This window comes from Sarcophilus harrisii, chromosome X (assembly GCF_902635505.1).
Source record: "Sarcophilus harrisii chromosome X, mSarHar1.11, whole genome shotgun sequence".
Classification (NCBI taxonomy): domain Eukaryota; kingdom Metazoa; phylum Chordata; class Mammalia; order Dasyuromorphia; family Dasyuridae; genus Sarcophilus; species Sarcophilus harrisii.
The window spans coordinates 13523597-13594921 of record NC_045432.1 but is presented as its reverse complement, the minus strand read 5'-3'; the positions used below and the strand labels follow the sequence as shown (position 1 = coordinate 13594921).

Here is a 71325-nt window from a genome sequence, read left to right as displayed (position 1 = left end):
CCTGATGGGCGGGACATTGTTCCAGGGGCTGGAGATGAGAGTCTCAGGTTTGGGAACGTTCTCCATAAAGCCTGCTCCCCAAAGGAATCTGGATCTGTCCTCAGCCTCTTCAATAGAATCCAGAAACTTCCCACCCTCCATCCCCAACCAGGGTCATACTATATCCACCCAAGGAAAAATCATTGCTTCTCATCAGTGTCCACAGAACCCCAGTGCTCAGCAGGAAAGAAAAAGGGGTGGAGTGGGCAAATGGACCTGGGGAAAGCTTCAAGGTCATGGTTAGGTGGACATGGCTCAGTAGTATTTAGGGAGAACGCAAGGTCAAGGGCAAGCATTCTGAATTTATGAACCCATTCTTCTCAAAGAACAGGGGAGAATTGAACTGGATGGAGCTCCATTCAAACTTTCTGCAAGACCCAGCAGAACTTAAGCACAGAGTTTTCTCTTTTGCTTCAAACTTCCTTTTTTGTTGCTTTGTTGTTGTTTGTTGCTGTTGTCTAGAAAGAAGTGTTTGGGAGCACTGGGAAGGCTTGCAGGCAGCATGTCCTCTCAGACTAGGAGCAGCCCAAGCTTCTCCATTTCGATGGGCTGCCCTGGAAGCTCTTTCCTATGTGAAGCCTTTTAGAAAAAGCATTTTGTTGCCTAGGGTGAAATCTTCTTCCTTTTATTTGTACAGGATAGTGAGGAACCTTGGGGGTGGGCACTTGGGGTGGGTTTCATGTCACTTAGAGAAAGGGACCAGTGCTTCTGTTCCCAGTGCTCTGGCCTCCTGTGGAAGGTTTCCCCTCATCCTGCAGTGGATTGAGCCTCCATCCCCGGCATGATCCTCTTGATTTCCCCCTTAGCTGCTGCCGGCACTCAGTAGACTCGGCCCTATATGGATGGGCTCTAGGGTCCCTGAGGGAAGAGGTTCTGGTGGACAGGTCTTCAGAGTGACCGGGGCTGAGGGATCTCCTTAAGGAAGGGGTAGGGAGCCCTGACACACCCAGAAACATGTTCTTTAGGGCCAGTCACACTCAGCTAGAAGGCAGGAGCTGGCTCCTATGGAGGAGAAAGGGTGACTTTGGCTCTAAGCTGGGCTTTCACAGATCCCAGGCTTTCAGCTCAACCTCTCATCAATCAACCAGCCAATGCACTAAAAAATACGTATATGCGCCTGCCTGCTGTGTGTACTGGGGACACACATATAAAGAATAAGACAATCTCTAGGGTTTGACAGTTTGGACATGATTTAGTCTGTGGACCTTAGGGCCTCCAGGGGTCAGCTAGGAGGCAGGAACTGGCCCTGAAGAGGGGGAAAGAACTCAACCCACAATGGCCTAACTTTCTGATAGAATATTCCACTGGGCCATGTTCCTCTTTTGTAGCCTCTTCTTTTGGGGGATAAACAGACTATTTGGGGGTATTTGTTTTTTAGAAAACATGTTTCTTTGTCCTGTGGCTTCTTTGAACCCTCCCACGTGTGTGTGCCTATTTGTGGGGCGTGGGAGTCTGTATTTGTATTTGTTGGGCATGGGGGTTTGTTGAATTTTGTGGGTTTCAAGTGTAGGAAATCAACCCCTGATTTTTTAAAAATTCACCTCAGAAAAACCTGGAGACGATAAGAAAGTGAACTAACCCCTTAAATGTCCAGAGGAACCCAGAGATTTTCAAGGGGAAATGATTGTGTACGTACACATTATTTTCGTGATTTTTGCTTGGTACAGCAATGACACCGCATTCTATACAAGCACCCAGTCATCCATACGGCTCCCACTCCCACCACTAAACTTTGTGGTGGTTGTTGTTTAGTTGTTTCAGTCATGTCTTTCTCTTTGTGATCCCCCTTTTTTTGGGGGGGGGGACTTTCCTGGCAGAGATGCTGAATGGTTTGCCTTTTTCTTCTTCAGTTTATTTTACAGATAAGGAAACCAAGGCAAACAGGATTAAGTGACTTATCCAGAGTCATATAGCTGAGCCAGCTGAGACAAGGCATTTCTTCTCACACAAACTAGAGGTAGAAAGGAGAGCATCAGTCTCTCACATGTCCCTCACCATCAGCCCCTTTATGAAGTTCTTGGGTGGTCCAGGGAAAGTCCACCAAAGCCTGGGAGATCCCTTCCAGGACTGGTATCACTCTGTGACTATGGGGAGCTTGAGCTAGCTGCCCAAGGATATCAGAGAGACTTGTGAGTGTAGGGAAGAGTAGGAAGAAGCATGTTTATCTTTGTGTATTTAAATGTCCACATTTTGTTATTCTTTTTCTCAGTGATAAAACCAATCCTTGCTTTGTCCCCAACCTCTGACCTAGGCAGTTGCCAATGGAATTGTACAAGTTCAAGAAACTGTCCTTGGAAAAATTATTTTACGGGTTATGAGCTTGTATATTGAGCCACTAGGTGGTGCTGCATTGGATAGAGAACTGTGCTTGGATTCAGGAAGACTCATTTTCATGAGTTCAAATCTGACCTCAGACACTTACTAGCTATATGACTCTGGATAAGTCACTTAATCCTGTTTGCCTTAGTTTCCTTATCTGTAAAATAAACTGAAGAAGAAAAAGGCAAACCATTCAGCATCTCTGCCAGGAAAGTCCCCCCCCCAAAAAAGGGGGATCACAAAGAGAAAGACATGACTGAAACAACTAAACAACAACCACCACAAAGTTTAGTGGTGGGAGTGGGAGCCGTATGGATGACTGGGTGCTTGTATAGAATGCGGTGTCATTGCTGTACCAAGCAATTGGCTTTCCTGGAAACTTGTAAATGAACCATCACCAACAAAATGACATCATGCATTTTTCTTGTATGATTGGTGACATTACAAAGTTATATGGTTTGGGGAAGGAAAACTGGGGTATTTCTTTCCCTAGGAGTTATATAGGACAGTCCACAGAAGAAGAGGCTTGTCCCACATGTTATATCAGAGGGTGGAGAGTATATATTGACAATCAAAGAGGGACAGATGTGAGAGAGGAATTGAAAATAAAAGATAAAACCAAAAGCAAAAAAAAAGTTGTATTAATCAAACAGCATAAGTTCTTCATAGAAAATAATGTAATTGGATTAAACCAATTGCAATTTTTTTAAGTGCATTTAGTGTTTTTGTCTTCTGATAACCCCTCCAATGCTGAATATTCCTATTTTTTGTCTCTTTGAATAAACAAATGAATTAAAAAGTGTTTACTAAGAGCTTTCTATGCACCAAGAACTAAATACTGGGGATAGAAAGAGAAGGGCAAGACAGTTCACTAGATTCAAGGAATTCCCAATCTAATTGGGGGAGATAAAATATATTTTCCCCCAGTGTCCCCTATATTCTCTCTTGGTGACCTATATTCTCTCTTGGTGACCTCATCAGCTCCTATGGATTCAGTTATCATCTTTATGAAGATGGGAACCAGATTCTCTTCTAAATTGTGATATTTCCAACTGCCTTTTGAACATTTCAAAATAAGTTTTCCATTAGGCATCTCAGACTCAAGCAAGTCCAAAATGAAACTCTTTTCCTTCAAACCCATCCCTTCTCCTCATTTCCTTAGCTCTCTCCAAAAACTGAGTCATCTTTTCAATCACCTCAGAGTCATTCTCATCTCTTCATTTTCTAAGTCTGGTTGCCAAGTCTTAAAGATTCTAGTTGCTCAAGTTGCAGGATACAAAATAAATCCACATAAATAATCAGCATTTTTATATATTACCAACAAACTCCAGAAGCAAGAGATACAAAAAGAAATCCCATTCAAAATAACTGTTGATATTATAAAATATTTGGGAATCTATTTTCCAAAGGAAAGTCAGGAACTATATGGACACAATTACAAAACACTTTCCACACAAATAAAGTCAGATTTACTCAGTTGGAAAAATATCAAGTGCTCATGGGTAGGCCGAGAGAATATAATAAAAATGACAACACTACCTAAATTAATCTACTTATTTAGTGCTATATCAATCAAACTCCCAGGAAATTATTTTATATATCGAGAAAAAATAGTAACAAAGTTCATCTGGAAGAACAAAAGGCCAAGAATTTCAAGAGAATTAATGAAAAAAATGCTAATGAAGGTGGTCTAGCTGTGCCAGATCTAAAATTATATTATAAAGCAGCAGTCATCAAAAACATTTGGTACTGGCTAAGAAACAGAGTAGCCGATCATTGGAATAGGTTAGGATCACAGGACAAAATACGCAATAACTATAGCAATCCAAAAACAAATTTGACAAACCCAAAGATCCCAGCTTTTGGGATAAGAACTCACTGTTTGACAAAAACTGCTGGGAAAATCGGAAGATAAGATCTAAATAGGTTCATCATTTAGACATAAAGAGTGATTTTATAAGCAAATTAGAGGAACATAATTAACCTCTCAGATCTATGGAGGAGGAAGGAATTCAAGTCCAAAGAAGAACTGGAACTTATGATTGAATACCAGATAGATAATTTTGATTATATGAAGTTTAAAAGTTTTTGTACAAACAAAACTAATGTAGACAAAGATCAGAAGGGAAGCAATAAATTGGGGAATCATTTTTACATTTTATGGTTCTGATAAAGGCCACATTTCTAAAATATATAGAGAATTGACTCTAAGAAATCAAGCCATTCTCTGATTGATAAATGGTCAAAGGATATGAACAATTTTCAGATGATGAAATTGAAACTATTTCCACTCATATGAAAGAGTGTTCCAAATCATTATTGATCAGGGAAATGCAAATTAAGACAACTCTGTGATACCCACTACACACCTGTCAGATTGGCTAAGATGACAGGAAAAAATAATGACAAATGTTGGAGGGGATGTGGGGAAACTGGGCCACTAATATATTGTTGGTGGAGTTGTGAACGAATCCAACCATTCTGGAGAGCAGTTTGGAACTATGGTGAAACAGTTATCAAACTGTGCATACTCTTTGACCCAGCAGTGTTACTACTGGGCTTATATTCCAAAGAGATCTTAAAGAAGGGAAAGGGACCTGTATATGCAAGAATGTTTGTGGCAGCCCTTTTTGAAGTGGCCAGAAACTGGAAACTGAGTGGATGGAGAATTGCTGAGTAAATTGTGTTCTGTAAGAAATGATCAGTAGGAAGAATTCAGAAAGGCCTGGAGAGACTTGCACGAACTGATGCTGAGTGATATGAGCAGGACCAGGAGATCATTATACACTTCAACAACAATACTATATGATGATCAATTCTGATGGACATGGCTCTCTTAACAATGAGATGATTCAAACCAGTGCAACTTGTTCAGTGATGAAGAGAGCCATCTACACCCAGAGAGGACTGTGGGAGCTGAGTGTTGATCACAACATAGCATTCTCACTCTTTCTGTTGTTGTTTGCTTGCATTCTGTTTTCTTTCTCAGATTTTTTTCCTTTTTGATCCAATTTTTCTTGTGCAGTAAGATAATTATTTTAATATTTTAACATGTTTAACATGTATTGGACTACCTGCCATCTAGGGGAGGGGGGAGAAGGAGGGGATAATTTGTAAGAGAAGGCTTTGGCAAGGATCAGTGTTGAAAAATTACCCATGCATATATTTTGTAAATTAAAAGCTTTAATAAAAAATAAAAAGAAATTATAAAAAAAGAAATGATGGTCAGGCTGATTTCAGAAAAGCCTGAAAAGATTTACATGAACTGATGCTGAATGAAGTGAGCAGAAGAAAGAGAACATTGTACATAATAACAAGATATTGATGATCAACTGTGACGAACTTGGCTCTTAGCAATAAATTGATCCAAGACAATTCCAATAGACTTGGGATGGAAAATACCATTCACATCCAGAGAGAGAACTACAGAAACTGAATGTGAATCCAAGCATAGTGTTTTCACCTTTTTGTTTGTTAGAATTTTTCTCATGTGTTTTCCCTTTTGGTCTGATTTTTCTTGCACAACAGCTCTAATATAGAAATATGTTTAAAATATATAATCTTATGTATAAAGGTGTATAATCTTTACCAGATTATTTGCTATCTCAGGGAGGGGGAAGGGAAGGGAGGGAAGGAGAAAAATCTGGAACACAAAGTCTTACAAAAATGAATGTTGAAAACTGGCTTTACATCTATCTAGAAAAATAAAATACTATTGAGAAAAAAAGCTTTCAGAACCTAGTTTGAACCTACCTTTCCAGACTTATTATATATTTCCCCATCATACACGTCTTTGCACTGGCTGTTCCCAACATTGGAATGCTCTCCCTTTCTACCACTGTCTCTCAGAATCCCAGAATTCTCTAAGTGTCATCTTCTCTGCACATGAGACCTTTCCTGATCCTGTCCCAGCTGCTCTTAACTCTCCTGCCCTCAAATTATCTCATATTTTACTTTGTGATTTATCTGTGTAAATGTTAGTTCCTTCTGGTAATACTGTAAGTTTTAGGGGAAGGGGGAAAGAAGAACTGGCTTTTATTTTGTTCCCCAGAATAAGTGCTTTCTTAATAAGTTTGTTTAGTGATCAAGGGTGAATCCCAAGGCAATGTATAATGGGAGAGAGAAGATAGGAGCCATCTGACCATTTGGTAAAAGTAAGGAATCACAGCTGGACAGATGACCAGATGGAAAGATGGCACATGGATGATACCCAAAAATAAAAAGCTTCTCTTAACATCTCTATAGAAGAATATCACAAGAAAATAGAGCCTGGAAGAGCTAAAATTTGTACTGAGAGAAAGAGAATAAATACCCATATTGCTGAGGTTCCAGATGTCTAGATTCAAATTCTTTTAAAAAAGGATTTAAATGACTTCTCTTTGAACAAAGCCAAGATGTGACGACCAGGCTCGCACCCTGGATACCTTAGAATCAGCCGGAGTCAGGATAAGCAAAAGTCCTTAGGCTTTATTCTTGGTCCTTAGATGCAAGATTGAACAGGATGGAAGCAAAATCTCCATGACCACTTTTTTCCTTGTCTAAGGCCAAAATGTGACTCTGGCCAGTCTTACTCTACCCCCTAGTCCCTCCTACAATCCTCTGTATACACCAATCATTGAGCCAGCACAGAATAGTGGGAAGGGCCATTTTCCCTAGCATATGCCCATAGAGTATTGTCCAATCGGTAGTTAGCCTCAAGTGCTCGGCTGTCCTGACCTCAGTGTATCATCCCTCTACATCAAGATGGCAGGGAAAAGGCAAGAATTCTCTTGAGTTCTTCCTAAAACTCTTCCAAACAACTTTAAATAATGCCTCAAAACAAATTCTGGGGCAGCAGAACCCACAAAAGGATAGAGTGAAAAAATTTTTCAGCTCAAGCTGGAAACTTAGAAGGTTGACAGGAAAAGTCTGTTGCACCAGTGTGAGAATAAAGTGCAATCCAGCACAGGCTGCACCAGCACAGTCCATGCCCCAGTAAACCAACAGAAGGGCAATTGTTGGAGGAGATGAGAGAAAACTGAGACACTGATGCATTGTTGGTGAAGAGCTGACTCGACCATTCTGGAGAGCAATTTGGAAGTAGGCCCAAAGGACTATAAAACCACGCACATAACCTTTGACGCAGCACTACTACGCCTGTATCCCAAATTGGATTTTATGAAATAGGAAACAAATCTATATATACAAAAATATTGCTAGCAGCTCTTTAAGGGATGGCAAAGAATTGCAAACTGAGGAAATGGGCAGCAATTGGGGAATGGCTGAACAAATTGTTGTATATAATTATGATGGAATGCTATTGTATTGAACAGAATGTTTTTAGAAAAGCCTGGAAAGACTCACATGAACTGATGCACAATGAAATGAACAAAACCAGGAGAACAGCTAAACTTCTTTTTTTTAATAGTAACTTTTTATTGACAGAACCCATGCCAGGGTAATTTTTTTACAACATTATCCCTTGCCCTCACTTCTGTTCCGATTTTTCCCTCCCACCCTCCACCGCCTCCCCTCAATGGCAAGCAAACAGCTAAACTTCTTAAACTGTGGTTTGGGACCCCATATGGTGTGACAAAAAGTTTAGCAACAATAAAAGGTTTTACAATGATCAAAAATTATTTCAAAATCAAACTAATGAATCTGAGATGTTCTTGGCAGCACTTGCTTCTGTTGCATCGAACAACTTCACTACACTCTTGGTTCTGAACACACGACATGTGCACTTTGCACTGTGCAAAACATCACGCCACAATACCAACAAACACTGCCAGAAACACCTTAGCTCTTATTTTAGACTATTATATATTAGAAGTTGTAGTGTTTTTGCTGTACATACATAGTTTTCTGCTCTTACAGAAATACCATAGTTTAATTACAAAAAAAAGGCTTTTAATATTTTTCTATCATCATTCCTTAGCATGTAAGTATCAAATTAGTGTATCTTTGGATTGGATTGTTAGAATATTAGAATTTTAAAATTGCTACTATTTCCTTCTTTTACAGAAACATAAGTATTTAATTTCACCAAATAAAGGCAAAAACCCTTTAGTAATATTTCTCCACCATCACTACTGTATGTGTGTGAACATCAGGGTATTTTTTAATTAAGCATAAATATGATTCCATAAACTATAGTGTTTATTTGAGAAATTATTAGAAATATTTTATTGATATTTTAGGATGAAAATATTTTTGTTATGGATACTTATTTAAATTAAATTAAATTTAGACAAAAGAGAAAAAAATATTGATGACAATGGAACAGAGTCTTTGCTACCAGGTTGTACTACACCTGAATTACCAAGAAAAAGAAAATATGCCAAATCACTTTTACAATATGGATTTACTTCTCATAATGAGATAGTGTGGAAAAATCTCTTTGCTTCATTTGTAATGAAGTTTTGGCTGTGGAGAACATTAAACCAGGCAAACTAAAATGATATCTTAATACCAAGTATGCAGTGTACAGTGTATAATAAACCAAAGAAATATTCTGAATGATTTTTTTTAAAACTTTAAAATAAAGAACAACAATGTTCTGAGAAATGTGTTACTGTCAACGAAAAGTCTTTACTTGCCTCTTATGAAGCTTCTTACTTAATTGTGAAAACTAAAATGTCCTATGCAATGAAAGATCTTGTGCTACCATTAGCTATTAAAATGTCAGAAATAGTTCTTGGGGAAAACTACAGGGATAACATTTTAAAAATTCCTTTATCAAATGATATTGAATTTCTGAAATTAGTAATGATCAATTCCAGCAGCTTAATTATCTGATTTAAGGGCAGCCCAAAATCTGCAAATCAGATGAAACAACATGGTACAGTTGTTACTTTCTATAAGATACATTTATGAAGGAAGCATACAGGAGGAATTATTGTTTTGTCATCCCGTGGAAAGATACATAAAAGGGAAAGATATATAAGATGTCTTAAGATCTTAAAGTCAATGAATTTTTCACAAAGGTTTACAGTGGGAAAATTGCATCGGAGTCTGCACAGAAAGTGCTAGATAAAGGATGGAAGAGAATGTTGGATTTGAGGCAAAATTTTAAACTGGTGGCAAAGAACATATCCATTGGGAGGCCCTCATAGCCAAAAAACATATCATCAGAATTAGATGTTGTGCTTGTTAGATCTTGGTACTATCAGAATCATTAACTTGATTAAAAGTCGTGCCTTTAACAATCAATTGTTTTCAAACATCTGGCAAGACATAGACTCTAATTGCAAAAGCTTATTACTACATGCAGAGGTAAGATGGCTCTCAAGAGGGTGAAGTTTAAACAGATTATTGAAATTGAAAAATGGAGTTTTTATATTCTTGACAGAGCAAGACATCCAATTTTGTTAATTTTTTTCATAACGACTTATGAATTTTAAGTGTTATTTGTGAGATATTTTCAAAAACTCAATGGTTTAAATATTGTCACTTCAAGGAAAAGTTATAACATATTTATGTTAAAAGATAAAATTGTAAATTTTACTAAAAAATGTTAACGTGTGGAAGAATATAGCGGAAAATGGCTCTTTACAAATGTTTACAGCTACATATGATTTTATAATTGAAAATAAACTTCTCAAAGATTTAATTGTAGGAGTTTATAATTGATCATCTGAAATTCCCGGAGACACAATTTCAGAAACACTTCCCTTCAAATGTTGATTCTAAAAAACTAAATTAGGTTCATAAGCCATACTCAATTGAAATTTTTAAAATGTCAGTCTTCTTCAATTAAAAGTTCAAGAAGAAGTTGCCAAGTTATAAAGCAACACGGGTTTTAAACGAGTTTTCTAAACAAAACAAAACAAAAAAACTCATTAAATGAATTTTAGCTTGAGACTAGGATGGAATTTCTAACAATTTCTGAAATGGCCCTAAACATACTTCTGTCATTTTTTTTTTTTTAATTTTCGAAGTCGATTTTATTCAGAGAAACAATAAGCAAAAAGAAAAACAAAAACAAAGACAAATACAAAACAAACAAACAAACAAACAAAAACATTATCATATGCCTAGCAGAACATCAGGGAGAATTCAAAATATCTAACAACAAATACCAATTTAAGAAAATAAATATATATATTAGTAGAAGAAATTCTATTCATGAGTGTCTGTCTTTACTTCCTTGTAAATTATTCTTTTGTTCTCTCCTTGCACACCTTATTTACTTTATTCTTTCCCTCCTTCATTTCCCCACCCCCAAACAAGTTTTAATTAAGAAAGGATATATTTATGTGTATATATGTATATGTATATATATATATATATATACACAGACACACGCCTATCTCCTTTCATCTTCCCTCCACTCCCAAGCAAGCTACAGTTAAGGAAAGAAATATTTATCTATAGATATATATATATATAGATACATACATACATACATATACACACTCACATACACCCATATCCCACATACACACGTCTTTTTGCTTATTCATTAAATTCTGTTCCATGAGTTGGCTTACCATTATTTAACCTTCCCCCCACCCAGAAATCCCAATCTTGACTTCTTCCTTCACCCTTTGCTTCCCCATTCACCTATCTCTCCCCCCTTATTTCTTTATAGATTTTGGAGGGTGCTATACCCTTCATGGTATGTATACAGTTCAATAGCTGTTTATTGAACCCATTCCCGATGTGAGTAGGTTTTCAGAACTACACGCTCTCTTCCAGAGTGTAATGCCTCTATGTCTATTCTTCCTTTGCACCTCATTTATATAACATGATTACTATTTTTACCTTTACTCTGCCAGTCTTTCTTTTGAGCTTACCCTATTATTGATGTAAATCTTAAACATATAGTATATATCTCCCATGTAAAAAAATAAACAATTTGTCCATGTTTAAACAGTTTGTCCATGTTGAGTTCCTTAAAACTGTTCTTTGATATTGACTCTTATATGTTAAATTTTCTGTTAAATTCAGGTTTGGTTGATAGAAAGTCCTGAAAATCTGCAAGTTTGTTAAATGTATACTTTTTCTCATTGAAAATGACAGATAATTTTGCTGGATATGATGATATTTTTGGCTGCAGGTCTACTTCTTTTGCTTGTCTATAGATATGATTCTGAATCTTTTATTGTAGCTGCTGCTAAGTCTTGTACAATTCTAATTGTAGCTCCAGTATATTTGATTTGTTTTTTCTTGTTTCTTGCAAAATTTTCTTTTTGATCTGGGAGTTTTGAAATTTGGCAATAATATTCCTATGTGTTTTCCACAAAAGATCGCTTTGAAGTGGCAATTAGGGGGTTTTTTCTATTTCTACTTTCCCCTCATGTTCTATAACTCCAGGACAATTTTCTAGCATTATTTCCTGCATTATCGTGTCAAGGTTCTCTTTTTGGTCACAGGTTTTCAGATAGTCAAATTATTCTTATATTTTCTCTTCTTGACCTGTTCTCCAGATCTGTTGTTTTTCTCATGAGATGTTTCACATTCTGTTCTATTTTCTCATTCTTTATATTGTTTTATTTCTTGGTCTCATAGCTTCACTGGGTTCCCCTTGTCCGATTCTAACTTTCAGAGTAATTTTCATCTTTGAGACTGTACCTCTTTTTCTAATTGGTTAACTTTTTTTCATAATCTTGTTTCTCTTGGATGGTTTTATTTTTTTTTTTTAGTTTTTTCCTCAATGTCTCTCATTTGATTTTTTAATTCTTTTTTGAGTTCTTCTATAATTCTCTCTGGACAGAGCCACTTAATATTACTCTTTTGAGTAGGAGAAGCTTTTTAGTTCAGTGTCCTCCTCTGAAGATGAATCTGTCTTCTCTGTTCCCATAATATGTTTCAATAGTGAGGTTATTTCTTCTCTGCCAGTTCATTTTTAATAAGAGGAATTAGTGTAAGCACCTCTAATAGTGGGGTGAGAAATGAGCTCCACCAAGAGCTCCACGCCCCTGCCAGTCCCCACATCCAGCAGCATCCCCACACCACTGCTTCTGTACTCACCAGGTGCTAGTTCCTTCTCCCTCAGGAGCTTGTCTCAGCAGAATACCTGGGCCTGGTGTTCCCAATCAGCTGAGGTTCGCTCTGTCTTGCAGGACTCATACCCCGACTCGACAGACCATCAGGGAGAAGAGACTATCTGTGGCTCCTGCCGAGACTCCAGCTACAACCAGATAGCTAGAGAGATCCCCACTTGATGTTTCTGGGGAGCTAGCCTGGAGGTGTTCGCCCTTCAGACAGATTAATCCCTCCCAGAGTCGATCTTGTCAAATTGTTTCAGGAGGACCCCTGTGCTGCCCCATCTTCTTGTTTTTTCACCAGTCTATATTCACCCTGAGGTGCAAATTTGTTCTATTTGTGGGGAAAGCGGGAAAGCTTGAAATTTACCGACCTACTCTACCATCTTTCCAGAATGCTCTCTGCCGTTTTTGTAATACATAATTATGCAAAGCTGCCTTCTCAGCATTGACGATTATAAAATCAAAATATCACTCAACTCTGATAAACACTGAAGATGCTCTATGTCCCGAAGTAGCAAATATTCTGCCAACATTTAATTCTTTATGTAAAAATAAGTAAGCACATCCATCTTGATAAAAATGCAAATTTGCTTTCATCTTTAATAAGTGGTAAGATTATATGTATACTAAAATTGTTGTAAAATAAATTTCTTTATTATTTATTATCAGTAAACGTTTGACTTGTATACTTATTTTATATACCTATATACTAGGGGTCATGTAAAAATTTCTTAGGCAAAAAGCGGGAAAAGTTTAAGAAGCCCTGGTGTACAGCAACAACGATATCGTATGACGATCAACTGTGAATGACGACTGTTCACGCAAAGCGATGATCCAAGACAATTATAAAGGACTTGTAATGAAAACTACCGTCCATCTCCAGAGAAAGAATTAATGGAGTCTGCATGAATATCGGAGAATACTTTTTTCTTTAATTCCTTTATTTTTCTTGGATTTTTTGCCTGTGTTTTCTTTCACAACATGACTAGCTTAGAAATATGTTCTGCATGACTGCACAGTATATAACCGATATCAAATTGCTTGCCTCCTCAGTGGGAGGGAAGGGAAGAGAGGGATGGAAAGAGAGAATTTGGAATTCAAAAACTTTTCAGAAGAATGTTGAAAATGTTTTGAAATGGAATTGGGGGGGAAACAAAATATTAAATTTAATAAAATTTTAAAAATAATAAATGACTTCTCATTTCCCAGGGGCAGGGAGGAATGAATATCTCTGAGGCCTCATCTGGAAATAGAATTAATAGGAACAAGGAAATTTCTTGACTCCTCCTCCAAAGCAAGGTAATAATAATAGTTGGCCTTTCCCTAGCACACAATATGATATATGTGTGTGTGTATTTATGATGTGTATATATGTATAAAAGTACATATATACACATGCCGATATGTGTGAATGAGTATGCATGTGTATATATATATAAATACATTCAAATATATGTATGTGTCTGATATTGATCTTTACCACAACCCTAGGAGAAAGGATCATAAGATCAACAAGTTAGAGAAAGAAGAAATCTTTCAGCAAAGGAAACTGAGTCCCAGAGAGGTGAAGTCACTTGTCCAGGATCCCTCAGCTGAAATTCCTGAGATATTATACAAGTCCAGATCTTCCTAACTCTAAGTCCAGCACTATCTATTCTACTTCTGCTGTCTCTTCCTATTTTTTCCATTTTGGAGATGAGGAAATTGAGGTTGAGAAACTGCAAGTCACTTGCCCATAGACACATAGCTAGTAAGTGTTAAAGCAAGATTCAAACTCAGGTCTTTCCTGACTCTGAGGCCATCTCGTTAGCCATTCTGCCATCTTGATACTTCAGATGAATGAAATCTTTCTCATTACAGGAACCTTTGCTTCAAGATAACTTTTAATATAACATGTGCCATATTTTATTTTTCCCTAATTACACATAAAGACAATTTTTGACATTCATTTTTTAAAATTCTGTGTTCAAAATTCTCTCTCTCCCTCCCCTCCCCTTCCTTGAGAAGAAAAGCAATTGGATACGTTATACATGTGCAGTCTCTATTTCCATCTTAGTCATCTGGTGAAAGAAAACAAAACCAAAAAGAAAAAGAAAAAAACAAGACAAGGTTTTAAAAAGTGCACCTCAATCTCCATCAGTTCTTTCTCCAGAGATGAATAGTATTTTTCATCATAAGTCCTTCCATCACTATCCTTAGATCACTGTATCGCTGACGATAGCTGTCACTCGTAGTCAAATGACATACTATATACTGTTACTATGTACAATATTCTCTTAGCTCTGCTCATTTCTCTATGCATCAATGCATATAAATCTTTCCAAGGTTTTCTGAGAACATCCTGCTCATCATTTCTTATAGTACAATAGTATTCCACCACAATCATACACCACAGTTTGTTCAGCCATTTCCCAATTGACAGGCAGCCTCTCGATTTCCAATTTTTTACCACCACTAAAAGAACTGCTGTAAATTTGGAACTATGCCCAAAGGGTTATCAAACTGTGCGTACCCGTTGATCCAAAAGCGTTTCTACTGGGCTTATATCCCAAAGAAATCTTAAAGGAGGGAAAGGGATCCACATGTGCAAAAATGTTTGTGGCAGCCCTTTCTGTAGTGACAAGAAACAAAACTAAATGGATGCCCGTCAGCTGGAGAGTGGCTGAATAAGTTATGGTATATGAATGTTATGGAATATAAATTGATAAAATGAATTGTTCTATGAGAAACGATCAGCAGGATGATTTCAGAGAGGCCTGGAGAGACTTACTGAAATGAGTAGAACCAAGAGAACATTGCACACAGCAACAAGATTATGTGGTGATCAACTGTGATGGATGTGGCTCTTTTCAACAATGAGACGATTCAGGCCAATTCCAATAGCCTTGTGAAGGAGAGAGCCATCTGCATTTAGAGATCGGACTGTGGGAACTGAATGTGGACCACAACATCGTATTTTCACTTTTGTTGTTGTTTGCTTGGGAGGGAGGAAAAAAATTGGAACACAAGGTTTTGCAAGGGCGAATGTTGAAAATTATCATTGCATGTATTTTGAAAAATAAAAAGCTATTATTATAAAAAATGTTTTGAGTTCTACCTTTCCCTGCCTTCCTGCCCCTCCACAGATAGTAAAGAATCAGATATAGGTTATACATGTGTAATCATGTAAAACATTTTTTAACCAGTTTCAAAAAGAGTAAGGTTTAAGTGCTTCTCTCTACCTCCCCTATTTTCTTTTCCACTGTAAAAGCTCATTGATACCTCTTTTATGAGATAATTTACCCTATTCTACCTCTCCCTTTCTCCTTCTTCTAGTGCATTCCTTTTTCACTTTTTCATTTTATTTTTTTCTATAATTACCCCATCATATTCAACTCGCACTGATGTCCTCTGTCTATATATATTCCTTCTAACTAGCATGCTTCTAGCATGCTAGAATGCTTTTAAAGGCATTCTCTTCAGTGTATTTTGTGCCTCTTTTACCATTTGGTTTGTTCTGTTTTTTAAAGTACTATTTTCTTCAGTATTTTTTGCATCTCCTTTACCAAGTTAACTTCTTTTTCATGCTTTCTTTGTATCATTCTCATTTCTCTTCTCAATTTTTCCTCTACCTCTCTGATTTTTTTTTGCTGAGGCAACTGAGCTTAAGTGACTTGCCCAGGGTCACACAGCTAGGAAGTATTAAGTGTTTGAGACCAGATTTGAACTCAGGTCCTTCTGATTTCATGGCTGGTGTGCTATCCACTGTACCAATTAGCTGCTTTCTCTTATTTGATTTTTAAAATTCTTTTTGAGCTTTTTCCAGGAATTCTTATGTGGTCTGAGACCAATTTGCATTTTTCTTTGAGGCTTTGGATATAGTATTTTTGACTTTGTCGTCTTCGAGTTTTTGCTTTGATCTTCCCTGTTAGCATAGTGATTTTCTAAGATCAAATTCTTTTTTTCTTCTTGTTTGCTCAGATTATTTCCTGATTTTTAAGTCTGCATTAAAGTTGTACTCTGCTGGAGTAGAGGGGATGCTGTTTCAAGCTTCAGACCTTTCTTGGTTTTGTTCTCAGAGATAATTTTGGGGACTTGTAAGTTTTCTGAGATGGTATGATCTTTACTACTCTTCTGGCCTATGCTCTGGTCTGTGAATGATCACCAGCATTCTTTTTTGCCCTTGAACTGGGATCGGGGTTCCTGCTCCCCTGCAGCTTCAAACTCTGGTGTGCTGTTGCTTTTCTTTGCTCTGGGACTGTGATTCAGGACTGTGACCCAGATCTGAGGAGGAGCAATGCCACGGCATCTGGTACCCAGTGCCAACAAGGGGACCCTTGTGATCTCCTTCTGACATGTGTGGGCTGAGAACTCGGGAAGCTGCTGCTACCTTTTCAGTTACTCCAAGGCCTGCTGCTGGTTTCCTATAGTGCAATTTGTGCTAGTTCGACCTGCGCTGGACTGGGCTCCACTCTCACCCCGGAACAATAGACCTTTCCTGCTGACCTTCCGAGTTGTCTTGGGCTAGAAAAATGGTTTCACTTCATCCTTTTGTTCTATTGCTTGAGAATTCATTTTGAGACATCATTTCAAGCTATTTGAAGGGGAATTTGGGAGAGCTCAGGCAAATCCCTGCCTTTCTCTGCTGTCTTGGCTCTGCTCCTCATTTCAGGAAAACTTGATGTGAAGAACAGGACTTTACAGTCACATATAAATTAAGGGCTGATGACTTGCTTTCCAAAACGATTGTCCATTTCACAGAAGTCCCCTGTGTTTTCAAAGGATGCAACAGGGTATGGTAGGAAAAGCCTTGGTCTGAGAGGCAAAAAATCTGGGCTTTGGTCCTGGCTCTGCCCTCTTCTATGTGATCTTAAGCAAGTCACTTCCTGGATCTCAGTGCCCCCATCTGTAAAATGGGGACAAAAAAATCATGAACTGCCTTTTTCCCAGGTCTGTCACGAAGGTCGTGTGAGATGCTTTGGACTTTGTACACCCTCTTGAAATGCCCAGGGTGTAGAAAGGAAGATGGTGTGGTCATATGGTAAGAGTAAAGGCTATCTAATGGACGGCTCCAACCCTGAAGATACAAATCCCAAAGCCAGAAAGGTTCTAACTTCTGGGAGTCATATTGTAGTGGAAGAGACAACTCAGACTAGGGAATCGTGGACAGGAAGGTGCTAGAGGCTGGATTGGCCCCTCCCTGATTGTTATTCCTCCAAGCATTTATTTCTCATGTCCTCTTATGTACCAGACGCTGTGCATCCTGGGAACAAAAAGACGAAAACAAAACCCTTAGAAGCCGGATCAATTAGTTGAACCTTCTTCCCCTGTTTTATAGAGAAGGAAATGGAAGTCCAGAGAAGGTAAAGGACGAATTGATTCAAGGTTACGCAGAAAGTTGGTCTTCCCTTCAGGACTAGGACTTAGGCCTCCTGCGTCTGGGCCAAGGCTCCTTCCCCTTCCCTGCCATGCTTTTCTTATTTACTGGAAAAACCTCTCAGACTCGCCCTTTCCCCAACTCTCGGCCTCCCCCCAGGGCCGCTGGCGCTAGCAGGAGCTTTAAGCAAAAACAGTGGGGCAGAGCCCCACTAATATTAAAGGATTAATGTTGGCCTCTCTCCTTTCCCACAGCCAAAGTCCACAAAGACTCCTCCCTAACTCTGGGGGAATATGGGGGAGGAGCAGACTCTCCCTGGGCACCCTGAAGCCCATGGAGTTCTGTTTTGCAGTTTCCTGTGCACTGGGATGGGGTGGGGTGGGCCAGGTGGGAGGAGGGGCTCCAAGACTCATGGGAGACTCTTTCCCTCTCCCCCTCCCCAGGAGCTGCTGGGGGATACAGACTTAAAAGAGAAAGGAGAGAACATCAGAAAGGTCACATGTTCCCAACAGATAAGGGAGGGACCTAGAGGTGGGGAGGAGAGAACAGTGAGCCCCTCATTTCTCCCCCCAGGAGAGCTCTAGGCCTTGGGAGAGAGCCCTGGGCCTGGGGACTTATGTGGGACGGGCTGGAAAGTCCTAGAACTATGGCGGTCCGTGAGAACAGAAAGGCACGGGAGACCTGGGCCAGGGGCTGTGTCTGCACACGGCCCCTGAAACCTCGGCCTCTCTCCTCCTTGGCAGGGAGGGGGCATAGGTTGCTGGAAAAGGACTGGCCCAGATCTGAGCTTGTTAGAGAACCCCAGGAGTGGCCCACAGACCTCACCCCCTTCCCAGAGCTAATAGGAACCAGATGTGTGGCTATTTAGTCAGTTCCCAGGGAAGAAGGAAAAGGTTTTGGGGGGCAGAATTCCAGAATTCATTTCACTGATTGGAGGGGGATGGAGGAGGCCTGCAATCCTTGCCCCGGACCCAAATCATTCCTCCCGCCCCTAGTCCCCGGTCCCGACCCCTGACCTCTCACAACTCCAATTCCTGCTCCTGCTATGGTAGAGAGCTAGGAGGCAGGAGCCACGGCTTCCTACTCACCTCTCATTAGCTACATAACCTTAGAGAAATCCCTTCTCATCTCAGGGTCTCGGTTTCCTTATCTATGAAATTTCTATCAGCACCATTACTATCTTATCCTCCCCCTTGCTAAGGGTTGTCAGAATTCTTTAAAAAAAAGAGAGAGAGAGAAAGGGAAAAGAGGAAGGAGGAAAAGGGAGGGGGAAGGGAAGGAAGGGGGAAGGAAGGAAGGAAGGAAGGAAGGAAGGAAGGAAGGAAAAGGAAAAGAAGGAAAAGGGGAAGGAAGGAAGGAAGGGAAGGGGAAAAGGAAGGAGGGAAGGGAAGGGAAGGAGGGAGGAAGGAGGGGAAGGGGAGGAAGGAGGGAAGGAAGGAGGGAAGGAAGGAAGGAAGGGGAAAGGAGGAAGGAAGGGGAAGGAAGAGGGGGAAAGGGAAGAAGGAATGAAAGGGAAGGAAGGAAGGAAGAAGGAAGGAAGGGGAAGGGGAAGGAAGGAAGGGGAAGGGGAAGGGGGGAGGGAAGGGAAGGAAGGAAGGAGGGAAGGAGGAAGGAAGGGGAAGGAAGGAAGGAAGGAGGGAAGGAAGGGAAGGAAAAGGGGAAGGAAGGAAGGAAGAAGGAAGGGGGAAGGAAGGAGGGAAGGAAGGAGGAAGGAAGGGGAAGGAGGGAAGGAGGGAAGGAGGGAAGGAAGGAAGGAAGGAAGGAAGGAAAGGGGAAGGAAGGGAAGGAAGGAAGGAGGGAAGGAGGGAAGGAGGGAAGGAAGGAAGGAAGGAGGAAGGAGGAAGGAAGGAAGGAAGGAAGGAAGGAAGGAAAGGGAAAGGGAAGAAAGGGAAGGAGGGAAGGGGAAGAGGGAAGGGGGGAAGGGAAGGAGGGAAGGAGGGAAGGAAGGAGGGAAGGAAGGAGGGAAGAGGGAAGAGGGAAGAAGGAGGGAAGGAGGAAGGGGGAAGGGGGAAAGGAAGGAGGGAAGGAGGGGGAAGGAGGAAGGAAGGGAGGGAAGGAGGGAAGGAAAATGAGGGGAAGGGAAGGGAGGAAGGAAAGGAAGGAGGAAGAAAGGAAGGAGGGGAAGGAGGGAAGAAGAGGGGAAGAGGAAGGGAAGGAAGGGAAGGAAGGGAGGGAAGGAGGAAGGAGGAAGAAGGAAGGAAGGAGGAAGGAGGGAAGGAAGAGGAAGGAAGGAGGAAGGAAGGAGGGAAGAAAGGGAAGGAGGGAAGGAAGGAAGGAAAGGGGAGGGACAGGAAGGAAAAAGGAAGGAAGGAAAGGAAGGAAAGGAAGGGAAGGAAAGGAAGGAGGGAAGGGAAGGAAGGGAAGGAAAGGAAGGGAAGGAAAAGGGAAAAAAGAAAGGGAAGGGAAAGGAAGAAGGAGGGAAGGAGGGAAGGGAAGGAAGGGAAGGAGGGGAAAGGAAGGAGGGAAGAAGGAGGGAGGGAAGGAAGGGAGGGAAGGGAGGGAAGGAAGGAAAGGGAAGAGGAAGGAGGGAAGGAAGGAAGGGAAGGAAGGAAAAGGGGAAGGAAGGAAAGGAGGAAGGAAGGAAGGAAAGAGGGGAAGGAAGGGGAAAGGGGAAGGAAGGGGAAGGAAGGAGGGAAGGGAAGGAAGGAAGGGGAAGGAAGGAGGGGAAGGGAAGGAAGGAAGGAAGGAAAGGAAGGAAGGGGAAGGGAAGGAAGGAGGGAAGGAAGGAAGGAAGGAAAGAAGGAAAAAAGGGGAAGGAAAAGGGAAATGGGAAAAGGGAAAATGATAAGAGGAAGGAAAAAGAGGGAAGAGGAAGAAAAGGGAAAAGAAGAAATGAAGGAAAAGGGAAGGGAAAGAAGGAAGAAGAAGGAAGGAGGAAGGAAAGGAGGGAAGGAAAAAGGAAAGGGAAGGAATGGGAAAAAAAAGGAAGAAGAAGGAAGGAAGGGAAGGAAGGAAGGGAAGAAGGAAGGAGGGGAAAAAGGGAAGGAAGGAAAGGGAAAAGGGAAGGAGGGGAAGGAAGGAAGGAAGGAGGAAGGAGGAAGGAGGGAAGGAAGGAAGGAAGGGGAAGGAAGGAGGGAAGGAAGGGAAGGGAAGGAAGGAAGGAAGGAGGGAAGAAGGAAGGAAGGAAAGGGAAGGAGGGAAGGAAGGAAGGAGGAAGGGAAGGAGGGAAGGAAGGGGGAAGGAGGGAAGGAAGGAGGGGGAAGGAAGGAGGGAAGGGGGAAGGGAAGGAAGGGGGAAGGAAGGAAGGGAAGGAAGGAAGGAAGGAAGGAGGGAAGGAAGGGGGAAGGAGGGGAGGAAGGAAGGAAGGAAGGGAAGGAAAAGGGAAGGAAGGAAGGAAGGAAGGGGAGAGGAGGAAGGGAGGAAGGGAGGGAGGAGGGAAGAAGGTAGAAATGAGGGACACTGAAAGAATATTTTTATTTGGAGATAGGTAGATGCAATTCTGATCCCTATTTTACAGTTGAGGAAATGGAGGCAATGGCCCAGGGTCAACACGAGAATCTTACTAAAGTGTTAAAATTTTAAAAGTGTTAAAGACATTGGAGCATTAACTTAGAGTTATTTGGGCCAGAACTTGAAACAAGATACGTAGAACTGATTGAACAATGCTTGTTTCACACCCTTTAACCAGGTATCTGACCAATGGAGTTCACAGGAGAACTAGGGCTGGCTTATCTGAACCACACCCCCTTGAAATTTTAGGACCAGAGAGCACCTGGGAGAAACCCAAACCCTCCTCGAGAAGGGAGGAGTTAACCTTGGGAATATAATATGGAGGAAGCTCTTGAGCCAGGGGAAGAATTTCTCCAGAACATCAACAGGGCCTGAGACAGAAACACCTGGAAGAAAAGACACCACAGACTGGAGATTAAGCCAATGAGTCGGAGCTGGCTGGAGGCTGAAGAAAGAAGGGGAAAGCCAAGGAAAAAGCCAAGATCTCTTGGAGCCAGGCAAGAGAAGGGCCCCAACCAACGGGCAATTTTAAAGGAAAAAAGCTTGCATTTTACCCTGGCCGATTTGAGAAATTTATTTAACTGAGACGCTGGAAGGAAAACCACCACAACACAGCTAGCAAAAGTCTGAGACAATATTTGAACTCAAGTCTCCCCGACTCTGGGTTGGGTGGAAGGAAGCAACATGAACTCAGGTCCACATCTCCTCTTTATCTTGAGCATATGTGGTAGGTGGAGGGCTGGAGAGAGGGCTGGAGGGAGGGCTGTTCCTTCCTGGATTGGCAGGTTCATCAATTTAGGGCTGAAAAAGGACTTTGAGGCCATTGAACCCAATACTCTCATTTTATAGGAGGCCCAGAGCAGGGCAATTGCTTTGGGTTCCCTAAGTGGGGTTTGGGGAAAGCAGCTGATCCCAAGGAATGAGGAGGCCTTGTGCTTCTGGGAATGAGCTCCACGAAGTTTGGAACCCTCCCAGATGCCACCGTCCCCCGGCAACTTCTAAAGACTCAGCCTCTACACACACAGAGACGCACTGATGCGGGCTGCACATCGCTGTGTTCGCACGTGTGTCTGAGGCTATGTGGGCATGTGGCTTCACTGGCATCTCTTTCCACATGTCTCCACGTGTGTGTAAGTCCATACACCTGTGGGGAATACAGACATGTTTGTGTGTGGCTCTCTAAGCACACGTGTCTGGGCGAGCTTGACTCCCTGGGCCTGTCTGGGATTGGGTGTGTCCACTCTGGAGAGGTTTCCCTCTACAGGATAAAGTCCTGAGCCCTTGCCAGACACTAGAACCCTCAGTCTCAGCAAGAGAACGGTGACAGAAAGACAAACAGTCCAGGGCCCCTCCGTCATCCCCTGCCGCCAGCCACCAGCAGCCTGTGCAAAAGGGTTTGGTTTGGTGCAAAGAGCGGAGCCAGGACAAAACTGGAGAGAGGCCAAAGTGGACCCAATGGAGAGACAAAGAGAGGCAGACAGAGACAAAAGGACAGAGAGACAGAGAGACAAAAACAGAGAAGACAGAGAGAAAGAGACAGAGATAAGGAAATACAGAGAGAGAGAGACAGAGAGAGAGAGACAGAAAGACAGAGACAGAGACAGAAAGACAGAGAGAGACAGAGAGAGAGAGAGAGAGACAGAGAGACAGAGACAGTGAGAGAGAGAGGGAGAGAGAGAGAGAAAAAGAGAGAGAGAGAGGAGAGAGAGAGAAGAGACAGAGAAACAGAGGCAGACAGACAGGGAAATCCACAGAAAGAGAGAGAAATACAGAGAAACAGAGGCAGATAGAGAGGGAAATATACAGAAAGAGAGAGAGAAGGAGAAACAGAGGCAGACAGACAGAGACAGAGAAAGATTGGGGAGTGGGATGGGATGGGGGTGACGATCCCTCATTTGAGACCCAAATTGTCCCTGAGAAGCTGGAGAAGATGAGGTACAGAGACGCTCCAATGCCATCCTCTTGTCCCTGCTTAGCTCCTGCTTCTCCCCTGCCCCCCAGTTCTTTCTTTTGTTGAAGAGGAGGACCCAGCCCCAAGCGGGCCCCTCCCGTTTGCCTTTGAAGGCCCCAGTTGGTCCCGGGGTGGCTCTCCCTGGCCTCCTTCTTTTTCTCCCCTTGGGGTGCATTTTTCCTCCCCTTTGTTTCTCCCCTTTCCTTCCCCTTTTTCCCCCATTTATCCCAGTCCAAGACCCTGTGTTCCCTTTGGACTTCCCAAGTCCCCCCCCCCCGCTTCCCCCAATTCCCTTTTTTTTTTCTCCAAACGGTTGGAAAAGGCAAGCCCCTGCTGCCTCCTCTCCCTCCTCCTTCCCTATCCCAAATTTCAGGAACCCAGGGACCCACCCCCCCCCGCCCTCCCCTTTTAAACCCAAGGAGGGAAAGGGCGCCCCCGGCGACCCTCCGGAGTCTTTTAAGTTTCTCCCTCCCTCCTCCCCAAACAGCAGAAAGGGCATTCTCCCAGCCAACAACCCCTGAGGCTTTGGGTTCTTTCAGCCCCGGCAAATTAAGGATCCTTCCCCCCTTTGCCTTGGGAGCCCAGGGTTTGGGACTCTTCCCGCCCCACCAAGGGGAATTAACCCGAACCCACCAAAAACCTGGGAAAGGGGAAAGGGAGATGAGTGAGGGGACGGGAGGCCACACCAGGAGAATTAAGCAGTCCAGCCTTCTCGCCATTTGTTAGGCTGCTGAGCGCTCCTCAGGACCCTGCTCCAGATGGGAAACTAGGGGCAGATTCAGCTGGTCCATGGTGGATGTTGAGGATGTTGGGAAAGGAGGGAGAGGGAGAAGAGGGATTTTGGGGGGTTGCCAAAAGGCAAGGTACTGGGGATGTCATTTTGGTTCCAGAAACTGGGTCTGGGGGTAGTGAAGGGAAAGGCATGGCTTGAATCCTTCCCATTTGGCTTGGCCTGTTAAATGGCACTGTGGGTAAAGATGGGACAGGGATTCTCTAGAAAAATTGCCGAACCTAGAAAGATTGATCAATGAGTAGGTTTGGGGGGGAAACTTGGTATGTCCAGGAGAAAAAGCCCGGGGGGAGAGGGGTGTCTCCCTGCAGTGGGTAAGAGAGCCATGCATAAATGTTAATCAAATCTGATTCCTTGGAATGCATCTAATTGGACTTTTTGAAGCCAATTGGTGGAAAGAGTGTCATAGAGGTTGGGGGTACAGAGGAACCTAAGGTATGGGGTGTGTGTGAAAGAGAGAGAGACAGAGAGACACAGAGACACAGAGAGAGAGAGACAGAGAAAGACAGAGACAGAGACAGAGAGACAGAGAGACGGACAGGGAGACAGAGACAAAGACAAACAGACAAACAGACAGAGAGAGCTAACCTGTTTCTACAGGAAAGGGGGGCTGGGGAAGGCCCTAGACTAACACAAAAGCCCCTTCCCCACATACAGACCTAGTCTCCCCCTGCCCCTGCCAATCACATTACAATGTTGTTGTCTGTCCTTTGTTCTGGAAGAAGACCATGACATCTGGGAGGTGATATTGCATGGTCTGCAAGTGAACTGTCTTTAAATGAGGGAGGGCCGTGCAAGGTCACCTGCCTCCCTTTCCCCCATCCCAGAGCCACCCGGGGCCAGGGGCCAGTAGAGATCATAGTGACCACACAAGGGAAGGTCTTAGGCCACCCCAGCAACCCTCTCTTCAGTACTTACTCGGCGCCCTCATCTACTGAGCAGTCCCTGAACCCACTCACTGAAACCTGAGCCACTAGGCCCTACCTGGTACCCCTTAAAAACCAGAAAAAGTCCAGGATAATCAATTACTTCCCCTACTGCCTATCCCAGATACACAGCCATTGATCTCCCAGCAGGGTAAGCAGAGAAAACCGGCTCCTTTCACCAAAATACACCCCAGCCAGATCGGCCCCCAACTGTGGAGCGTGGCTGAGATGTGCACTTAACCAGCAGCTTGGCACACGGTGAGAATTACTACCGCCATCCTCGGGAGCGGTGATGCCAGCTGCAGGCTCGGGCCTCCTTAGGAAGCAGGAGGACAAGAGGGAAGTGAGCACTTCGTTGCTGTTCAGTCGTTTCAGCCGGGTCCAGCTCTCTGTGATCCCGTTGGGTGGGTTGGGGTTTCTATTTGTGCCTGTTTGTGTTCGGTTTGTTTGTTTTGACAAAGACACTAGGGTGAATTGCTCTTTCCTTCTCCGGATTATTTCACAGATGAGGAGCTGAGGTGAACTGGGCGAAGTCTCTTGCCCGGGATCCCAGAGCTATTCAATGTCCAAGCTCCAATGTAAACTCAGGTCTTAATTACTCCAGCTCCTTATCCCCTGCAGGGCCACCTCGCCGCCCAAACCAATTGTAATGGTATTGTAATATAGCCGGCTTTCTATGGATTTCATGTGTTCTAAAACCATTCTGAGAAGAGGTCCCTAAGCTTCAACAGACTGGCAAAGGAACCCCCAAAAGACTCAGGACCCCTGGCCTGGCTGCTCCCTTGGTCTGTGTCCTAGGAAGCCAGGATCTGAGTGTTCTATTCACTCCTAGGTACCACATCAGAACAGTGGCAAGCCAAAGAGGCCACCAGGATGGTGAGGGAACTATAGGAAGATGCTGTCTAAGAGGAGCAGTTAAAGCAACTGGGAATATTTAGCCTGGAGAAGAAAAGACTTGGCTGTCTGCTAGTAAATGGAAGGCCACGCTGCAGGATTGGGAATAGCTTTGTTCTTCTTAGCCCTGGAAGACAGAACCGAGAGCAGTGTCTGCCTCGGAGTAGATTGCCTTGCGCCCTTTCTTGATTCTGTGCTGGTGCGGATGCTGCTTCTGTGTATGGAGCAAAGGCCGCAGCAAAGGCCCACAACAGGAGATTTTTCCCTTGGAAACTTGACTTATTGGAGGATGCATTTCTGTATCCCACCCAGGGATGAATAAGGCACAACTCTTAACCTTGGGAAGCTCCAATCTCTGTGTGTGTATGTCTCTCTCTGTTTCTCTCTTTCTGTCTGTCTGTCTCTGTCTCTGTCAATCTCTCCTGAGTCAGCTAGCTCTGTCAGCCATAATAGGTAACTAAGAGCACATTGTATTTGGGCAGGCAGACCTGGGATTAGTCTTGGGGGGGGGGGTGGCTGGCAGTCTTGAGCCCTAGGTGAATGGGGCTCTCCTCAATACTGAGGCTCATAGATGCTGAGACAGAGACCTCATTCATTGGGGGGGAGAAGGCCTCAGGGCCTAACCACTGGGAACCTTCCATTCCCCTTCCTAGCCAGTGGATTAGGAAAAGAGGATGGTGGGTAGGGGATTGGTTCAGGGCCAGGGGTAAATAAACTCAGGTCTGGTTTTTTAATGCTTTAAAAGGGAAAAACTTAGGTCCTAAAGAAATCAATCTCTCTTTCTTCTCCAGTGGAAAAAGGCAAGGTTTGGGGCAAGGCAGGTGATGGGTGTTTGTTTAGAATAGGCCGTGAGAGAGGCGGGTTGATTGGGGGGAAGGGGAGGAGGAAGCCCGGGCATAACGGAGCTCCCCCAGTCAGCAGCAGAGCTGTGGCTTCTTTCTGACTGGCTCCTTTTTGGCGGAGGTCACTGAGCAAAGCAGCTAGAAGGAAGGTGTGGGGAGGAGGGGACCATGGAGCTGCTCGTCCTCACTGGGTTGGCTTTTTGTCTGGTGGGCCCTTCTGGGGAGGCCAGGCTGCCCACGAGGCAGCCGACTAAGGAAGAGCCAGGAGGGAGTGAGCCAACAAAAGACCCATCCTTGTTTGCGTCCAAGAGGCCTGACTCGGCCTCCCCTGAAGGTGAGCAGAGGGGATGCTCAGGATTCCGGAGCTCTGGGGCACGGGGCTGAAGCACGTGTGGGGGATCTCTGGGGAAAGGAGCACCGAAAGTGCCGGTCGTGACGACGTTCACTTGAGAACTCTGAGCTGGTCACTGGCCAGCCCTTCATTTTGCAAGGCCGGGGCTCCCAGACTAGTAGAGTGTGGAGGGGGACAGGACAGAAATAGAAACATCAGTACATGTGGAATGGAGCATCAGAGGGCCGCAGGGGCTCAGAGGAGAGCAAGCCCCCTAAGGAGCAGAGGTCACTGGGCAGGGAAGACTTCTGGGAGGTGGCAGGACCACAGCTGGGCATCAGTGTCATGGGACTAGGCAGGAACAGGAAGAGAAGAGGGCCTTCCACCCAGAAGTCTGGAGAGAGGAAGAAGAGTGGGGCATGAGGGGACTGCCCTGGCTGGAGCAGGGAGTGTCCATGTGGACGGAAGGAAGCCAGTCCAAGAGGCACAAAGGAGCCAGATTACAGAAGGCCTTAAAGGCCAACCAGCCACCACAGTCCCAGGAAATGGCTGACCTCGCCGTTGGCCAGGGAGATGCCAGTGGCCACTGTGACCAGTAGAGGCTGTCGCTGGCCACCTCCAGAGGTTCCTCAGTGTGATCAAAGTGTGACACAGCACAGTTGAGTTCAAGTCACATTCCACGAAACGGAGCCATCGAGGTGGACATGGCTGTGCTCCCCTAGGCTTTCAGTGACAGCCCGACTATTAGGGTAAACTCCATCATACACATCTCCTACCTCCCCAGCTTCTATGGTTTCATTGTCTGGCTGCCTCTTTGTGTTAGAATGATAGGGTGTAGTAATAGAGAGTGATGGACTTAAGGTCGTGAAGTCCTGGGTTCAAATCCCGCCTCAGATACACAAATAGCCATGTGACCCTGGGACAAGTTGAATCACCTCCCTATGCCTCAGTTTCCTTATCTGTAAAATGGCACTGATAATAGCACCTACATTTCAATTGCTTTACAAACCTAAAGCACTCCTAGAAATGAGAGCTGTGCTCTCTCCCTTCCACATCCCCCATGTTTCCCATTCATGTTTAAAGAGGATTTATTTAAAATACCAACGAGAATGCCCTCTTACAGACACTGCAGTCTCGGCTTTATTTTGCAACGACTCTATGGGGAATGTGGGTCCCTAACTTGCAGATGGAGAAAATGAAGTTTGGGAGGATAAGTCACCCCCTCCAAATGGATGCTAAGGATCCAAAGTCACTAGGGCAGGGAAAAGGAAAAGAGAGGGTTTCCTCCACCACTTTGCCCCTCATCATATCCATGGAGCCTTTGGATTGTATGCACCAGGAGGAGGGATGACTACGCCACACAGTCTTGCCCTTCCTTGAACATGCTGGTCTCAGGGTGGGTGACTGGGAAATGAGAGAGGAGGAGGAAGGAAGGAGGGGAGGAAGCTGTCTTCTCCTACTTCCTTCCCCTTTGGCAGGGCAGCTGCAGCCTATCATAGGCTCTCCGTTTGGGTGACTTTTGTTCCCAAAGCTGGTGTGCAAGGGCTGCTGGTCAGAGCTTGCCCTCCTTGACTGCGAGCCACACCCAGCTCTCCCCAAGACCATTCATACTGAGAATGGTGATACGGGGCCTGCAGTGTTTGAAGGGCTGTCCCACCCAGGGAGGCCTTAGACTTGTTCTCTTTGGTCCAGAGGGCAGAGCAGTGGGTAGAAGCCCAAAGAGATCCTTTTAAGTTTACTGTCAATGAGGACTGAACTGATTCAGAGTAGACTAGGCCACCTCCAGAGGAGCGGCTTCCTTCTCCTTGGAGGTCTTCAAGCAGAGATTAGATGGGCACTGGTCATAGCACGGGTTGGACCGGGGACTGCTGAGGGCTCTTCTGACTCTGAAATTCTGCGAAACAGCTGGGACCTTATCCCATTCTCTCTCTCTCTCTGGGACTCAGTTTCCTTTTCTTAAAACGGTGGGACTGAACTTGATGATTTCTAAGATTCCTGCATCTCTAGAGAATGTACACTAGAATAGGGTGGGGGAGGGGTGGGAACAGAAGAAGGGAGGAAGAAAAGCACCATCCCAGGATGCTCTGGGGTCCCACAAAGTAGTAGGTTGGATTTTAGCTTCTGAAATACTGGTTATATGATTCCACCTTATCCCGACCCCCAGTCTCACCCTCTTCAGTCTGATTTTCATTAGAGAATCTCTGGGACAAACCCTGAGATAACGTAGTCCCCCAGCTCGGCTATGTCTATGACACCCAGCCAAAGCCGGTCTTCCTTTTGCAGGGATGTTGAAGCCCATGCTGGAGCACAAGCGCCACGTGAAGGCCGAGGAAGAGGAGAAGGGGCCACCGGGAACAGGCCACCTGAGGACCAGGAAAACCAAAGTGGCAGCTCGCAGCCATTCAGAGCTCAGCCAGGCCTCAAGGCCGCACGGCAAATCACCCACTAGAAGCCACAGGAAGGGGCTCTCGAGGCACAGGAGCCACAGTCGAAAGTTCAGGGAGCAAGAGGGCAAACCAATGTATCTGAAGATTGATGTGGCAAAGAGAAAGGAAGGGAAGGCCGAGTCCTTACCACCGGCTCTTAGCCAATCCAGGAAGAAAAAGACACTGCTGCGAGAGGTGACTGGCTCCAGGGAAGAGAGGAAGAGCAGGAAGCTAGGAGGTGGGGACTCCAAAGTGGTCAAGCTCAGGAAACAAGAGATGAAGAAGACCATCAAAGGTAAGGAGGCAGCAGGACCAAGAGATGGAGGTACACTGGGGAGGAGGGTTCATGGTAGAGGGAAACTCCTTTGCAGGATGACAAAGCCAACAATGAGAAACTCTGTTTCCCCACCCCTGTCCCCGAATACACTGTCAACTCAGAAACTGGAGAGAGAATTGAGGTTTCACAGGGGAAGCAGAGGCCTAGATACTGGGTGGATGACATAGTAGGGAGCACTGGGTGGATGGCATAGTAGGAAGCACTGGGTGGGTGACATAGTAGGGAGCACTGGGTGGATGAGATAGTAGGGAGCCCTGGGTGGATGGCATAGTAGGAAGCACTGGGTGGATGGCATAGTAGGAAGCACTGGGTGGGTGACATTGTAGGGAGCACTGGGTGGGTGACATAGTAGGAAGCACTGGGTGGGTGACATTGTAGGGAGCACTGGGTGGGTGACATAGTAGGAAGCACTGGGTGGGTGACATAGTAGGGAGCACCAGGCAGCCAGACTTGGGTTCCAGGAGACTCAGAGAAGGGACCAGAAAACAGGGGAGGGGAAGGTCCCGCAACTTCTGCCCAGCAGGACAATCTCCTCAATGCTCCGTGGGGAAGAGCAAAGTCAAGAGTGTTGACAACCCCAAGCCTTTCCTGCCTCTCTGAGAGACCGCTGCACCAAAAGAACACAAGTCCAGACCCACAAAGAAATTCAAAGGGAATCTAGAGGGAGTTTGGCAAAAGCTGTAGATGATACACAAAGGCAGCAGATAACAAGGAAAGTTCAGAGTCAGAAATGCATAAAATATATGGTAGGGTATTGTACGATATCAACATATTTGATCTTTCAATTCTTTAATAATTTTAATAATTCAGTCTTCTCTGACACAACATTTTCCGTGGATTTTCCAAACTGCTGGGGCGACCCCCCAACCTCTGAGATGTGAAAGAGATAATTGGACTCTTTCCCCTGTGCCCCCACAGAAACTAGAGCCGGCTCTGGGGCTACCGGCTCACTGGGCGCTCTTGACCGAGGAGGCTTTTCTGTCTCGGCGCCTCATTTGAAGGTCAGGCTTACTGTGCTTCCTCGTTTGTTGCCCTCTGACTCTACCTTCCCCTTCAGCTGTCACCTGGCAACTGCACCAGAAGGCCTTAGACTGGAGCCAGAACACCAGCAACCTGGACGTCTTCCAGAAGGACTTAGGATCTAGCCGAGGCGATGTTCCCTTCTTCCATCAGTCCATCGTCCTTCCGTCTCTGAGGCCCGGGGAAGGCATGGCCTTCCTCCCAGCCACATGCCACTTGTCTGAGGCTACCATCTCCTGTTCCAATGTCAACCTGAAGGCAATTCCACTTCTCAGTGATCGGAACCTGAAAACCCTCTACCTGGCAGGTAAGCATCGAGGGCTCCAGAGTCACCAGAGGCAAAGCCTTTGGCTCTGCGATTCCATTTCCTCCTCTGTAAAGTGACAAAATCTCAGCCCTTCTTACCCATAAAACAGCCTGGGGATCAAAAGAGAGGGGCACTTGTTTGGGGCCCAAATTATTATCCACACACAAGAAGATATTATTACACTATTGTTATCTTTACCATCATTAACAATACTTCCCCTTGACCTATCCTTAGGAGGTCATGAATCTAAAGCTAGATGAGGAAAGGGAGGCCAAGAGAAGTTAGATGACTTAATCGAGCTCACGTGACTGGCAAGCAATGGAGATAAGATCTGAACCCAGAACCTTCGACTCCAAATTTACTGTTCCGGTTCAATAATCCCATCTCAATAACCCCCTTGAACGTTTCTGAAGAGCTTTAAAAATTTAAAAATCACTTTTCAGAGGTTACTTTCCTTGAACTCTACAACTACCCTGTGAGGTAGATAGAATAGGCATTATTAGTCTCATTTTAGTTTCCTCATTGTGGGGAAACCAAGTTCCAGAAAAGACAAGCAATGTGCTCTGAGTCGCACAGCTGAGGCAGGATTTGGACCGGTCTTATTCAATGTGGAGTGGCTCGGCATCAAGCTGACCGTAATATCCTGGGAACCCAAACGCTGGTGCTGGTGAGGGTGATGACTTAGCAGCCTGAGCATCCTTACTAGTACCCAGGTGGCCTGACAACATGGAGCAGAGCTGAGCAGGGGAGAATAAACTAGAGTTCGGAGAAAAACGATGGGGAAATGTGACAGTGCTTTACCTCTTGGCTTTTCCTAGAGAATGAAATTTCCAAAATCCCGGGTGAGACCTTCAATGGCGTGCCCAACCTGGAGTGGCTGGATCTGAGCAAGAACAAACTAGAAACCCAGGGCCTGCATCCTGATACCTTTAAGGCAAGTGACCCCGGTCTTCCCTACTTGGATGGCCAATGGTTGAGGAGCGGGGATGGAGGGAAAGGAGGGAATGACCCAGAAAGAAGGGTCTGAGCTGAGAAGGGACGGTCTTGAATGTTCTGGCACTTCATGAAGGATGGCTATGTGGTCTGATTGAAAGGACTTGGGAGAGAGCCAGGCCTCTTTCACCCAACAGCTCTCCTACCAGCCCACCAGGGGCCTGAGAGGCCACCCATGGAGCAGCATTCTTTGGACTTAAGTCTTATTGTAGGGCTTATCTAAGATTCTAAAGAAACAGAGGCCATTGGGAAGGGGGAGTTTGGGGGTCATAGGAGGCAGCATGGTGAGGGCCTGTCAAGAGTTCTAGAGTCTAGTGTTGGTTTGTTTGTAACTTTGAATAATCCTCCTGCTGCTTCTCCTTCTCCCCTTCCTCCTCCTCCTTCTTCTCTTTCTCCTCCTCCTTCTGCCTTCTTCTTCTTCCTCATCCGTCTTCTCCCCTCTTCTTCCTCTTTCTTCTCCTTCTTCCTTTTCCCTCTTCTTCCTTATTCTTTCTTCTTCTTCTTCAACAGTAAGAAGGTGGGTATGGACTTAATACCCTAACCAATGATTGTCCATTCCCTAAAATATCCGCAATATGCTCTGCTGTTGGCCCTCATGGAGGCTTGCTTCCAGCAATGTGCAATGTTCTGAATAGGTGAGGGAAAGGCCCCTTCATCATTGCACTAACTTCCAGAAACAGGCTCACCAAATCTTCACGGGGCCTGAGCTGACAGGAGCCAAACTTCTGATCATGGAGATCCTCTCGTGCCCACATCTGGACATCTAGTTTCTTCTTGTTCAGAAAAGCAGGAATCGAGGGCTGAAAGGGGCCTCAGAGTTCATCTAGTCCAATCCCCTTCCCAGACGTGAGACTGAGGCAGGGGTGTAGAATCACCTCCTAATGGTTACACAGCTATTGGGAGACAGAGACAGGCTTTGAACCTAGGGCCTCTGACTCCAAAGACAGCATGTTGGTTGGTGGCGAAGGGGCCGTGGTGCTGCTGCATGCATTTCTGCAGAATCGCTAAGTCTCCCCCTTCCTCTCCCGTCCCCCTTTCTAGATCACCCTCCTAAGGTAACACAAAAGTCCCAGATTCACTTCCAGATCTTTACTGTGTTTTCAGCACAAGCATGAGCATCTGCAGAACCCCATTACACACGTTATAATGGCCAACGATAGCTTGGAGTTATACGCAACCCATCCGTTATTCAGATGCTGATATAATTGATGTTGCTGCATCTTATTGGTCACTGAGAGAACTTCCCAAGGGGCAGGCACTGCTCTCATGCTGTCGTAGCCACTCTGGTAGTACATGGTGGAACCTAGGCCTCGCGCTGAGGCTTTCAGCCTCCTGACCCAGCAGGCCTTCCGCTCGGCCGCTCCCAACTCCCAACACTCCCAACACTTCTCTGGCTTTGGCCTCAGAGCGGCCACATCTGTTCCTCCACAGAACCTGACTCGGTTGAAGAGACTAAACTTGGACGGAAATTCTCTTTCGGCTATTCCTGAATTACCAAGCTCTCTCCAAGAACTCAAGATCAATGACAATGTCCTCCAGGGCCTCCAAAGGACCAGTTTCCGAGGTGAGGGAGGAGACTTCAGGGGTCGTTTGACCTTGGGCGTCTGTCCCCACCTCCCCGAGGGATCAGGTGCCCATCCATTCTCCATAAGGGAAGAATCCTCAAGGATTTTTGACAAAGACGGGGAGACTAGAGCCCCCGGCAAGAGGTACAGAGCATGGCTGCTAGCTTTGGATTCAGAGTCAAGTCCCTTCCCTGGGCCTCCGTTTCAGTAAAACAAATTGGGCTTGATGGGCTCTGCTTCATCACAGGATAATCCTCAGCAATGAACAGATCCTAAAGGGGTTCTGGGCCTAGATTTGGCTACCATCTGTTCCTCCCTTTCCCCATCCCTCTCAGAAGCCCCCTCCCCCTATACTGTTCACAGGCCTCATGAGGTTTACTGGGGCTCTTTTCCCCAGGACTCACAAAACTGTTGACTCTGGAAGCCGAGGGAAACCAGCTGCATGATGGGAATGTGTATCCTTTGGCTTTCTATCCTCTGAAGAGCCTGATGTACCTGAGACTGAATGAAAACCACTTCCGGGGCCTCCCCCAGGGCCTGCCTGCTTCCCTGCAGGTAAAGACCAGAGCCCTTCCTGAGCAAAAGTTCCTTAGGAATGCTAGAGCTGGGGTTCAGGAGGAGTAGGCCCAGAGAACAGAAGGGGGGCCACCTCCCCAGCATTGTGTTTTCTCCACAATCCTAGTCTTCCTTACTTCCAGGCCAGTTGGCGCATGCCAATCTAGAGGGATGGCAGGGAAAATAGGGAGCGAGGAGGCCTTTGCAGAAGGACCCCCCAGGAAAATCAGTTCTCCCAAGGTTCCACTGACAAAGCCACGGGCTGTGGGAAAAGTAGATTCGAGGTCAGGGAACCTGGGTTCAAACCCTGAGAACTATATAAGTGATCTCTTGCTATATCACTTCTTCTCCTTGGGCTTCAGTTTCCTCCTCTGTCATATGAGGGGGCTGAGCTTCTAGAACTAAAATGAGGTTCCAGTGGAGCTATCTCCAGTCATCCTGATCTATATCTGGTCACTGGCTCCCAACGGCTCTGGAGAAGAAAGGGAGGCAGGTGAGGATCTGGAGGGAGGACGGTTATTTTTTTAAGACAGCATTACTCCTCCTCTCCCCCTCCCTCACTTTCTCAGGCTTGCCATTACAAATCTGAGCTGGATCAGTTCAAATCCAATCCTCTGATTTTCCATCAACTGAGAAAACTGAGACCTAGAAAAAGAAAGGGACCGAGTGACTTGGATTTGGAACCCAAAGACCGCAATTGAAGCTCTAGCTCCACTCCCTTAATGCCTGAGCCCTCAGTTTCCCCATCTGTAAAATGAAAGGGAATAGACTAGTTGATTCCAGGAACTGAGAACCAAAGCTCAAGGCCCCATTGGCTTCCCGACGGAGGTGATTCTCCCGAGCCAAGAGTTGTGTCCGTTGTACAAAATGGAAGGGATTTCCTTCTATCCAGACTCCTTCAGTGGGAACCCTTCTCCTGGAGCGCTGAAGATGGGGCTTACGTTACAGACATCCAGGCTCCACCCAGTGCTTTTTAGGGACATACACATAGGACAAAGCAACTCCCCCCCTCCTCTGGCCTCAGAGCTACCTGGCTTGGCCAGGGCTTGCTTGTGGGGGGGGGAGCACAGAGGGCATGGGGTCCTGCCCCGCAGTTTGGAAGGAGAAGCTCTGGACTCTCGGGATCTAAGGGACTAGGGAAATGAGACCTCCATCCAATAGCAGCCTGAAATGCCCTGTAAGCCTCTTTTCCAGGAACTTCCCCCTTCCCTCCGCCCCCTCTGTTTGCCTTGGATGGCTTGTGCAGGAGATGTTTTTGGTGGCAGCTATCTCCCTCCCCTGGCACAGGGCTGAGAGAGCCAGATACAGACCACGGTCTGTTCTCCAGGCCAGGCTTTTGGGGATCCTAAACGTGTCTTCTGAATCACGGCATGGTGGAAAGAGGGATAACTTGAGAGGACCAACAGATCTGAGTTGTGATCCCTGTCCTAGCACCAACTTGCTGTGGGTAATTCTCAGTCCCTCTCTGGGCCTGTTTCCCACCATGGTGAAGAACTAGATGACCACTAAAGTCCTTTCTAGCCCAAAATCCTTTCATCTGGAAGTGGGACAGAAGGAGGAAGGGACAGGGGAAGGCCTGATCTGCCGGAGCCAGTATGCAGCTCAGGGCGGGTCTAGGTGCCCCTATGGCTCCTCTCCTTCAGGCAAGACTGCCAGAGAAGAGGGAGGGACCTGAAAAGACCTTGGGACCAAAATAGAGATGCAGAAAATGGGGACATGGGAAAGGATGGCTAGAGGCCGGAGCTCTTATTTCAGAGAGCAGAAAAGTGAGACTTGGTGAGCAGAAGGAATTCTCCCAAGCTCACAATAGGGTCCTAGACCAAGAGCTGAATGGAACCCAGTTTACAGAAGAAGAAACTGAAGCACAGGGAGGTGCATGATTTGTCTATAGTCACGCAGCTAGTTGGGTAGCAGAGTTAGGGCCGAACTAGAAAGAACTGGAAGATAAGCAGTGGGCAGATGGAAGGCATTGCTAAGGGCTGGGCAGACAGCAGCCGTCCCTGGCGAGGGTGTGGCATCCCTGTGGCCAGACAGCGGGGCAGCACACTGGCAGGTGGGTGGCGGGTATTGTCAACACTCGGCCATTAGGTGGTCGGCCGGGGCTGGAGTCTCCCCGCTGGGGAGTGACACTTCTGTTTCCCACTTCTGGGTCCCCTTTCCCTCATCCTCTCAAGTCAGAGCAGAAGCTGCGTCAGTGTAACTTGGCCCCAAGCTGTAGGAAAGGCCATCCATCTATCTCCTGGCCTCACACTCTGCCCTCTTGGGGCTGGGGGGAACTAGGAACTCTACCTTGCCACTAACCACATTGAAGAAGTGACTGACCGTGTACTGAACAAGTGCCAGAGTTTGAGCCTGCTGGTTCTAAGCAACAACCGGATCAAGGAGGACTGCATTGCTCCCCAAGCATGGATCGACCTTCCGTGAGTATGGCTTCCCCAGATTACCCTCATCTCCTTTTAAGAAAAGGAAGGAAACTGAGGTAAGTGGCTCATCCACAGTCACACGACCAGTAAGGATTAGGGGTAGGACTCAAACTCAGGTGGCCACTTTGCTGCAACTCTGTGCTATATTTCATGCCAGGAGCTCTCGGCAGTAACTTGTAGCCCACTCCACGTGGCCCAGGGGCTACACCCAAAGCCCTGCTGCGGCTCCTCCTAGTTTCTCTGGTGGCCGATCCCACCTTCTCCAGGACGGCTGGTCCGGCCAGGGCTTGACCAGTGAGCTAGGACAATGGGCGAGGGCTATTCTGGAGAGCTATAAAGACGACTGTCACACCCAAGAACCAAATCTGGGCCTTATTAGCTGTGGGCCCTGACCTGCCAAATCACCACGTCTTTTCTTGTCTACCCTTGTGGTAGACAACTACTTTCCCCACGGCCCACAGAGCGTCCTACAAGCAAGGGTGTGGCGCTGCATGTTTAACAACCGGGTCTTCTCCCCCAAAATATGCCAGACACACTTTTCAGTTTCCGCTGCATTATTCATCTTCTCTTCCCCACTTTCTTAAGCTCTGTCACCAGAGCACCCTATGAAGCCCTGATCTATAACGTCTGCCAATTGTGTGGCTGAATTTGCACACATTGGGACCCTTCTTCCCTGACTTAAGCTCTTTCTTCCACTCTACGATCACCCTATATCTACGCTTCTCCCCAAACAAATGAGCGGTCACCAGGGCTGACGTGATGACCTCCCATGATTCAATTCTGTGGCTGACCTTGAGTAAAGCAGCAAGTCCGATAGAAAGGACATTGACTCTTCCCACTAAACTTGGAATTCTGGAACCTCAGTTTAAATGGCAGCCATGCAACCTTCCCTGGACCTCCTTGTCCTCTCTCTCATGGGAGTGGTGGACTAGATGCCTCTAAGGTGGCTTCCAGCTCCAAATCTGTGCTCGGAGAGCAAGTACTTAATACATGCTATAGCGAGGACTTAATAAACAAGGACTGATGATACTGTGATACCTTCAAGGCCTCCAGAATTCCCCTGACTCAGAAGGACAATGGCTTTTTGCCCCAATTTCTTCCCTTCCTACCAACCTTGCTGCCCTGAGGTAATTATAAAATCATACCTGGGATTTAGAGCTGCCAAGTGATCTTAACTATCTTTTAGCCTGGCCTCCTCACTTTAAAATGGAAGAAACTGAAGCCTGGGGAGGAAAAAGGCCCAGATCCTCTAAATATTCCCAATTCTGGGGCAGCTAGGTGGTGCTGTAATGGATAGAGCACTGGCTTTGGAGGCAAGGGGACCTGAGTTCAAATCAGACATTGAACACTTCCTAGCTATGTGATCTTAGGCAAGTCACTTATCCCCAATTGCCTCGGAGAAAAGAAAAAAAAAGGAAGAAATAAAAAATAAATATTCCCATTTCTTCTAAGACAAGGCTAAAATCATGTGAGGCTGGAGATTGAGAAACAAGGGCCACACATCTTAGTTTGAACCATGGCCCAATTTTCCCAAAGCTGGACAGCCACCCCATCACAGTCCTGTCCATCTTGCTTCCTTGGCACTTCTGTTCTGCCACAGTTAAGGGTGACAGCTGGCTAGAGGCCGGGGCCAGCAGAGCCAGAGCTAAAGGCACTTATGGTGGGCCAGATGGTAGCTTGGTGTGGTTTGGAAGAAGGCAGATCCTCTCAGAAGTTGGGAATGAATAAGAAGTCAACACATCAAGCTGTACGACGGGGCCGGTTTCTTATCTTGTTCCTCCGGTGAGGTGTCAGTTATGTCTCCCCATGGCCTGAGGCCCTTCTCCCCTTAAGACTGGTGCTGGTTACCAAGTAGCTAGAGACAACACCCCCCTCCCCGTCTCCGTTGAGCTCCGTGATTGCTTCTGGGCTCGAGCCCACTAGCTGGGTCACGATTTCCTGGTACAGACACTGCCTGAGCCCCAATGCCTTGGCCTCCAGGCCCCTAGCCCGAGTCTCCTGCTGCCTGTTGTCCTAACCTTACATGCTGTGACCTTCACTTTATCTAGCCTTAGTAGACCTCCCTAGACTTGACTTTCATTGTTGTTTTTCAGGCCTTCCCCTCATGTCCAACCTTTTATGACCTTGTTTGGGATTTCCTTGGCAAAGATACTGGAATGATTTGTCATTTCTTCCTCCAGCTCATTTTATAGATGAGGAACTGAAGCAAACAGAGGGAAGTGATTTAGCCACTTACAGCTCATCAGTTTCTTAGTTAAGATTTGAACTCGGGTTTGGGGGCTCCAGGGCTGGCACTCTCTCCACTGCAGCACCCCCTGGCTGCCCCAGCCTTGCTTGCAAGCCCTGCGGACAGCATCTGCCTGCCCCCTTTTAACTGGCCCTATGCCTTTCATTTCCAGGCTTTTTATGCCTAAGGAATCTGGGGTGCCAAGGAATGTCTCGCAAAAAGCTCCGAATTATCCGAATCTGCTTTAAGAATATTACTCTGCATTCACTATTTCAAGAGGGGGAGAGTCTGGCTGCTGGAGGGCCAAAGTGTTACAATGGGCCAGAGAAGAGGTACTGATGGCCTGAATTAGGGCATTGAGGGGGAGCGTGCAGAGGGATGGATGCATGAGGAAGAAATGCCTGGACATGGTGACTGGGACGAGGAAAAAAACCAAAGGTTCAGGGCAAGAAGGAACCGATGATCTATTGATTCCCAGACAATCAAAGCTCTTGCCCAGTATCCTTGCTCCATTCCAGGAAAATGTTACCCAGAGCTTTTGAGTTGAATTATTATTTTTTCTCTCCCCCCTCTTTGCCAAGTGAGGCAAGGGAAAACAGACACCAATTTGGGTAGAAGAGAAGCCCCACCCAATTGCTCCGTTGGCCCGCCGTACCCATTGTGCGGTAGGGCTGGCCTCCCTTTGAGAGTTCCCAGGCGAGCCCTGGCAGCAGATCCCTCCACCGCTCTGATCTGGCCCTCCAAATGGAGGGGTCTGTGGTGGTTGGGACAAAGGGCGAGCAGAACTGACCCTCCCAGATTCACAGTATCCTCAAACTGGCAGGGCCCTCAGCAGACTTCTAGTCCACCCCATTCTACAACATCACCTTTACTTGTAGATATCAAGTAATGAAGAGAGATGGGGGGAGAAGGGGAAGCAGAGTCTCCCCATTTGGGACCATCAATTCTTAAGAAGTTCTGCCCTACCGTCAGCCCCAAATCAAGCTCTCTACAACTTCCTTATTACTTCTCAGCATGCTCTAAGTAAGATAGGCTTTCTCCTTCTACACGTTAGACTCTCCAGTGATTGAGATTCCCCAAGTTCCCTCTTCTCCAAGCTAAACATGCTCAGTTCCTTCAGCCAATCCTCATATGAGGGCCATGGTCTTCAGTGTCTCGGGGAAGAGGGGGTTTGATGAAAGGAAGAGAGATATAAACAAGATGGCTGAAAGGGAAGGATGAGGACCTTTTTTGAGCCTGGGTCCCCCATCTTGCCCAGACTGGAAGTTCAGGGACCACTCTTGAGTCCGATTCCAATGCAGATCGGCATGGGAGTTCCATTCATGACTTGGGCTCTTTCACACATACCCTTAGATAGCCTAGTGGGGGCTTTCCCACTGGTGCCAGACTTTGGACAACCAACTGGCTTAGTCAACAGCAGTTGGAACTCCCAAGCTCAAGTGATCCACCAGCCTCCAATTTTCCAGTAGCAGGAATTATCCCAGCCAGTCTGTTGAACCTTTAAAGTGTTCCAAAAATACCTCTTTGCTCTGCTAATTCCAAGTTATCCTTAGCTCTTCTCCTTGACAAGGCTAGTTTGATTCATTGTTATATGTCTATCTTGCCTTTCCCATCAGTCTAGATTTGGCCAGATTACCTCAATTCATGACAGAGGTAGGAAAATCCACAATTCCTACCTCCTCTGTCACTAAGTAGTCTGTCTTTGGTCACATGTCCCCTCTTTTGGAGGTCCCTATAAAGGTCCCTTCCCACTCTGAATGTCATCGATTCTCTCCTGTTCTTTAGCTTTCGATTCTTCCCTCTCCTTCTCGTCATTGTTGTTTTTCATTCAGTGAGTTGTGTCCAACTCTTCATGACCCATGGACCAGAACATGTCGATATTGTCATTGGGGTTTTCTTGGCAAAGATACTGGAATGGTTTGCCATTTTCTTCTCCTGCCCTCCTTATAGGGGCGGCTAAATAAGGGAGAAAATGGGGGGGAGGAATAGAAGGGAGAAAGTGGGGGGAAGATGGAAGGGAAAGAATACAAGCAGAGTGGAATGCCTGAAAGATGTTCCTCATCCCATCCCAAAGCATGTTGCTTGCTACCCACCACAGTGCCTGAAATTCTGTTATCTGAGCTCCACTTTTCAGCCGGGGGCTTCAAGAGTGAAGAGATGGGGCAGGGAGGGTAGCACAAGAGCAGAATGGAATGGGAGAAGTTTTTAGAGTTTGTTTGTTTGACTTGAGGACAGACTAATCTGAGAGGAAAGAGGGAACAGACAGAAGAAACCTGGTGGCCACCTGTTTTGATTTCCATAATCAGATAGTGCCTTAGATCCTTCCATCTGAATAATCCTCCAATATCTTTGTAACTCCTGGGGCAGCTGCAAGGGCTTTGGAACAGACAAGCCAGGAGGGAACACGCACAGTTTGGAACATCTGCCTTCCTTGTGTTAGGTGGCAGGCCCAGATGAAGTCAATCCTCTGCCTGGAGAGTTCTTACCAAAGGAAACTCAAGCCTCTGAACCCCATGTCGGACCCTGAATAATAATAGCTGGAGCTTATAGGGTGCTTTACTTTAAGGCTTGTAAAGCACTTTAGGTATGCTACTTCATCTGATCTTCAAAACACCCAGGGTGGTAGGAGCCATTATTATCCTATTTTACAAATGAAGAAACTGAGTCACAGAAAGGACTGGCTCAAGATCACACAGCTGGGAAGTGCTTGACGCAGAATTCCAACTCGGGTCTTACTGAGCCCTTAGCTGAACCCAAGACAGCTGACTCACCTGACGCTCTTGAGTCTCAATTCTCAGCTTCTCTACTTGGGAAAGGGAAGAAACAATGGGGCAAACAAATGGATGTCTGGATAGTCGGAGGATGGAGCTTATGGACAAGATATGAATGGGACCAAGTAGGCAGAGAGGAGAACAACTGTGGTTACTTAAAAAACACTTTTGTTAGAGCTGGTAAGGGCCCTATTGCTCACCTCATTCAACCCTTTCACTTACTCCTTCCATGAATTCTGGAAACTGAGGAGAAAAGACTTGTACAAGGTCTCAATAAGGTCTAGTAAGTGGCCAAGCCAGGATTTGGACCCAGCTCTCTTTTTTCCCCCTTTCTTGAACTGGTCATTTATTTTTTTATTAAAACTTTTAATTTTCAAAACATATGGCTGGGTAATTTTTCACATTATCCCTTGCACTCACTTCTGTTCCGACTTTTCCCCTCCCTCCCTACACCCCCTCCCCCAGATGGCAAGCAGTTCTATACATGTTAAATAGGTCACAATAGATACAATATCTGTGTGCAGAACCGAACAGTTCTCTTGTTGTACAGGAAGAATTGGATTCAGAAGGTAGAAATAACCCGGGAAGAAAAACAAAGATGCAAACAGTTCACCTTCATTTCCCAATGTTCTTTCTTTGGGTGTAGCTGCTTCTGTCCATCATTGATCAATTGGAACTGAATTAGGTCTCTTTGTCAAAGAAATCCACTTCCATCAGAATACATCCTCATACAGTATTGTTGTTGACGTATGTAATGATCTCCTGGTTCTGCTCATTTCCCTCAGCATCAGTTCATGTAAGTCTCTCCAGGCCTTTCTGAAATCCTCCTGCTGGTCATTTCTTACAGAACAATAATATTCCATAACATTCATATACCAGAACTTATTCAGCAATTCTCCAGCTGATGAGCATCCGCTCAGTTTCCAGTTTCTTGCCACTACAAACAGGGCTGCCACAAACATTTTGGCACACGTGGGTCCCAGCTCTCTTGATTCCCTGGACATGTTTTCTATTACATCTTTTTGAAGGTGAGAAGAACAAGAGAAGCAATTTGGGATGAAGTGAGCAGGAGAAATGTCAACATCTCCAGTGGGAGAGGGAAAGAAAGGGACTCTGGTACGGGAGCTTGGTCAGAAAGAGCAGTGGGTGCACATGCCTATGAGATTATACACTGAGAATCTTCACCCAGTGCCAAAGTGTTTTCTCAGACTCTGAGACTGCAATGGGCTTGACATCTCCAGACTGAGCCAGGAGTCTCCAGGGAGAGAATTTGGGATCCCAAGATGTATTGCTGAAGCTGCCATCTAAAGGGGAAAGACCTTAAGCTTGGGATGAGATTATCAGCAGAGGCCAAAAGAAGGTTCTTTGGTGTGCCTGGCCAGATGTTTCAGAAACTTGGGTCCTTCATCTGCACCCTGGTCCCTGTGACTGTCCCACACTTTGTCCTTGCCCCTAAAGGTCTAACTCTCTCTCTCTCTCTCTCTCTCTCTCTCTCTCTCTCTCTCTCTCCCTCTCCCTCCCCCTCCCCCCTCCCTCTCAGGAAGCTTGAGTCATTGGACCTGTCCCACAACCGCCTGATGCACGTGCCCTCCTTTTTGCCTCGTGTGCTGAGACGGCTCATACTCCATCACAACCAGATCGAGTACATCCCGGGCTATGTTTTTGCACACATGAAGCCGGGCCTCGAGTTCCTGCACCTTTCTCACAACAACATCCATGATGATGGCATCCATAGTGTGTCATTTCTTGGTCTGCGTTGGTCCCTGGTAGAGATGCTCCTGGACAACAACAAACTTCAGGCCATTCCCCGAGGCCTCCTGGGTCTCAAGAGGTTACAGGTGCTTCGTCTGAGCCACAACAAGATCAGGTATAGCGGCGGGAGGTGCCACCTTCGCAGCCACCCTCTCTGCCCCAGTTCGGCACGCCCATTGGCTAACAAACAGTGCCCTCTCCAGGGCAAGCCCCAACTAGATCGCTGTTCACTGGGACAACTTTTAGCTGTTGCTATTTGGAAGGCTGGGAAGGTTTCTGACTCAAAGGTGGCACTCCTAAGATTCCTAGTCTCGTCCTCTTCACGCCCCCCATGGCTCAAGGGACCAGGACCAAGGACCACGAGAGACATCAAGGTCCAATTCTGGCCTAAGAGCTGAGAGCCAGAACAGGGACCCCAGGGAAGGTGGGAGTCGAGGCAGCCCACAGTTGGGAAACTACCAGGTTAAAGACATGGCACTGGCAAAAGATCAGTGTGTGTAGACATGAGTTTGACCCAAGAGGAAAGGAGTTTGTCTGGGTCTGCTACCCAGTACTGAGGACCTAGAGCAGACTCCTCCTCTCTATAACCATAGGAGCGTGTATATATCACACACATACATACGCACATGCATGTGTATACACACACTTGTACACACGCACACATGTCTGTCTCCCCTCTGGCTCTATCCAACTTGTAAAGTCTCTGCTAGTGTCAAACACTCTCAAAGCCTTGTGCAGTGCCTCCTCTGGTCCTTGTGACCAGGCCCAACTCAGGCCAGTCTAGTAACTAGCAGAGAGGGGCAGCTCCTCCTGCCATCTCCATCCTGGGGGCTCCCTCCTTTTCCCATCTCCCTTCCTCCCTTGAGCCCTTCCCCTCTCTCCCATCTGGGTCCTGCGTCGCCCACACATTGGTCTCCCGTTCTCCCTTCCGCAGAAACATGCCCCTGAATTCTGTGTGCGACACCCGCGTGGCCCAGGACTCCAACCTCACCTCCATGCACCTGGAGAACAACCTCATTGATCCGCGCCAGATCCCACCCACAGCCTTCTCCTGTATCAAGGCCTACCAGAGTGTGGTTCTCAAGCCGCAGCAGGATGAGGAAAAGTATGAGTCTTTTACCTCTTCGACCTTTCTCCCGGGCGCCCTGGCCCTAGCTCCCTAGCCCCCACCAGGAGGGCCTGCTCTTCCTTTCCCTCCTCCCACCTCCCCACTTTTGGCCTGTCCTGTCAGCATTAATTATTAACTAATGAAGGCTTTTCTTGCAAATCATGAATGCTCTCTTTCTGTCACTCAGGGAAAGAAAAGATTGACTGAGCGGATGAAGATCCCAAACAAGCCAAGTCATCCCGGTGCCCTCCCGGTCATCCTCAGTCCTAGCCTGATCCGAGTTACTGTATATATTTGAAAAAAAAAATAAAAATACATAACGTTCAAACTGTGTTCTAACTCAATGTGTCCGTGGTCACTTTCCGATGGCTTTGCATGGGCCCGCCATGATTTGCCAGCCAGCCTTCAAGAAGGGCCAGAGCTAACAGGCCAGCATTTGCGGCCAACCTGATTAAGGGAGGGATGGGGAGTGGGGCTTTGGCTTCCGTGAGAGGGGGGCTCCCTTTAGTCTTTAGCCAGGCAGGCTAAACCACTGCCCTTGGAAAATGGGCCAAGCCACTGAAAAGCTAAGTGACTTGTCTGGGTCCCACAGCCATGGCAAGTCAGGAGTACAAGTTCTGGCCTTCAAGGCCAGCTCTCTTATCCATTAGCAATTAATTAGTCCCTAATTAGTCCCAATTAATGGGCTGTGTCCCCGCGTCACCACGGCCTGCTGTGTCACTGAGAACGGCAACTTCTAGTTCTAAATTGAGAAGGGACTTGAAGGCTCTTCTCATATACTCCCTCAATTTACAAATGGGAAAGGGAAGGGGAGGAGTAGAAAAGGGGAAGAGAAAGGGGAGGGGAGGGGGGAAAGAGGGGAGACAGAGGGAGGAGAAGGGGAAAGGAGTGGAGAGAAAAGAGAGGGAAGGAGAAAAGGAAAGGAGAGAAGGGGAAGGGGAGAAAGGAAGGAGGGAAGAGGAAAGAGAAGGAAAGAGGAAAGGGAACAAGGGGATCAGTCAATAAACATTTATCAGGCACTCACTATGCCCCAGACACTGTGCTAAAGGAGGATGTGAAGACAAAGCAGAAAGTCTCTGCTCTCCAGTTTACATTTTATCCAAGATGTACATATAGAAATACTGACAAAATCCATACAGGATCCTTTGGGGGGGGAGGGGATATCAGCTGGGAGTTCATGTAGAAAATGGCATTTGAGCCAAAATGGAGGGGAGTGGATTCCAGGGAGAGGGCACAGCCAGGGCAAAGGTACAGCGATGGGAAATGAAGCCGTAGGTGGCAGAGCCAGGCTGCACTGCTGCCCGCTGCCAGGACGTTCTAAGATTGCTAGCATAAACAATGATCAGAGGGCATCCTCCCCTTCGGCAGTCGGAAAGTTGGGCTTAAATAAAATAGGATTCCTGCGCCCCCCCACCAAACTCCCTTATGCTTTTTCCTCTTCCTGTGCACAAATACATCGTTTCCCCCAACAAAAGGAAAACTGCTAAAGGGCAGAGATTGTTTCTCCTTTGTCTCTGCACGTGAGGAGGTGGCAGACACTCAGACCCAGGGAGCATTTACTAAAAACCTGGCGATCGATGGATGGCTCAGAGACCTCGAATCCTGACAGTCTCTGAGAACCGTCAGGCCCGGCCTCCTCATTCTATAGAGGAGGAAACAAAATTTGTTTAAGATCACACAGCTGCTGAGTGACTGAGGAGACATTGAAGCCAGCTTTTTCTGGGCCCAGCCTCTATCCCACATATGGGACTGCCTTTGTGATTGGTGGATTGAGCGATTCCCCACTGATTCCCATTTCCAATCCCAGCCCCCACTGATTCCCAGCCCCCGCTGATTCCCAGTCCCAGTCCCAGCCCCCCCCCCCATTCCCATTTCCAATCTGGGCCATTCTTTCACCACATTTCAGTCTCCTCTTCCCTAAGCGGGAAGTACCAAAATCCCAAGGACAAAGAATTGAATAGCTCACACCGCTGCCCTCTGCCATGGTTCCAAAATGACAGGAGCAACTGAGCCAAATGGAAGGAGAACTGAGACAAGCCAGAGGCCTATCCCTTGCCCCAGTTGGGCCTCAGTGTCGTCCTCTGTAAGCGCAGGTAGTTAGGTAGTTCAGTACATAGCGCACTAGGCCTGGAGTCAGGAAAACCCGAGTTCCAATCCAGCCTTGGACACTACCTATGGGACCCTGGCCAAGTCACTTGCCCCTGTTTCCGTCAGTTTCTTCATTTATAAAACGAGTTGGAGAAGGAAATGGAAAATCATTCCAGTCTCTTTGCCAAGAAAACCCCAACGCGATCACAGTGAATTGGACACAAGTGAAACGACAGACCAACAAAGTACGGGCACTGGGCCAGGTGATGCTCAATCTCTTCCATCTAAATCTCTGCTCCTAACTCCCAGATGGAAACCACCTCACCGGAGTCAGGAGAGGAGATGGCTCTGCTCTGGGGAGGCTAGGCGAGCAAAGATGCACCAGGAGTGACAAGACTGCTTCTCTGAACCATGACTGGAAACCAGTGGGAAAATGGGATTTGCTCTTTAAAAAAATAAAACAAAAAAAATCTTCTTAAAGGCAGCTAGGTGGCGCTGCAGTGGATAGAGCACTGGTCCTGGAGTCAGGAAGCCCTGAGTTCAAATTTGATCTCAGACACTTAACACTTCCTGGCTGTGTGACTCAGGGCAAGTCACTTAACCCCAATTGCCTCAGGAAAACAAAACAAAAACTTCTTGCCACCAACCTTTCAGGAACAGGTAAGTTGCGGGCCACCAGAAGCTCCCTGCATCCTAGCCACCTACGCTGCCTTTCTCTGTGGACTCCCTGCTACCAGATAAAATGATCCAAATTTGGGGGTGGAGGTGCTCCAGGAACTGGGAATGGGATCCAGGATCCCCAGCTTCTTGTGGCCCCAGCACCAGGGCATCTTTGGGATATCTCTCCACTTCCCTTTCCTGCTTCTGCCCTGGGAAGCTCCAGGGATTTTTCTCCCCTTTGGGTGCTGCTCTCTGTCATTATGGGCATATGTATAAGTCCCCATGCTCTGGCACTCAAGGCCTCATTCAGCTAACAGGGGGCACTGGCTGAGAACCCTCACCATCAGACGCAGAATGCTAAACGTGGCACCTGCCTCGCTGGAAGGTTACAGACTGAAATTGCTCTTCTCTTGGCAAAGCACCATTGAAAGAGGACCTGGATTCAAAACTGACCTCGGATATTGATTATCTGTGTGACCTTGGACAAGCCATTTCCTCCCTGGGCCTAAGTTTCCTCCTCTATCAAATGAGGATCGGGAGATTAGATTTGCTGGCCTTGTGAGTCCCTTCCGGTTCTAGATCTAGGACCCTGTATGTGACCTTAGGCTAGTCATTTCACCCTGTTTGCCTCAATTTCCTCTTCTGTCAAATGAAGGGAGCTGAGTAGTTGACCTCTGAGAGCTCTTTCAGTTCTAGCTTTAGGCCCCTCTCATCCTATGAAGCTGTGAGTAAGAGCAGGGTACAATTCTTACAGAATCCCGGGGACTTCAGAGGCTGCCACATCCCAACTAACACCTGACCGAGAACCCCCTCTCCTAAGCCCCTCTCCAGGCCTTTTAGAGGCTCACATCCCCTCTGCTTTCTCCTGGACCTGAAATCTCAGCAGGGGCTGCCATTTTTTCTCTGTACTCCAGTACCCAGCTCAGCGCCAAGCACCCGGTGGAACCTTCACGTCTTCTGCTTGACCAAGCTCACTTAGTTCCTTCTTTTTTCATAAGAACAAGAGGCAGTACAAGGAGGCCGAGATCATACACTGAGTTAATACCTGTAGAGTCTGTCCTTGAATCTAGGACTGCTGACCTCTGGGCTGCCACCAGGAAGAATTTGGGCTCTCCCCCCTCTCCAGAGACGGCACTGGGCAGAGGCAGTAGCAGGCCCCTGCTGTGGCTACATGGCAAGTAGCCATGAACCTCTCTGGGCCTCAGTCTCTTCCTCTGGAAAGTCAGGAGGTCGGAAAAGATGACATGTAAGAACCCTTCTTATCAAATATAATCATTGTGATGTGGAACACGGGGGCCCGGGCTCCGCGGCCTCCTGTGAACTGCCACTGCCAACCAGGCCCAAGTGTCAGGCAGTCCCTGGAGTGGTCTGGCTGCACTTACTTCAGGGGCTGTGGATTGTTGATAATGGAAGAGAAGAAAACAGGAAGTGAGAGATAGAGGAAGCTGGGCCTCCGGGAAGGAGCAAAAAACAAAGCTGGTTTTGGGGGCTGCCCCCCAAGTGAATAAACAGTGACAGTTGGTCCATCCACAAGGGAGACATGTTGTTGGCCTGGCAGTGAGGAAGATGGCCCGGCCTAGACAGAAGAAAGGGGCTCATTTGGAATCCCACAGGACTTTGGGAGCGACAGCTAGTTAGCCGTACCCTGGGTAGGGAACGGCTTAGAGTGAATCTTCCAACAAGGATGAGCTGATTGATGACCTGCTGATCATAAATCTCAGGCAGGCCCCTGACAAGGATTATGAGGGTGACTGAAGGTATTTGTCCCCGTGATGAAAGCGATCCGGCGTGGAGTCCAAGGATTCCCAGACGCTCTTGTTTGTAGTGACGGCATGCCGCTTCCATTGGGCCCTGGAACATTGTGGATCTTCCCGGATAAAATCGGGACCTCTCCCAAGGATTTGGTGAAGCATCCACACAGGATGACTGAGTAGCTGAAAAGTGTCTATTACTCAGATTATAACATGCAGGTGGATGGGCAACCCACAAAACCTGCCCTCCAGTGTATCGGGGACACAACGGACAGATGAACCACATGTGGGGCCTATAATTAAATGGAGAAGGGGGGAAGGAAAGCAGGCAACGCTGTCTTCAGGAAACTTCAAGTCTCCTTTAATAACTCCAAATGTTTTGTGGAAGTGAAGGTCCACCTTTACAAAACCCATATTCTACCGGTGGGATTGTACGACTGAGAGGTGGGTCACAATGGTCTCTGAAGTACGGAACATGAGTAACATGGCAGGCAAAGGACAGGAGCATATTGAGGAGCGGGACACAAAGAGGACGTGCAATAGTGAAGGGCTTCAAAGAGCAGAGATGCTGGATCCCACGAAAGTTACATATGATAGAAAAAGATGGGCTGTTCACATGGTGGCAATGAGGACGGCCCGCATGTTCCATCAGCCACCTGGACACGGCAGGAGAAATTAGGAAGGCCCCACAACATGCTAAATAGCCTCCCTGCTGTTATTTCAGTTGTGCCCGAGTTTTTGTGACCCCATTTGGGCTTTTCTTGACCAAGATACTGCAGTGGTTTGCCATTTTCCTTCTCCAGCTCATTTTACAGATGAGGAAACTGAGGCAAATGGGGTAAAATGATTTGCCCAGGGTCACACAGTTAGGAAGTATCAGAGGCTGGATTTGAACTCAGGAAGAAAAGTCTTTCTGATTCTAAGTGCAGCAATCTATTCACTGTAGCATCTCCTAGCTTGCCTTTCCAGTCTCCCTGCAGTGACCTCAGTGGACCACATGGGCAAGAAGGTTATGACTGCAGATCCAGGGGAATCTCAAGAGTGGCTCTTCCCTCTTGTCCACCTTTCTCCCCCTCCATCTCTCCCATCTGTTCTCTCCTTGCCACTCCCATAACCCTCTCATTAGTCTTTCTGTGTTCTTTCCCTCCTCTCCGAGGCGTCCTCCATATAGACAATGTGATTTTCCTAAAGGCTCACACCATGTCACCCTCTTCCTCGAGAGGTTCCATTTCAAGCCATCACAACCTGTCCCCAGCCGGCGCTCTCTAGAATGACTGCACATTTCTCTGCTTCCCGTGCTGTAGACAAGCTGGCCTACTTCTGGTTTCCTGTACCCAGCATCCTCTCTGCTTGGGTCATAATGGCCGGCCTGGAAGGCACTCCTCCTCCTTGTTACCTGGTAGCGTCCTTCCCTTGGTTGGAGGAAGTGTCCCCTCCTCCGTGAATCCTGCTGTTTGTATAGATTTTGTATCCACTTATAGAATAGAATATAAGGTGCTTCAGTACAGGGCCCGTTTCTCCTGTTGTCCTTGTATCCTCAGGGCCCAGCACTGTTCCCAGCAATATCATTGGTGCTTGAGAAATAGGAACCAACAAACCTCTCCCGACCATAGAATTTCCAGCTGGAAGGGAAGGACTTTAGAACTCATATAAAATCCAACCCCTCCATTTTGTGACGGAAGGGAAAGAGAACTGCATAAGCATTTATAGGGTGCCTACTATGTGCCAGGCACTGTGTCATGTGCTTCTACAATTATTATCTCATATGATCTTCACAACAACTATTCTTATCTACATTTTACAAATGAGGAAACTGAGGCAGGAAGACATTAAGCGACTTGCCCAGGGTGACACAGCTACTAAATGTCTGAGGCCAGATTTGAATTGAGGTCTTCTTGGAACAGAACAAACTAAAGCCCAGAGGACCTAGAGCTGCGTCCAAAAGGTGTTATATGGGCTTCCCTCAGTTTAAGGGACTCCCTTGCTCTGGAAAAAGGGGGAGAAGCAACCAGAAGAGCTTGCAGAAGCACCCATCACCTCCTCTGCAGCCGGGGTCCATGTCAGGTGGTCCTGGAGAAATCTGGTCCTGGGTAAAAGTTGGCCATGCCTGGCATTCCACCTCGGCCCCTCCTGCGTTCCCTGAGTCAGGCCCCAGTGCTTCTAAACCACAAATGGAGGAATTGTGTATGTGTGTGCACGTGTGTGTGTGTGTGTGCGCGTGTGTGTGTGTATGTGTGTTGTGGTTAGCTCTGGAATTCCCAGCTCTGGGGCTGGGGGTGAGAGGTGGGTGCAGAAGGCCAGACAGAGGGGAAAGGGCCGGGCCTAGCCTTCAGAGGCCCTAAGGCTTGCTCCTGCCCCAACCAGCTGTGCCCCCTCCCCTCTTCCCTCCTTTCCCTCTCCCCTCTCCCCCCCAGGGGATAACTGTCTTCCTTCCTTTGTCCTAGGAACAGGAAGAAATCTGGAGCATGATTCCAGTTCCAAGTTCACTCAGGGAACTGCTCCCGAGCCAAATTGCCTTTGTCTGAAATTCCGACATCTTCCCCCCAGCTTATCTCTCCCGCTCCAGCCACAGAAGCAACATGGCCACCTCCTCAAGAACGTGGCCTCCCAGAGTCCCCCAGTGCCCACCCCACATCCTCAGATTCAAGGGGAGCAGCTGCCCCCCTGCTCTTGCTTCCCAGCCTTCACGGCTACTTAAATGGAGTGACTCCCTGGGCCAAAATGGAGCAACAGCCTGGGCCAAACTTGTTCATTTGAGAGAAGGGAAAACAAGGAAGGTAGATCAAAAAGGCAGCCCTCCCCACCCTCTCCTAAGAGAGGGGCACCTTCCCAGCCCCTCCCAACCAGGAAAGAATTCCCTCCCACCCATCATCCCCCCCCCCCGCCATGTCCAGCAGCATTAAGTTCCCCATCCCTGCTCCAGTGGCCTTTCCCCCCACCTCCTTCCCCCTCACTACTCTTCCCACATCCAGCCCCTCCACCCATCACTCAAGAGAGGAACCTGTAGCCGGGTCCAAAAGTAAGGAACAAAGAAGGGAGGACGTGGATTCAAATCCTTCTGTGGGCCTTGCTTTTTCCTCTGGAGAAATGAAGGCTTGGGCTTATAGGAGCTCTAAGGGAGCTAATATTCTGTTTCCATGACATCCTTGTAACTCAGATGGCTAGCCCGACCCCCTCTTCTGTCCTCCCCTTCTAGATGGGAAAACAGGCCTTCTTCCCCAGCAAAAGTAGGGAGACCCTCAGGCTAATTGTGCCAAGGATAACTTAGAAAAAGGAGGACACTGGTCTGCAAGGTGCCTGAGGAAATCTTCAGGGTGGAAGTCACAGAGTTGGACTAGGTGGGGCTGAGGAGGGGGAAGGGGCCAGGATGAAACTCTCTGCTCCAGAAGATCTAAGGAAATCACTGACTTTCCAATGACCAGGGCCGCTCTGCCCATCACTCTCACCAGGCCTCCACTTCCCACTTCAGTTAATAAGTCAGTCAGCAAGTAGTTATTAAACACCTACTCTACCAGGCACTGTGCTAGAAGCAAGGAGATTAAAAAGGCAATAGTTCTGCCTCAGTTTCCTCATATGCAAAATAGACATAATAACAATATCTACCTTCTAGAGTTGTTGGGAGGATCAGATGAAACAACACAAGGCACTTAGCACAGTGTCTAGCATATAGTAGGTATTATATATATAATATATGTATATATACATATGCATATATAATATTGATGTAATAGGACTCTGAGTCTCCCTGATCTTTGTGGAGGGTGGGCCTGGATTAGAAAAACCCTGAATCTTACCCCCTCCTGGCCTCTGGGGGCATTCCCATCCTCCTACTTGGTTCCCAGAGGAAACTCCCACAAGAATCCTCACCTTCAATTCATTTGGAGATCTTGGCCTGGGACATAATCACCTGGAAATTAGCCCCTCCATAGGCTCCCTAGCCCCAGGTCATAGAAAGCCAAATAAAAGCAAGACTATCCCAACCTCTGCTAACTTCCTAAGCAGGAGCTAACCACTGAGACTTCTCAGTGAAAATAAACCCATTTTCTGGCAAACCTCGCTTTGGGACTGGGACGGTGCAAAACCTGTGAAGCAGGCCTGGCGACCCCATCCCTGTTAGGGTATCTCACCTCAAAAATGGGTTTATTTACACTGAGAAGCCACTCAGCGGCCAGCTCCTGATAAGAATTGGCAAAGGTCACACCTTGATTAGATTTAGGTTTTTGTGGCCAAGGACTAGGGAGCCATCTCCAGATGAATTGAGGGACTAATAGATAATAGGTGGTAATTACGCCCCAGGCCAAGATCTCCGAATGAATTTTGGTGGAGATTCTTGTGGGAGTTTCCCCTGAGAATCAAGTAGGAAGGTGGGGATGCTCCCAAAGGTCGAGAGGGGTTGAGATATAGGGTTTTTCCAACCCAGATCCACCTCCCTCCCCTCCATCTCCACAAAGCTCAAGGGACACAGTTCCTAGTGATGAGGTCTAGATTTAGGGTTATCATGGAACCAAATGATGAGATTAGGGTCAGGGGCCTAGTGGCAAGTTCAGGGTTCAGGGAACCAAATAGAGAGGTTAGGCTCCCCTACACCCCCTTGGGATTTGGCGCAAGCATAGGGAGTTTGGGGAACCCCCTTCTGATGAGGCAGAGGTTCTTTGTAAAGGAATTTACAAACCTGAAAAACCTAGACTAGTAAAAAGAGGTTTATGATTAGCATTGGGAAGCCAGCCTTTGCCACACATGAACAGAAAGGCTGAATTCCTTAGTGGCAAGGTCCCGGCAGGGAGGTAAAGTTTAGAGAAATCCCGACAGAGAGACATAAAGTCTCATTAGGTAAACAGGTGAGGGAGATAAAAAGCAGGTAGCGCTGGAAGAGAATATTCCAGTGGACAGAGTTTGCTATGCCAGAAGAAAGAGTTTCCTTGGCATCTTAGTTCCTCTGCAAAGAGAGAGCTTTAGATTGGCTCTTTTATAATAGAAGCTTTGGCTACAAGCCAAAGGGGGGTAGTGGGGGCTGGTGGGTGGATTCCAAATTGGCTCTTTTTATCTGCAAGCTGGGTTTCAGCTTCAGCTAGCTAGCCCACCTGGAACTGAACAGAAAATCTTAGAATTGAATGGGTGTTTCTCCAATTCAATGGGATCGGGATCTCCAACTCCAGACTCGGCTAGTCCCACCTAGATCACAAAATGAAGCTGTTTGTCTTCGGGTAGGATCTTTCCAGTGGCAGGGTTCGAGGAGATTTTCTCCTTCAGGGAGCTCCAAGTGCTTTACCTCATGGCTCATTCCCAAAGTCAGAGAGAGAAAGAGAAAGAGTTTGGGGTCTCCCCTTGTCACTATTGCATTATATATGTATATATTGTGCAAACCCTCACACAACACGGAAAAGCTTTCCAAAATTCAAAGTTTGGGTTCCACGACTCTCCTTCCCAGCCGGGCCACCACTCCCAAATCATCAGGATTCTTTGTAGTCGACCAATAAAATATTTTCAGCAAAATGAATCCCCAAATAAAGCACATATTAAAAAAAGGCAACAATCTGTGCCTTCAAGAGTAAGTTTACATTCTATTAGAGAAGTGCTTCTTCTGGAAATAGGTCTGACACAATATGGCTGTATGAAGGGGCCAGTCGGTGAGTTGATCAGCCACAGGAGACTTGCTTTAAGAACATGAGCCATGAGTTCATTGCATGTAGACAGAAGCTCCAAAGTCTCCCAAAGTATCACTGGACAAGATAAGTAGCTGCGACATTTCTGAAAACTGGAAAAGGTTTTCCCAAGTAGGACCCTATGTCACTGAAGGTCAGAAGAGGCTGGTCACATGCATTGTCGAGGAGACTCGTGCTTCTTGGTCCCTTGGTTGTTGAGGAGAAAAATGACTGGAAGACAACAACAACAAAGATGATCCATTCAAAGCTCGGCTCAAAGTGATACTGCCTACTTTCTGATTCACCCAGGTTAGTACTTGTGCCACAGGTGAACTCTGTAAAAATTGTGTAAAATAATCACTGAAAATGAAGCAGGTGTACTCTGTAATGATCACTGAAACCGTGTCCCCTTTGATCTGCAAAAGAAAAGAGATCAGGGTCTCCCAGGCTCTAAGGAGTCCAGGGAAAAGGTCCATCCTCCCAGGATGAGATAAGCAGCATTATTCAAGGGCAAATCCATTCCCGCTGATCTTTTGGGAAGCCACATCCTCATTCAGGAAATTCTAAAACCTTCCATTTTCATTCAATTGAGAAATCCTGGTCTGATTATCCATTCAAACCGCCCCAGATTTGCTCATAAAGTGGGTCTTGGCCAGTCATTCTTTGCAAAAATTTCCTTCATTAAGAAAATATGCCCACTAAGGGAAGGCCTCTCAGTGAAAAATAAAACTTCCTCTTTTTGCCACAGACTTTGGGGTTAGTGAATAATTGGCTTCTGAACCCGCATCTCCAAGCAGAAGGGATCTCGTTCATTTAATCGTCATCATTTCTAGCCACCAAAAATGTAAGCATTTATATATTTTCTGTTATGATGTATGCATATGTAGATAATAGCTATGTCTAGAATAGAATGTAAGCTCCTTGAGGCCAGGGACTATTTTCAAATTTGTCCTTGGACATGTATACATATATTGTATCTAACTTCTACTTTAACATATTTAACATGTAGTGGTCAACCTGTCATCTGGGGGAGGAGGTGGGGGGAAGGAGGGGAAAAATTGGAACTAAAGGATTTGCAACTGTCAATGCTAAAAAATTACCCACGCATATATAGCTTATAAAAAGCTATAATAAAAAACAAATTTGTCCTTGTAGCCCCAGTGCCCAGCACATAATAGGTGTTTAATAACTGCTTATGCTTGAATCGAAGAGCTCCCAAACAGTTAGTAACCTGTGGCCGAGGAACCCTTAAACTCCGGGTTCACGCAGACCAGATCCGATCTTAGGGAAATCCACCACTCCCATTATATACTGTACTGTCCTCAGCCAATGTTGTCTGGGAAATCTCTGAATGGGGCAAAAATAGAATTCGTGCTTAGGACTCCACAGATGGAAGTAAGCAGGTCCTCAGATCCTATGGAAGCCCTCGAGGTAACCATACATATATTGGTGACAGGATACTTCAGAGAAAATGCAGAAAACAGGTAAAGAATCAACATCAGTATACTAAAAAGTGGTACAGTTCTCCAAGGAATCCCACCTTCCCCGCCAAGGCCCCACTCCTCTCTACCCCATAATGCCGCCCTGTTGTTTGGATTCCCTCAGGCAGGGGAATGAATTTTAGCTTGGGAGTAGGACAATCCCATGCATTCCTGCGACTTCCGTTTCCCACCTGGACACAAATACAAGCATCCAGCTTTCTGACTTGGACTCCCCCACAAAGGAAAACTAGCTTGAAATTCATAGAGAAATAACTTCTCATCACTGCACTGAGTACCCCCAGAGACTCATAGAGGCTCCAAACTTACGGCCCTACCCTAAGCGCTTAGAATCCTTCAGAAAGGGAAACGTCTTTGAGATTGGCAAAATTCCCACATTCTCCGGAGTCTCTTGGTCATCCAAGAGATGAATCAAGGCCTCCATTTTAAGGTAAGACCCTGAGGGCCCGGATTCTCTTAGGAAAGGAAAATCAGTCGGTGTTGCTAAGGAAACAGACCCCAACATTCTGATGAATTCCTTGGTTGCCTCAGAAACACAGCAAACAGACTGAAGGACCTACGCTGGGAGTTTGGACGAGCCTGGTGAAGGAAAAGCTTTTTGGAACTGCTGATGTTCTAACGAGTTCCCCCAGAGACACAAATAGGGCTCCAGGTTTCTGAAGTCATCCCCTATGGGCAAGGAACTGCCCCAGAAGGTAAACAAACTTGGAGTTGCAAAGGACAGTGTCTCTTTTACCAGTGAGATTAGGACAGCCTCCAGCTTTATGATCCTGCTCGAAGACTTGGACTCCCTTACAAACAAAAACAAACTGGGGGACACTAAGGAAAGCGCCCCCAACATTCTCTTGCGATCCCGAGTTTCAAACAAGGGTCCTCAAACTTTTTAACTAGGGGGCCAGTTCACTGTCCCTCAGACTGGTGGAGGGCCAGACTCTAGTAAAAACAAAACCTTTGTTTTGTGGGCCTTTAAATAAAGAAACTTCCTAGCCCTGGATGAGGGGGATAATGGTCTTCAGCTGCCACATCTGGCCCGCGGGCCGTAGTTTGAGGACCCCTTGCGCCCATAGAGTGTCATGGTGGATGGTGTTGGGCTTGAAGTTAGGGGAGGAGCTCAGTGCAAATCTGACCTTTCAGATCCTAGCTATTTGACTTTAGACAAGTCACTTAACCTCTGTGGGCCTCAGTAGTACTTGTGCATCAGTATTACATATTGTATGTATGTATGTAACTATATGTGTGTGTTTATTATATCTGTATTTGGGTATGTGGGTGTGCATGTGGCTGTGGGGTTTAGGTCCATATTTGTGTATGTATGTATTTGTTTATGTGTATGAGTCTACATAGCATACGTATATGCTTCTGTGGATGTATGTGTATATTGTGTGTGCGCATCCTGTGTGTCTACATACATTTGTGTATGTGTGTCGTATCACACATTGAGTATTGTATGAGTATTAACTATATGTATTGTATTGTGTGGAAGAATATGCTGTATATTTGGTGTCTGTGCATATGCACAAATGTGTGTATGTGTTTACAAGCAGATATGCCCGTTTGTGTGTATATGTATATCCTGTGTTTGTGTGCGTTTTGTGTGAGTATATATGTATGTTTATGTTGTGCAATTATATTGTGTATGGACCCATGTTGATTTGAAGATCTGCATGTGTATAGTGTAGTGTGGATTATGTGTACTCACACACATGTGCATGTGTGTATGTGTACATGTGTTACATATATGTTTGTTGTGTATATGTGTGTACATGTGTTACATAAATATGTTTATTGTGTTATGTATATGAGTGGATGCATGTATTTATTGTGTCTGTGTGTCAATAAATGTGTTTATGTGTGTAAATTATATATATGAGTATGTGTGTATATGTGTATGTGGATGCTGTGTATGAGTATATAGGTATTTGTATGGATATATAGGTGTTTGTGTGTGTGTATGGCTATATATATGTGTGGTTATATATATATGTGTATGCATGTGTATATAGACACATATTTACATATGCATGCATATGTTTTATATATGCATATATTTACATATGTGTGAGTATACATGTTTTGTATATATGTATGCATTGTTTATATTGGGTATTATTTTATTAGTTTATGTGTAAATGTATGTTGTATATGTGCATGTGTATATGTGTGTATTGTAAATTGTGTGTGTGTGTATCTGTTGCATGCTTGGTGTGACCTGTATGGAAGTATGTTGTGTATGTATTATTTATGCTTGCATGTGCATATGAATATGTGCATGCATGTGAACTGTGTGTCTATGTATATTGTATTACATAATTAATGTGTATGCAAATGTGTGTGCACAGGTATATTGTGCTTGTGTGTTATATGATATCTAAGTGTGTATATGTATACACACTTACATATCATATAACACGTACATTTGTATTGTGATATGTTTTGTGTGTATGTGCATTATTTATTGTGTATTGTGTCAAAAATTGTGTCTCTATGGGTAAATTGTGTATGTGAGTATGCATGTATATGTCCATATATATGCATGTATAAGAATTTGTTTGGGTATATAGGTATTTGTATATATGTCTATATTGTGTATTGTATATTATTATATTAGTTTATGTGTAAATGTTATATATATGCATATGCATGTGTGTATATTATATTGTGTATATGTGTGTTGTGAATTGTGTGTATATGTGTGATGTTTGTGTGTACATGTTTACATGTATACTTATATGTTTGTGTGTTTTGAAGATATATTGTGTATGTAGATGTATTTTGCATTATTTAGGTGTGCATGTACATGTTGTATTACACAAGTATTATATACACAAATGTGTGTGCAGGTTTACATATCTATGTATTGTGTATATAAATGTGCATGTGATTGTATGTGTGTGTATGTTGTACACGTGTGCCTCTAGAGCGGAGATGGAGAATGTCCTGGCCCTCAAAATCATTTGCTAAGGCAAGCACAGGCAGTGAGCTGAAAGGTAGCTACAATAAGCTCCCGCCGCTTGACTTCCACAAATTGATGATTTTTGTATGGCTCATGAAGGAGGTTATAAATATCCAAATGGCCCTTGGCAGAAAAAAGGTTCTCTACCCCTACCCTACAGGGTTTGGTCACATAAGAGAACTGGGCCGGACCATTGTAAGGATGAAAAGGATTATGGATAACTGACTTTGGGACATTAATGCACTGTTGGTGAAGCTACTAATTGGTGCAGCCATTTTAGAAAACGATTTGGAGTGTCCCTCCCAAAGTGCCTAAGCTTTACATGCCCCTGGACACAGTAACATGAGTACTAAGCGTGTCGATGGGGCCAAAAACAGAAGAAAAAGTTCCGAATGCTCGTATCAGCACTTTTTCATAATTGCAAAGAACGGGAAATAAAGTGGGTACTCATGGATTGCTCATGATTTGCTCAGTGGCCAAACACATTTGTCATGCAGGATGCAGTAATAGGCCCTAAGAAATGATGACGAGGAAGAATTCAGAAGCGTCTTGGAAAGACTTCTCAGGACTGACACAGAGAGAACAGTCTATGTAATGACCCCAAAAGTCCAAGGATGACAGTCACAAAAGCTGTCCCAAGTCCTGTCTGTACAGTGGTGAACGGGAATCTGCAAGGACTGATGGGGAAGCAGCACAGAGGGGCTAGCCAAGAAGGACGTATACATCTCACACAGGGCCCTTCTGATGCTTAACTAACTATATTTGTTATAAGGGAAGGTTCATTTGAGACTAGAGGGGACAGGTGGTAGGAAGGGACGGTAATGGAATAAGAGAAAAGGAAAAGGGACCAATAAAACTTTATGAGACAGACAAGGAGAGACAGAGAGAGGGGGATGGAGAAAGGAGGAGACAGAAAGGGAGGGACAGAGGGAGAAACAAAGGGAGATAGAGAGGGAGATAGAGACAGAGACTCAGAGTCAGAGAGGCAGAAAAAAAGAGATACAGACATAGGAGAAAGGGAAGGAGAAACAGAAAGAAGGAGGAGAGAGAGAGACAGAAAGAGACAAACAGGCAGACAGACAGAGAAGAGAGCAAAGGAGAAACAGAAAGAAGGAGGAAGAGAGACGCGGAGAGACAGGCACGGGCATACAGATAGGAAAAAACAGACAGGAGGGAGGGGAGGAGAAACAGAAAGGGGGAGAAGGAGACAGAGGCAGAGGCAGAGAAAGAACAAGGGGGGGGGAGAGAATGGCCTCTGAGTGGTCCTGGAATGGCTGTGGAAGAAAAGGCAGGCTTGCTTGGGAAAGTTTCTGTAAACAGAAGAGATGGCCAGGACATTCCCAGGGGGTCTGGGCTCTGCAGAGGCTGACCCCTGACCCTTCGCAAACAGGAAGTGCCATATCTGGAGGCCTGGCCACAAGATGAGAAAGAATGCAGAGGAATCATCCAAAGCAAACAGTCAGGCAGCCTTGGCAAGCCCCTCCCCCAGGCCTTGTCTTCTCTCTATGGAGAATGAGACTGACGGGGGTGGGGAGTGAGGGGCAGAGTGTGGGAGGGAGGCCAAGGTTTTCTTTCCACCATCTCTAACCTCGGCCTTCCAGCTGTCAAAATACCTTCGGCAGGAATTAGGTGGGGTAGGGAGGGAATGGAGGTCTAGTGCTGGAACATAGTAGTACAATGGGGCGGGGGCCCACCGAGGCCATGCGGCTCCATTTCACTCCTCGGAGCTGGAAGGGCTAAAATGGTAGTCGCTCCCCCACCCTCATCTTACAGAGAGAATAGAGAAAGAGGCATAGCTTGCCCAAGACCGCACAGCCAGCAAGAGGCAGAAGCAGAATTCGAACTCGGGTCCAAGTCCAGCATCCATTTTACTATCCCACATTGCCACTGTTCTACCCCATTCTCTCCCAGGATAGGGCAGGGAGCTACACTTGTGATTTCACTGTTACAGGGAACTCCCGGGTGAGGTAATTTTCTCCACCAGTACAGATGGGCACCTTCTCATATTTCATTACCTAGAATATTAAGATTATATGACCAGCCCGGGTATACACAAGCACTGTGTCAAAGGTCAAAGATAAATGCTTTAGCCTGGCACTCAAGGCTTTCCCCAATCTGGCCCGAGACGCCAATCCCATCTTTCTAGGCTTACCCTCCTCTGCTTCCTCCAGACTGCCTTGCCCTTCCCTCCTGCATGAATCACTCCTATATTGGTTCCCGGAAGAACCTCCCCTCTTCCTAACTAGCCCTGCCTGTCTGTCAGATTCTGCCTCAGCTAGGAAGCCTTTCCAAAAGACCCCAGCCCCTGATGCACTGCTCTGCCTTAGAACTTCTAGTTGCCACTCAGGGAGCCAGTGTTCCCATCCCACGAATGTTCTCATTTCCCTGTTCTGTGCGGGCGAAGCCGAATTCCTCGACTGGACCCAACTTTCCCACAATAGCCTCCCCACCGTGATCCCCAAGTTCCTTTGCTTGGAGAGGCAGCGTCTGGACTCTTGAATCTGCAGTTCCCTCGTCATCATTAGTCTGCAGGTTCCCTTGTTAAGGCCCTCCTCTCTCCATGGGAGTTCAGGCCCCCTTCTCTGTCAGGGACTACAGAAGCTTGAAATGACAGCCTCATAAAATGGGTTCTCTAGTCTAACCCTCTTATTTTATAGACGGGGAAACCGAGGCCCAGAAAGGGAAAAGAAGGGACTTCTTCAGAAGCAGACATTGAGTCCCCAGCAGAGTTGAAATAAAAGTTGTCTGTCCCTTGGGGGAAGGGCACTGACTTGGATATGTTCAAGGTTCCATTGGGACCTATCCTCAACCAACTGACCCAGTTTTCCCTCCTACTCCCAGTGGCCTCCACTGCAGATGTGTTCTTATGAATGCCTTTGATGGGCAACAGATTTCGATGCTCTGTAGGCAGAACTCATTTTTGGAAATGGTTCAAAGGTTTTATGAGACAAAAATGAAGCAGACAATGGGTGCCAGGCTGGAGAGTAAGAGCCTGGAGTCCGGGGTGCCAACACGGAATGACTGGAAAGAGGTGGGACTTTTTGCCCTCTGAAGGGCCCTAAAACCGGTGCTGAAAGAATCTCCAAAGGGAACTGAGTCAGTGTGTGACTTCCCATGGGGCTGGCTCTGGAGCAGAGTCCAGATCCCTCTGCTTGTTACAGATGGTTAAACTGTAAGCTCCTTGAGAGCAGGGACCATCCTCTGCCTCTTTTTGTATCCCCAGTGCTTAGCATAGTTCCCGGTAAATAGTCGGGGCTAAATAAATGTTTACCGATTGATCTCTCTCCTTATGTCAGACTCCCACAGGATGCCTGGCCTCCTTCAATGGCTACAACTGGAGTCAATGGTAAAGAGCCCTGGGGAAGGGCTAAGCAAGAAACTCTTTAGTGATCCCTGTGGAGACGAAAGACAGAAGGCTCCAGACACAAGGGTCCAACTACTTATTCTCTGTCTCCAGTCCTTCCCTTCCCTTCTCAGCCTGCTCCTTCTCCATGACTTCTCTGTGTCTGTAAATGGCAATCATCCTCTTCTCTGCACCCTGGGATTGGAGCCTCCTGAGTCTCTTTAGGCCTTTCCTCGGCCCTCACTCTCCTGCCTCTGGGACCTTTATGGTCATCTGGTCAGTCTGAGGTAGAAAGGATCTCGGGGACTCTAAAATCCAAATCAAGGCCTCTGTTCTACAGCAGACAGCCTTTGCTTGGAGGGAAAGGCACCCCCTTCCCTCCTAAGGCCACCCTTCCACTTTGGTACGGCCCTTGTTAGGAACTTTTCTTTTAAATCAAGACAAAAGTTTGTATCTCTGCAACTTCCCACCATGAGCCAGTGGATCTGCCCTTTGGGGCCAAACAGAACAATCCTTCTTCCATAGGGCAGCCTTCGGATACATCTATCCTGAGTCTTCTTTTCTTCAAGTAAAACATGCCCAGTTCCGTCAACTACTCCTGGTACGGCATGAGCTTAAGGCCCATCACCCATCTGGTAGCTCTCCTCTGGACATCTCCAACTTAGCTTTGTAAAATGGACCTCCCCCCAAAATAGAACCTGGTCCTCCCGACAAAAGTCAGGCATAGGGAAGCTATTTGCCAAGGATTACACAGGTAGTGAGTTGCCAGACCAGGATTTGGAGCTGGCTTCTTCTGTAACTCTAGGCTCTTCACACTCTCCCCTATACTTTGTTGCCTCTCTCCCCCTTTTCTACTCCAATGGTCCCCACTTCTATTCAGGTTCTCCTTCTTCCTTATCTGGGCTATTGTAATGACCTCCTACCGACTTCTCTACCTTTGATTTCTCTCATTTCCTACCCAAGATGCCAGAGGAATCTTCCTAAAACCTTTCCTTTCCTGCTTGGGAATCTTCACTGGTTTTCCATTGTCTACAGCAGAGGTCTCAAACTCAAATAGAAACGGGGGCCATTAAACCACGCATAAGGATTCCTGCTGCTGCATCTTGACTGAGAGAACCATATATTAATATTATTTATATTCTCTTGCACTTTTATTTATTTTGTTAAATATTTTATTTTTTAATGTGATTCAGGTACCACTTGGCAGTTGATCCCTCTGTCCCATAGGGTGAAACCCAAACCCCTTTACTTAGCACCCCACACCCACCAGATACATCTCCAGCCACCCTTCCTGCTCTGATCTCACATTACTCATCTTCTTACCAGTCAAGCCTCTCACCCATCCCACCCATGGCCCATTTTGACTGTTTTCTCTTCATTTCAGTGTGACGATACTCCTTCTTTGGATACGTCGATACTTCCTGACAAACACCCTAGCAAATCTCTTCTACAAAATACACTGTCTGAGAAAAGAGTTTGATCAGTGAGTGTTAATGGAAAGGATTCACCACACCAGGAAGAAGACACTCTGCTGTTTATTACAGAATCAACTCCCACATCCCAGATGCCACCTCCTTCACTTTGGTCCTAACATTGGCAACTTATAATTGACCAGAGTTTGGTGGCTTCTCCATGTTGGCTCCATGTTAGGTGGTCATGGTCTTTGTCTACGTGACTCTTGGAGCTCTACCTTCAGGCTTGCAAACTCTCCCCTATTTTTCAGATTCCTCATTCCTGATAACACAGTCATATTCCATGACATCCCAGTACCATATTTTCTTCGGCATTCCCTACACACTCGACACGCGTTCCGTTTCCAGCTTTTTGTTATCACGGTGCTGCTATAAACGTTTTTGGTTATATGAGTCTTCCCTTGCTGTCAATAACTTCTTTGAGAGTTAAGTTCCTGATGATGGAATCTCAGGATTGAGGAATTAGACAGATTTAGTAACTTTCCTTGCATAATTCCAAATTGGTTTTTTGAAATGGCTGCATATCGGCAGTTAGTGTGTCCACCAGGCACGTTTTTTTAAAATGGATTGGTATCTTTTGTTTTTACATACATTTTATTTCCAAATATATCTTTCCTCTTCCCTGCCTAGCAAGCCATCCCTTTTTAACAAAGGATAAAGCACTGGCGCGCTCACACACACACACACACACACAAACCCCAAGCAATTTAGCGAAACTAACCAACACATCATCATGGTCTGATAAGACCTGCCCATTTCCCTTTTCTCCCTCCCTAATCTCTACCCTATAGTTAACCCACACAGTTCCTGCTCTCAAATCCCTTACCCACTTGACCTATTGTTCACCCCTCCATTGCCAAAGTTTGGCCCCAGATTACTCACAGCATGGCCTCCTCTGCTGTTCACATGCCCTTCCATGGAACTAGAAGAAGCCACTCACCTAGACCCCCCCTTGCTATCATTCCCCCACTCTCCTTCTTTCTTCCAGAATATGATAAAAAAGTGACCTGCTCCTTGCCAAAGTCAACCCCTCCACACGTACCCTTTAATCTACCCCCTTCTCATAATCTCCAATAGATGATCCCCTCGATCGTCCTCTCCCTGTCTCCCCCTCTCTCTGGATTCTCTTCTCCTACCTTCTCCCTCATCCTTAAAAATGCTTCATTAGACCCTCCCATTCTCCTGAGCTATCATTCTGCATGTCTTCCTCTTTTGGACCAAACTTCTTGAAGAAATTGTTCTCCCCCAACGCCTCCCCTTCTCCTCTCCCTCGCTCCACACTCCTTTGCAATCTGCCTTCCACCCTCATCACGCAAGGGAAACTGCCCTCTCCAGTGCCACTGAGGATCTCCTCATTGCCAGGCCTGGCAGTCTTTTCTTGGTTCTTGCTTTTTCCACTTCTCTGTCGCAATGACACTGTCGTCTGCCCTTTCCTCCTGGATATTCTCTCTCTTCTGTCTTTTGGTGGCACTCTTTCTCTTCATTCTCCTGCTTCCTATCTGAGCAGTCTGCTAGCTCCTCTGCTGGCTCATCATCCATATCACTTCACCCAATATTGTGTCCTGGGCCCTTTTAGCTTTCTATACTTTCTCTGGGTGAATTCTTTAACTCTCCTGGGTTTAATTATCATCGCTATGCAGACGATTCGTAGATCCCTATATCTAGCCTCAATGTCTCCCCAATCATCATCCAGCATGAGCAACTGACTCAAACTCAAAATGTCCAAAATGTCCAAAATATGACTCATTATCTTTCATCCCCAAACTTCTAAGCAGCTCTTGCATCATTTTCTCTTTTTTTAATTTCCTTTTTTTCTGATTATACATCTACATTCATTTTTTAACACATTTCCTTATGAATCACGTTGGGAGACAAAAATCAGAACAAAAGGGGAAAAAACCCTGAGAGAGAAAAAAATAGAAGAAAAAGAAAAAAGTGAAGACAGCATTGTTGGTTTACATTCAGTCTCCATATTTCTCTCTCTATGCTGATGGCGGTTTCCATCCAAAGTTTATTAAGATTGCCTTGGACCACTGAACCACTGAGCAGAACCAAGTCTTTTGTAGTTGATCATCTCACAATCTTCCCGCTCCTGTGGACAATATATTGCTGGTTCTGCTTGTTTGCTCAGCATTGGTTCATGTAAATCTCTCCCAGACTTTCTAAAATCAGCTTGTTCATCATTTTTTATAGAACAGTAATATTCCATTATTTTCATGTACCATAACTCATTCAGCCATTCCACAACTGATAGGCATCTACTCATTTTTCCAACTCTTTCCTTGAACCGTTTCCTATCTTTCCAGTCTCCCGGGTTCATAACCTCAGTATTATACTTGACCTCAACCTCTACCTCACCCCATATCTATCTAATCAGCTGCCAAATCTTGCCATTTTTACCTCTACAATTCTCTAGGCTCCATCTCTCTACTTATACTCATGATGTCCCCAACTACAATGCCTTTCTTCATCTCTACATTCTACCCATATTTCCAGGCCTCCTCCCTGTTCACCCCAACCTACAGCAAGACCCCACCTCTCACCCCTCCTCTTGGCCTCTATCGCACGTAGCAACATTGCTTCCTGAGTCAGGGGCCTGACTCCCCCATCAGAGTGGGACCTCAACAGAGGCATGGGATGAACCACACTCTCCTTTAAAGGGAAAGTTGAATGCAGACACACAAACAATATGACAATGGAATACATCAAACCCAACAGAGAAACAAAAGAGGATATAGGGAAGGGAAGAGGGAGGATAATACCAGAGAAGGTATAATCAATAGCAAAGTATGCTTCCTGATCCTGAAGGGATGGTTGAAAGGGAGAAAAGGGAAGGGGAGGAAAAGAGAAAGAGAAAGGGAAAGGAAGGGAAGGAGAGAAAAAGAAGAAGGGGAGGGGAGGAAGGGAGGAAGGGAAGGGAAATGGGAAGGGGAAAGGAAAGAGGAGGAAAGGGGAAAAGGGAAAGGAAAGGAAAGGGAAAGGGTAGGAAAGGAGAGGGAAAAGAAAGTAAAGGAAAGTAAGGAAAGAGAAGAAGGGAAGAAAGAGAAGAGAAAGGGAAAGGAAGGAGAAAGAGGGGAAGGGAAAAGGAAGGAAAGACAAGAGAAGTAAAGGAAAGGGAAGGGGGAAAAGGAAAAGGAAAAAGGAAAGGGAAATGGAAGGGAGAGAAAAGAACCATAATCTATGGGATATCTTAGATTACCTCTTAAATAATTAAGGAATGGTGAACAAATGTTGTATATGAATGGAATATCATTGCACCATAAGAAATGATGAAAGAGAACTCTTTGTAATATGAAATGGAATAGGTTGAGGTGATCAGGACTAGGAAAACAATGTATTCGAGGACAACGACAGGGTAAAGAAAATTGACTTTGAAAAACTAGCACTCAGTTAATGTAGTGACCAACTATGTCTCCCAAGGACCTCTCACCTAATCTAACTACAGAAAAGAAAATTGAGGCCCGGGGAAGAAGAATGAGTTGCACAGCAGCACACAGAGATACTGTTTTCACCTTATACCATCTCCGTCCCGTCTCTCCCTAGTTCCTCAGAATCCAAGGTGAGGTTGGGGTTGGTTGGGCTCTATGAGCACTTGGTGATAGATTGAATGATTGCTCCCGAGCTGTCTCTTCTGATGGCCAAAGTCAAGTGTCCAGGAAGCCCAGAGACAAGTATGATGTGCCCGGCTCTCCAAGGACAAGCTCAGCTAGAAGAGGAGGCCCATGGCTGCCCTGGCAGAGTTCCTCCAGCTCAGCCCCGTGGCCTTCCAGGCAGTCTCTACCTGGACCCTGTGTCACTCTGATGTTATAGAAAAATATCACCCCACTCTTCTAGGCCAACTGTGAAAAACATGATGAGAGGCAGCCTCCTCCTGGGGTTGCACCAGGAGCTGACTCCCACACTGCTCTGCTCTTTCTTCCCCTTATCCCCCTCTTTCTCTGCCCACCCCCTCCAGTTCTCTCTGCTTTTTTTGCCTTTGTTTCTTTTTCCTCCTCTCTAGATCCAGTTTTTTATGTCTCTCTCTCATCTCTCCTTGCCTTTCTCTCCTTACTTCTCCCTCTTTCCAACTGTCTTTGTTTCTGTGCCTCTTTCTTCTTCATTCTCCTTTTGTCTCTCCTTGCCTCTCTGATTTTATTTCTTTGTCTCTTCCTGTCTTTCTGCTTCTTTGTCTCTGTCTCTGTATCTCCCTCCACTCTCCCTCCTTTTCTCCCCTTTCTCTGTCTGTCTGTCTATATCCCTGTGGGTGGGTGTGTCCCTCCATTTTTCTCTGGTTATCTGGCTCTCCTTATCTCTGTACCTCTGCCCCTTTCCTTCTCCAGTTTTGGAGTACTAGAATAGAACAGCTAGCCAGAGGGTGCATCCCGCTCAGAACGTGGCACGGGGCAGGACGGGGACAGGTGTTTGCCTGCGGTTCCTTCTTCTTGATGGAGCTCAGCTTTCCAGTCAAGCCTGGGGTCTCTTGAAGGTTTCTACTGAACGGTGGGTGGGTGGCGCTAGGTGGTGTAGTAGACAGAGTGTTAGGGAATGTCTATAACCCAACTCCCCCAAATGAGCTGGTTTTCTGGGCTGACAGGAAAAGACAGCAGTGGTCACTGAGTCTTTGGGGTCAAAGCTGATGCTAGGTATGGGGGGATGACAGGAAGAACCCCGCAACTCAAAATACACCTCAGGACCCCCCAGCCGTCATTTTGGAAGTTATACAAGATGATGCCAAAAGTGCAGAATTTAGTCAGAGACTACTGTTGTTGAGTCATTTTGCAGTCATATCTGACTCTTCATGACTCATTTGGGGTTTTCTTAGCAAACACTGGAGAGGTTTGCCATTTTCATCTCCAGCTCATTTTACAGATGAGGAAACTGAGGCAAGCAGGGTTAAGCGACTTGCTTAAGAGCGTGCAGTTAGTCAGTGTCTGAAGTCGGATTTGAACTTGGGGAAAATAAGTTTTCCCAACTCCAGGCCCAGAACTTTATCCATTGTAGCACCACCTAGTTGCCATATAGCTACGCAGAGTCCTTCCTTTAAGTCCCTGCCCAATTCCTTCTCTGGGCTTCAGTTTCTTCACCTGTAAAATGAAGAGACTGAACCAAAAGATTCGGATTGAACTAGACCCATGGCAAACGGCAGTTATCACGGAGCCCTGAAGGGAGCCAGGCAACTAACTCTCCCTCCTTCGCCATCTCTCTATCCCTACTGAACTCTTCCCTGCTGCTCACTAACACACTCAAGTCTCCCTAGTCTTAAAAAACCAACAAACTTTGACTTGACCTGCCGTCCCCTCCAGCTATCACCCTGCAACTTTTGTCCCCTTTAGGTGATGGGGGCTGGAGGAGGAGCACATGGCTGAGTTACCCCCAGGAGGCAAGAATCACTTTTCTCTGCCACCTCTCCCTTCAATGTCATCCCTTTAGCCAATTCAACCCTCCCCCTTCTCAGTCCCTTTTCTCTTTTCTCCCCTTAGATTGGGCCCCCTGCAACTTCCATAATTCTAGCCCTGATGAATTCCCCATCATCCTAGATTTCTTCACATTCTTTGCATCTTCGGGTTCCCATGGAAAGCCGGCTTCCCGCTACCTCTGCCGCAGAAGACCATCTCCAGTACTGAAGGTCTTGTCTCTCTTTTCCTGCCTTCTCCCTCTCCCTTGATATACTGAGCCCATTGCTTCTGTTCTGGCCAGAAACTAAGCATCTTCTTGTAGATTGATTCTGTCATAGAGGCAAACTAAGCTATCTTTTGTCTCACTTTCTATCTAGCCTTTAACTACTGAATGGATATTGTGTCAGACAACCTGAGATCTAGAAAGGCCCGGGTCTTGCCCTGTGTCGGGGCCATCTCCAGTCTTCCTGACCTGTATCTTGGGACTGGCCCACCTGGGGCTTTGGAGAAGAACGTGAGGCTGGGTGACTTTGCACAGCCCTTCCTCATTTCAATCCAATGTACTTGCAAGTTAAGAATCACCCTCCTGATGTCACTGGTCCTCTTTGAGAACAAAGAATGAACAACAGTGACAAACCGAGCCAAGAAGGGGTCGGAAGTTTGCTCCCAACTGCCACTCCCAGGGCCTTTTCCTCATACATCTACATACATACATACGTGCCATCCTACGTCTGTAGGATCCTAGACCTAAAGGGAAGGATCATTAGAAATCATCCAGTTCAACCTCTTCCTTTTACAGATGGGGAAACCGAGGCCTAGACAAAGTTTTCTAGGTAGTAAGTAGCAAAGTCAAGATCCAAACGCAGGTTCTCTGACTGTAACTTCTGGGTCTTTCTACCATATCACATGGAGCCAATATCTTCTGCTTCCTGAAGCATCATTCCATCTCTCTATATTCCCCAGTCCAGATCTTAATGGCATTAACCCATGGACCCCAAGTCATTTCTCAATCCCTTTTCAAGAAGTGCAATACAGGGTCAGAGGTTTTTTCTCCATTCTACCCCCTGACCTCAAACTTGGAAATTTCAACATACCTGCTGCTGTTTCTTCAGACACCCCGGTCTCCCAGTCATTGATCTCAACTCCCATGACTCACATCTTCACTCTCCCCAGACACACTCTAATTCCTCTCTTGCTCATGACTTTTCCTTCCTCTTCCTAAAGCCATTCCTTGCCTTCTCTGAAGGCTCCTCTCCTTCCATCTGCCCTTCGTATCCATGGCCCTTCTTGGACCTCACTCTCTCATTCTTCCTCAATGTGAGATTCTTGATCCTATGGTTGACCAGTTCAACTGCAAACCATCCTACATCCTTGAATCCCTTGCTCCCTGCTTTGCCAAACCCTAACCCCAGAATCGTCCCACCATTTGTCTTTTCCACTCTTGCTCATCATATACGGCTAAGCATGTTAAAGGAACTCCCACAATGAAGCCAAATGGACTCACTTCCAATTTATGTTTTCTAATTTTAACTGGATCCTCACTAGCACCTAGGGATGTTTTTATTCATCCTCAATTGTCTCCCTATCACACTTCTTCAGTTTATTCCAAAACTTTTCCATTCTCCTCAAGTCCCCTAGACACACTCACAAACACACACAGGCATACATATCTCACCTGAGGGAGAAGGAAACAAGCGTTTATTAAGCACTAATGGTGCCACTAAGTGGCACAGTGGATACGGCACCACCCCCTGGAGGATCTGAGTTCAAATCTGTCCTACTAGCTGTGTGACCCAGGCTTAATACAAGTTAATCACTTACTCCTGATTGCCTCCCTCCCAAAAAAGCATCTATGTACTAAGTGTATTTCAAATATTGATTTGATATTATCTCAAAGGATCTCACTTCCTACTTTAGAGAAGAAATATAAACCATTGCCCATGTACTCCTTCCTCTTCCCTACTTCCCCACCTTTTATATCATCATTTTCTTCTTCTTTGCTTTAGTCTCTACAGAAGAGTTTGCACTCTCTTCACCAAGACCAAATCTTCTATTTAGTATTCATAAATTCACTGCTGACAGAAATATTACAGGCCATCTGGGCCAAACCCCACATTTTACAAATGAGGAAAGTGAGGTTGACTCAGAGAGGTTAAATGACTTGCCCAAAGTTACACAGGTAGTAAGTC

General features: G+C 46.1%; 1 protein-coding gene and 1 pseudogene across 1 annotated transcript; both read left to right on the top strand.

Annotated features, from left to right (window-relative positions):
* LOC100924605 overlaps positions 1-936 on the top strand; it is a 7323-nt pseudogene extending 6387 nt beyond the window's left edge.
* Positions 937-29158: 28222 nt separating this feature from the next.
* Positions 29159-44673, top strand: LOC100915456 (extracellular matrix protein 2). Its single transcript, XM_031944666.1, has 9 exons — positions 29159-29590; positions 30690-30959; positions 31778-31893; positions 33384-33516; positions 33915-34072; positions 36353-36492; positions 43034-43360; positions 44180-44350; positions 44541-44673. Exons 1-9 carry the CDS (start codon positions 29167-29169, stop codon positions 44554-44556), a joined length of 1755 nt encoding a protein of 584 aa, XP_031800526.1. The 5' UTR covers positions 29159-29166; the 3' UTR covers positions 44557-44673.
* The last annotated feature ends 26652 nt before the right edge of the window (positions 44674-71325 follow it).

Excerpts from the sequence above, each read along its gene's own strand:
- LOC100915456 (XM_031944666.1), top strand. The coding sequence starts at position 29,167 with ATGCTGGAGCACAAGCGCCACGTGAAGGCCGAGGAAGAGGAGAAGGGG. Across the intron at positions 29,591-30,689 it reads GATGAAGAAGACCATCAAAG|CTGTCACCTGGCAACTGCAC; the intron begins GTAAGGAGGCAG and ends CTTCCCCTTCAG. Across the intron at positions 33,517-33,914 it reads CCAAAGGACCAGTTTCCGAG|GACTCACAAAACTGTTGACT; the intron begins GTGAGGGAGGAG and ends TCTTTTCCCCAG.